This window comes from Bufo bufo, chromosome 10 (genome assembly GCF_905171765.1).
Source record: "Bufo bufo chromosome 10, aBufBuf1.1, whole genome shotgun sequence".
Classification (NCBI taxonomy): domain Eukaryota; kingdom Metazoa; phylum Chordata; class Amphibia; order Anura; family Bufonidae; genus Bufo; species Bufo bufo.
This window is the reverse complement of record NC_053398.1, coordinates 120,869,358-120,941,446: the sequence shown is the minus strand read 5'-3', so window position 1 is coordinate 120,941,446 and position 72,089 is coordinate 120,869,358. Positions and strand designations below refer to the sequence as shown.

Sequence of the window (72,089 nt, the reverse complement as noted above, 5' to 3'; positions counted from 1 at the left end):
GGCGCGCGCACTCCCTCTGGCTCTTAAAGGGCAGCACACATCCTAAACCTTACCAGACAATGCCTGAGATACTTCAGACACCTTCCCTAGTGGGTGAGTAATAATGTCTGCCCATGTGCTGACTTATGCCTGGTTACCAGTATTGACCCTCTGCTACCTGACCTGACCTGTGTCTGATACCCATGTTGATTCTACACTGCCTGCCCTGACCTTAAACCTTTTACCATATTGCAAGTACTATGCCACACCTGACCTCAGTCTGTCTCTGAATAAAATTCTTCCTGACCCCTCAGTGCCTCGTACTAGTGTCTCTGACAGGTGTGGGTCAGCTGTCAACCACACAGGGACTACTCCAGGAGGTACTGGTCTGATGGTTACAAAGCAAAGAAGTTCAGATCCCTGTATAGGGGTTAACAAGTGAAATCCAGGGGACTGCCAGGATAACGCCTCTAGGTTTAGCCCAAAGTCAAACCTGTTGTTTGACATAGTGGTTCCACACCCACTGTCTTAACAGCTGAAAAGGTAATACCCCCTAGTCCAGGCATGGCCAACCTGCGGCTCTCCAGCTGTTGTAAAACTACAATTCCCACCATGCCCTGCTGTAGGCTGATAGCTGTTGGCAGTCTGGGCATGCTGGGAGTTGTAGTTTTGCAACATCTGGAGAGCCTCAGGTTGGCCATCCCTGCCCTAGTCTATAGAATAGTGAGACACTGAATATTGCTGCCATATTGAACTCATCAGATACCACCTTTAAATCTGGCAACAGTGGAAGAATCTAGAACAACCACAAAAACTACGACCCAAATTTCATGCAAGCAAACAAATAATTAGAACATTGTGAAACGACTATCTCCCTGCCCGAGTCTTGAAATTAGTCTGTGTCCCTCCCCCACCCTCGCTGCTAACGTCGTCTTCATGTGGTTTGGTTTTGTAGAGCAGGAGGCTTCAGCCGCATCTTTCTGTCAGATTTCTCCCCATGGAACATACTTTGTTAATAGAATGTGATCAAAAGCATACTGCTGTCAATTAGAAAAGTGAGATTTGCCTTAACAGATGTTACACATTCTTCTCTTCTGCTTATGTATCCTTTATAAACACAGCCATATGTCTGTCATAATGCGGGGACGGCACTAAGGTCAGGAATTACATTGCATTGCAATTATACATCCTGGCTGCTGCTCCCGGTAGGGAAATGTGTATTTGAACACCTGCCTGATCGTGTTCCATACATTTACAATGTAACTAATTTGTAACAAATTGTTTGATCACTGGAAACATGATAGCATAGACTGTGCTTGTGATAGTTATCGCTGCTTGTATTAAAACAGTCATGTAAAGATCATGCCCCCTTAAAGGGAATCCATCTTCAGAAACACCAGCTAAACTACAGTAATAGTATAAAGGGTGCGGAGTCGGAATCTGTTCATTATTATCTTCATGCTTACTTGCATTCTGTGCAATGAATAGAGAGAGGGCGAGTCTCTTGGAAAAGATCCCCAGCTGGTCTATGTGTAGTACCCCAGACCTGGGGGGGTACTACTATTGTAACTAAAATGGTTTGTATTGCAAATGAAATGTAATGTAATGTCATGCAATACACTTTACAATACACCAGCAGATGGTGTACGGTTGGCAGTGTTTGGCAACAGGAATGGGACTTAAGAGAGAAAGGAATGGGCCTCCCTGCGCTCCCTAAGTTTAGATGTATGAAAATCAACCCGGATGGGGTGATACCGCAGCTGGAATGTCCTGAAAAGGAGCTGTTGTCCTCCTTGAGGTAAAATCAGAATAAAAATCAGTGTGTCACCCGTGGGTGGCACTGGACATAAGCGCAGGAAATACAGTCTAAGCGGCTACTGATGCTGGGTGAGAGAGCTAGATGGACTGAGGACGCGATCAGAGTGGGGGGGAGGGGAGACAAAATACCGGCAAAGTGCAGCGTCCACCGGCTGTCTCAATAGAGGGGTATGAGGTGAGACTACTAAGGTTGGGAGCATATGAATGGTACCAGTGTAATTCCTACCTGAAAAGGGGTTGGCTCTGGTGTGCGTCCTGCTTGCGATTGATGGAACCTTCTTTCCTATCCTGCTTCTGCGGAGTATTATAGGTAGAAAACTTCCTTATGAGTTGCCGTGGGCTCTTCTTTCACCTTCTAGCATGAGCGCTGCCCCGGCCGGAAGCAAACGCTCTGCGAGGTGGCTGGTTACTTTGGTTGTCCTAGAAACCGGGTCGGTGACGTCACCTGCGGCAATACTGTAGCCTCCGTAGGACAAAAAACCTTCCTACGCGTTTCGGGGCCGTGCGGGCTCCTTCGTCAGGGATAGTTTGTTATCAGTGTCCGTGGAGGTTAAATAGCTGACTCGGTTTCCAAGGTAACCACGTCAACAAGCAACCAAGAGAGCAGGCGTGCAGGTTACCAGACCGCTATGTAATATAGATCTATAGTGATGCAATTAGGTTCATAGTTCTTTTATAATTACATTAGCAATCCGAGGGACACCATGTATATATGTACTTTGATGGTGATTGATAATTGCCCTATGGATCCAATAGTCCTCAAGTGTGTGTATTTATTGGAAAGCAAAAAGTTCTATTTCCTGGTTTAACCCGTGTGGTGCCAGGCTGTTATATCTAAAGATCCATTTACTTTCCACTCTAGACATGAGTTTGATGTAATCCCCTCCCCTGCTCTCCTGTTTAACTCTCTCTATGCCCCCAAATTTGGATCCCAGGAACTTCCCTTGATGGAATTCCACATAGTGGCGGGATAGGGGATGATGGTCTACTTTTTTATGGATATTGTTGATGTGCTCCCTGATCCTGGTTTTTAATTCTCTTTTTGTACGTCCAACATAGATTTTGTGACAAGGGCACTGGATGTAATAAATAACCCCTTTGGTGTTGCAGGAGATATAGTCCCTGATGGTAAATTTACCTTGTGGGGTATGGAGTTCAAATAGGGGTTTTATTAGATGTTTCACAGTTCTACAATTCTTACACAGACGGCAGGGAAAAAAACCTTTTTTCAGACATGATTGGAGCCCCAATGTTTGTCTTTTCTCAGATGGAGCTATAAGATTAGCTAAATTAGAGGCTTTCCTAAAAATAAATGTGGGTTTCAGAGGAATCTTCTCCCCTATGATTTTATCATACTTGAGAATGTCCCAATGTCTATAAATGATTCTTTTAAAAGTGCCCACCCCTGCACTGAATGTAGTAATGATGGGGACCTTTATTTGGTTGACATCCTCACTGGCAGGGGTGTCCTTGTCTATTATATTATCTTTTAGTAGTACTTTCCTGTCCATAACACTGACAGTGTTGGTAATTGGAATCAATGCTTTTGACTCATACCCTTTTGCCAGAAATTTTTTGTTTAGATCTACTACCTCCTGTTGGTAATCAGTGTCCGTAGTGCAGTTTCTACGGGCCCTGATATACTGACCGTAGGGGATGTTGTTCAACCAAGTGTGCAGGTGACAACTTCCCAAAGGAATAAAACTATTAGTATTGGTTGGTTTATGATATGTTTTAGTATATATGGACCTGTCCTCAATGAATATGGTTAAGTCCAAGAAGTTGATTTCTTTTTTGTCATATGAAGGAGTAAAATGCAGATTAAAATAATTTTTATTCAAATTGCCTAAAAAATTGTCGAGGGAAGACTCATCCCCCTTCCAGATAAAAATGACATCGTCAATGAACCTTTTCCAGAGGACCAGACCCGCACCGAGCTCCCCCTCAGGGAATATAGTGGGCTCCTCCCATCTACCCATATAGAGGTTGGCGAAGCTCGGCGCGAATCTGGTCCCCATTGCGGTCCCCCACGTCTGGAGATAAAAATCTGGACCATACTTAAAATAATTGTGCTCTAAGATGAACGTTATACAATCGCACGTAAAATTGATTTGTTCCTCAGATATATTTTGATCTTTTTTTTAAAAATATTCCACAGCATCACGGCCCTTTTTTTTATCGATTATTGTGTAAAGGGCAGTCACGTCCAAAGTGCCCAAAAGGAAATCCGTCTGCCATTCGATCCCTTCTAAAATTTGGAGGATATGTTTCGTGTCTTTAAGATACGCCGGTAGTTTTAAAACCTGTTCTTGTAATAAAATGTCCACATACTTGGATAGGTTGGAGGTGAGGCTATCGATCCCTGAAATTATAGGTCTGCCCGGTGGGCAAGTTCTATTCTTGTGAATTTTAGGGAGATAGTAAAAGATTGGTATCTTAGGGCTTTGATTGTTAATAAAGAGGATTTCGTCCTTAGAAAGGGCTCCCAAAATCTTCCCCTTTTGAATTAATAAATTCAGTTTGCTTTTGTATATTGTTGTGGGGTCGAGACTGAGTTGCTTATACGTCTTTCGATCCGAAAGCAGTCTTAGGGCCTCCTGATGGTAGTCCTTCTGGTCAAGTATGACCAATCCACCCCCTTTATCTGCTGGTCTAATAATGATCTGATTATTCGTTTGTAGGGATTTGATGGCTCTACTCTCCCCCTTGGATAGGTTGTAAGGACTAATTTTCTTATTGGGATTGATCCGAAGTAAGTCCCTAATGACCAATGATTGAAAGGTGATTAGGGAATCAGAGTATTCGGAAATGGGGTTAAATTTTGATATAGGTTTTAAATTAGTATGGGTGAATTTGTTGTCAATATCCACATAATTTTGTGTATCCATCCTTCCAGTCCTTAAGTTTGGTTCTGGTATCCCTAAAGTCTGATTGGGGCGCATACTAACAACTCCAGTGTTTGTGTCTCCTCTTATTTGTGTCTTTGTTGGTATTTTAGTTGTTAAAGATGCTGTAATATTTACATGAGTATTGGCTGGTTTATTCATTAATAATTGTTTTTCCTTTTTAATAAAGAATTTTTTTAGAGCCAAATTCCGTAGGAATTTTTTCACCCCAATGAATGCATCAAATGTATTCAGTTTAGAAGAGGGGGCAAATTTTAAACCCTTATTAAGGAGGGTAAGTTCTTCATTGCTTAAAGTGTGGCTACTAAGGTTGAATATACCTTCCCCCAGACTTATTTGTTTTTCTTTAATTTTGGTTAAGCCTCGTCCTCTTCTCCCCCTTTTGGTTTTTTTCTTTTTGTTTGATTCCTTGTGCGAAAAAAATCCTTATTAACAGTCTTCTTAATTTTTTTGCTCGTGACGGTATTCCGTGGTCTATTTTGTTTAGGGCTATTTCTAATAATAGTATTGATAGTACTGGCTCCTTTGACTACCGTAGCGTAGCTTAGTTGATTTTCTGCTGTATTAAATACATCTGTATGGGACCCTTGGATAATATCCCCTACTGGGAGTGGTGTATCCTCAATGACTGCCAGCTCGTCTATTGTCTCAAGGATCGCATATCTATTAGGGGATATGATTGAACCATTCTCCTGTTGCTGAGGTCTTAATACCCTGGTGTTAGATTCCAAAATTTGAGCCGGTGATGCCTGGGTCCTAGCCCCTATTATTTCTTCACAGGGGTTCTCCTCATTCACTCGGCTATCCTCATATACTGAAAGATTATTCAAGGTGCAATCACACCATGTGCTGTCTATGGTGTCAAAGTCCCTATCAGATACTGGGCTCACTGTTGATTTAATACCTGCTAAATCCACTGCACTATCTATTTCTGATGTGTCTCTGTTGAATTTCTTCGTTTTTTTGACTATTATGGCATCTTCTTTGTTTTTAATTCTGTTTTTTACTGACCTAGAAATTCTTATTAGATCCTCCTCTTCTTTATATGGTCTGATTTTGTCAAAGAGTTCTAGTATCTCTTGGTTATTTCTCCTCAAGCTATCCTTTCTTTTTTCAATAATAAAAACTACTGCTTTTTTAGAAAAGTCATGAAATAGGGTGTCCCATTCCTTGAGGGTGATGGTATCCCCCAAATCTCCATTAAGAGGTTTGGACACCTTAAGGCCCTTGGGGACCGTATCATTCTCTAAATATTTTTCCAATGAGGAGACTTCCCATAAGTCCCGCATCTCTGTTATTAATAATTGTTCTAGTCTTTTGACATTATTAATCATCTCATTTTTCTTTTCTTTCCATAAATAGTTTGGTTGATTTAAGGTGTCTTTTTTGTTGTTAAAGAATGTCTGTATGAAGATCATTCTATCTCTCCTATCATACCATAATTCGCTCATGGTGGACAGTAGCGGTATGCTGCAGGGGGGATTGTAACAGAAACAATACAAAAGAGAGAAAGGAATGGGCCTCCCTGCGCTCCCTAAGTTTAGATGTATGGGGTGATACCGCAGCTGGAATGTCCTGAAAAGGAGCTGTTGTCCTCCTTGAGGTAAAATCAGAATAAAAATCAGTGTGTCACCCGTGGGTGGCACTGGACATAAGCGCAGGAAATACAGTCTAAGCGGCTACTGATGCTGGGTGAGAGAGCTAGATGGACTGAGGACGCGATCAGAGTGGGGGGGAGGGGGACTTACCATTCCATTCCTCCACTCTTAGTAAGGGTGGGTGATCCGACTTCCTGCCAAGGGTGGGGAAGAGCTAGTTAGAAGAGTTTGGAGGTGGAGAGTGAGGAGTTAGGGAGCATTCAATACATCTCCCGCTCAGGCCATGTGGACCGCAGAAGCAGCTCATAAGGAGGACAACATTGCCTCAGGAAAACTGCAGGGTCCTAGGCAATGGAAGATTTGTAAACTACTGCATATTTGTGTCAGCAGAGTAATCAAGCAATCAAGCTATCAAGATGATGCTGCAACGTGGTAAGTAGAGATGGCCTTGCGGTTCGCCCGGTGGTCGTCTCGCGGCGAACTTTGCGCGTTCGCGATTCGCCGAACATGTGAACATATGGCGATGTCTGCCAGCGCCATTTTTTTTGCATTGCACCGAACTTTGACCCATGACACATCCATCAGGTAGGACAGGACAGCCAATTGAGATGTTTCAGCACATGGACACACCCCCACCCTGTTACAGAACCCGATCTGGCCGCCATTTTACATTTTGTGTTTTGCCAGTGTAGGGAGAGGTTGCATTGTGGAGCAGGGACAGGCTGATAGGGACATCAAACGCTAGCTAATAGGGCCACAAAAGTCCTTTTAAGAACTGGTATAGGTGTGCTATCGATAGGTGTGATATTCTGAGGGGTGTGATATACTTATAATATACTTTCTTTGGAACAACTAATTGCAACAGGTGTGATATACCTGTTGCCCCCAAAAAAACTGATTGAGGGGTGTGATATACCTATAATATACTTTCTAACATAGAAAGTATATTATAGTGCATTTGTATTGTGCAGCAGTTGTGTGCAGTTCTGCTGCGATACTGCAGCTATATAGAGGGACAAGCGCTATTGGAACAACTAATTGCAATGGGTGTGATATTATACCTGTTGCACAAAAGAAACTGATTAAGGGGTGTGATATACCTATAATATACTTTCTAACATAGAAAGTACAGTATATAGTGCATTTGTATTGTGCATCAGTTGTGTACGGTTCTGCTGCGATACCGCAGCTATATAAAGGGACAAGCCCTATTGGAACAACTATTTGCAACAGGTGTAATATACCTGTTGCCCCCAAAAAAACTGGTGATATAACCCCCAAAAAAACTGGTGATATAACCCCAAAAAAAACTGTGATATAACTTCTTCCACAAAATACTGATTGAGGGCTGCGATATACCTGTTGCCCCAAATAAACAGGGTGGTGTGATATAACTTGTGGCAAAAAAAATAATTGAGGGGTGTGATATACCTGCTTCCACAAAATACTAATTAGGGGGTTTGATATACCTGCTTCCACAAAATATTGATTGAGGCCTGTGATATACCTGCTTCCACAAAATACTGATTAAGGTGATTGATATACCTGCTTCCACCAAATATTGATTGAGGCCTGCGAGATACCTGCTTCCACAAAATACTGATTAAGTGGATTTATATACCGGTTTCCACCAAATATTGATTGAGGCCTGCGATATACCTGCTTCCACAAAATACTGATTAAGGGGTTTGATATACCTGTTCCACCAAATATTGATTGAGGCCTGCGATATACATGCTTCCACAAAATACTGATAAAGGGGATTTATATACCTGTTTCCCCCAAATATTGATTGAGGCCTGCGATATACCAGCTTCCACAAAATACTGATTAAAGGGATTGATATACCTGCTTCCACCAAATATTGATTGAGGCCTGCGATATACTTGCTTACACAAAATACTGATTAAGAGGATTGATATACCTGCTTCCAAAAAATACTGATTGAGGTCTGCGATATGCCTGCTTCCACAAAATACTGATTAAGGGGATTGATATACCTGCTTCCACAAAATACTAATTAAGGGGCTTGATATACCCGTTTCCACCAAATATTGATTGAGGCCTGCGATATACATTTTTCCACAAAATACTGATAAAGGGGATTTATATACCTGTTTCCACCAAATATTGATTGAGGCCTGCGATATACCTGCTTCCACAAAATACTGATTAAGGGGATTGATATACCTACTTCCACCAAATATTGATTGAGGCCTGCGATATACTTGCTTACACAAAATACTCATTAAGAGGATTGATATACCTGCTTCCAAAAAATACTGATTGAGGCCTGCGATATACCTGCTTCCACAAAATACTGATTAAGGGGATTGATATACCTGCTTCCACAAAATACTAATTAAGGGGTTTGATATACCCGTTTTAACCAAATATTGATTGAGGCCTGCGATATACCTGCTTCCACAAATACTGCTCTTCTCTAGGGACTTAGGCACAGAGTCATTTTCAAAATGACAGGCAGAGGAAGAAGCAGGCTATTCCGCAGGGGTGGTAGGGGTCGGGCAGGTGCACCAGGCCGGAGCCTAAGTGGGAAGTTGAAGAAGGCGCGTGAGATTACTTCAAAGGACGCACCAGAGTTGGTTGAGTGGCTCATTCAGCCTTCCGCTTCTGCACCCTCCTCATTCTCTGTATCTGCACCCTCCTCACTCTCTGATGTGTGCACCCCAAAAGACACCACCGCCACAATCATAGCCCCTCCACTCAAGTCAGAGAAATTATTTTCCCATCCATTCCCAGACCTTACCAATGCGCAGCCAGTCTTGACATCGGATGAGGAAGAGGAGGTAGCAATGGCCGCCACCCAGTGGTCTGACGACAGTACCCAGATCAGCCCAAAGATGGAGGTCCCCGCTGTTGCTGCCTACTCCGAGATCTCAAATATCAGTGGTGGTGAAGGTGACAATGATGACATGTCGATGGACGTCACCTGGGTGCCCACAAGAGACGAAGAGGAGGGGAATTCAGAGGGAGAGACGGAGCACCAGAGAGGGAGGAAAAGGAGGAGAAGTAGGCAGAGAAGAGGCAAAAAGCAGACTGCAAATGTATCTGGAGCGAGCCATCCACCATGCCTGGTCACTTCTGGCGCTCCCAGGACGCAGGCACATGGCTTCTCGGTGTGGGCTTTTTTTAATGTGTCAGCTGCTGACAATAGTGTTGCCATCTGCAGCCTGTGCTGTCAACGCATAAGTCGCGGTAAGCTCAACACTCACCTAGGGGCGACCACCTTAAGATAAAAAAGGCACCTGGCCTCCCATCACCAAGCCCAGTGGGAGCAACGCCGTCAGAACTCACAAAGCCACACTCCCGGCGCTACACGTCCTGCCTCTTCTCCTTCTACTCTCTCCTTCCATTTGTCCTCCACTCCACCTTCCACCGTGCCGTCATCGCGTTCATCTGGCAGAAGGCAGGCTTCCATGGCCCAAATGTTCGAGCGTAATAAGTTGATGACGCCAGATAACCCTCTTGCCCAATGGCTGACCGCTGGCTTGTCGGAACTGCTAGCCCCGCCAACTACTGCACTATAAACTGGTGGACTCGGAGGCCTATCGAAAATTTGTGGCCATTAACACAACGCAATGGAAGGTCCCCGGAAGGAAATATTCCTCCCAGAAGGGCATCCCAGAGCTATATGGCCATGTTCAGCAGCAAGTTAATATATCTCTGACATACAGTGTCGGTGCCAAGATACATCTGACCACAGACACGTGGTCTAGCAAACACGGGCAGGGAAGGTACATAACTTTTACTGCCCACTGGGTGGACTTGCTGTGGCTCGTGGCTCCTGTGTGCACTTGCTGTTACCGCCACGGATTAGATGGAGTACATTCTTATTCTTCTTGAAGAAAATATGGTGTTTCCCAAAGCTCCTCAATGACTGACCCTACTTTAAATCTGGTAGCATTTCAGATCCTTGGCACTCAAGTTTTAGTGTACAACGATAACAGTTGTTTTTTATTTAGAAACTGATTGTACCCTATTGCATTACAGTTTGTCAGCAAACACAACTGTGGGATAAGCCACACGTGGTAAATAAAAGACCAGCGATTCGAGCTTGGCTCTGTAGCTACGCCAACAATCCCAGTTCCATTATCATAACTTCAGCGACTCTTCAGAAAGTTGTGTCTGCTCCAAGCTAAATTAAAATGTGCTTCAAATGAGAGAACTGGGCTTTGATGCAAATTATAATGAATTGTTCATGCAGTAGCTAAAAAATAAACTATTTTATAGCAATTCCAATTTCTTTTGTCATATACCATAATTAAAAAATCCACAAAACATCTACAAAATCAGTGATTTCTACCCAATGGAAAAGCCTGTGGTGGAGGATTGAGCCACAAAAATTAATGTTAGACTTACTGTACACTCTCAATAATACGCATGGTAAAAACATAGATATGGGATTAAAAGGGTTGACGCAGGCAACTATTTTAAGTGGACCTCTACGAGCCCTAATGGTTCTCATTTCCTCAGTATTTATATATATATAGCAATTATAATAATCTTCTTTTTCTTAAATTAACATGCAGCTGAGAGGCGGTTCTGTAGTAATCTGAATAAGCAGTGGGTTGAGCCTCTCAAGAAACGGCAGATGGATTTCAGACTACCTGGTTGGCCCCACTTGCAGGTCAGCCTTGAGTGATGAGGGGATGGGGCCTCACTACACACTACGCTCCTGCACTTGCATATAAACACACATTGGTAAGTGTTCCTGTCAGGCTGCGCAGCTATGATGTCATATCGTAGGCAGGATCACATCATTACCACCTACTGTAGAGCAGTGTAGTGAGGCCTCACCACTCTAGTCAGCTCTGCAAACGGAGGCAACCAGTCCTACTCACAATCAAAGACAGGTTGTTTGCAGGCATTTTATATCATTCCTGGAAAACCCCTTCAAAGAGCACTCGTCAGCAAGATCAAACCTATTAAACCAGGCAAAATGATACCTGTCTTGTGAGAACTGGCTGTGGCATTCCTGAGAAAAAAAGAGCTGTAGCCAGCACTGGGACACTGAGGTGCACCGATGATCTAGGCTCCACCACTCAGTGCACTAATGGCCTTATTCTTGGGAACGTTGCAACCAATTTTCACAAGGTGTAATTTTAAAGGGGTTATCCGACAATAACAAATGCTCTTCCATATGCCGGGCCCCTCACACTGATTCCACTTACCTGGCTCCCTGCACCTCTCCTTGTCCCCGCACTACGGCTGCTGCTTCTCCCCGAGCGCAGATAAAAACATCTGTTGTCGGGGGTGGGGGTGCAGCCAATGGCAGGCGGTGACGGGGACGAGGTGGGTGACGCTAGAGAGGCTTGTCACCATCTGCCATTGGCTGACCCCCCCCCCTTCCCGACACCGGATGTTTTTATCTGTGCACCGGGAGAAGCCGGAGCGGTGGTGCGGGGACCAGGAGCGGCGCGGGGAGCCAGATAAGTAGAATCCGTGTGAGGGGCTCGGCATATGGGGGATCATTTGTTACTGTCGAATAACCCCTTTTACCAGCGGGGTCAACTCCACCAGGCAGAGGTTGACGCTGCTGGTGGGTGATTTTTAAATACAATTCTTTAAAGCTGGACATACACTTAAATAATAAGATGATGAAGGGCTTCTTCCACATTTCATGACACCTATAAACATCTGGTGACAGCCATGTATGCAGATGTTACTTGCTCACCAATAATAGTTTCACCCCTGCCACAGTTGCCAATAAGCTCAAGAAAAGGGTGAAAGGAAGGGGTGGCATTTTGGGCAGATTTACCCTAGCAGAAGATTTATGGGTGGTTCATGGGCATTTTGAGGTGGGTCCGGGGTGGGGGTTTAATGTCAGTGAATATAATAGCCACTATGTGCGACATTTCACTCTGTTACATACCTGGGCAACCATCACGGTTAGACATCTTCCCATATAACCTGTTTAGTTTACTCTAGGCCTAGACCAGGGGTAGGCAACCTTACATGTGGGCTTGGCAGCTGAAGGCATCTGTGTTGGTCCCATGTTCCTATGTGCCCGCATTGCTGAGAAAAATTATGTTTTATTATATGCAAATGCGCCTCTGGGAGCAACATGGGAGTTGCCGTTACACCTAGAGGCTCTGCTCTCTCTACAACTGCAGCGCTCTTTGCAGATTGATTGACAGGGCCAGGCAGTGAAAACATCATAACGCCTGGCCCTGACAATCAAAGTAGGGAGGGCACGGCAATTGCAGAGAGAGCTGAGCCTCTAGGTGTAATGGCAACGCCCCCGTTGCTCCTAGAGGCTCATTTGTATATATTAAAACATTACTTTTTTCAGCAATGTGGACACATATGAACATGGGACCAACACAGATGCCTTCAGCTGCCAAGTGCACATGTAACAGGTCAGCCAGTGTCATAGGTACAAATCTGCTGACAGATGCCCTTTAAGTGACAAGGCACAAAGATTAATTCTCAAACTTTTTCAACTGGTGCCTCAACAAAAAGACCATAGAGATCCGGGCTGAGCTTCACCAGTGACTGATGTATATGCCAAAATTGTCACTTGCCAAACTAGACTGGTGCTCCTTTTCCGCAGAACTGGAGGTGGGGAAAGTACAGGGATGGACTGTCTGCCAAAATGCTACCCCCTTGCAGTCATTTAAGTGCTACCTTACATCATGGATGGTGCACCCTGAGTTCAAAAAATTTCAGGGCTGCTATAGAGACAATGACACAGGTGGTCAAGAGACCCTGTCCATCTTCAGACCATCTTTGTGCCACCAGCACGTTGTCTTGATGTGCGATGTTAGTTCTTTCATCTGATGCACACAATATAATGGCTGCTAATATAAGAAACGTCACCTGTAATAAGAGGTGGAGGAGGCATCTGAAATGGAGCTGCAGATTCTCAAAGCTTCAATATTTAGGTTTAGAGGCTCTTTAAAAAATTTACTAAGAAATCAGATCACTGAACAACTATTTCTTCTAAGGTTAAATTGTAGTAAGTTCATAGCAGTTCTAAGGTATTGCTGACTAGTGGATTTTATACTAGGCTTGTACTTTGCAAGTCCCCCCTCTGTTTGCAAGCTGGAAGAATGCAAAGCTACATATCGCCACCTACTGGCAAGGTTGCAACTGCAATATTTTTTATTTTTTTTATCAACTACTAATCCATAAACCTTGTCATGTACAATCCAGGGATTAAAAACATACTCACTTATATCATATACATAATGATACACACTATTTTGTTCTCGTGCACTGAACAAATATTTTCTATTTTACCAATATAAGACAAATTAGAACATGTTTTCAGTCTTTAATAATGTTTCTATTCACTGACAGCAAGCAGGGACGAAACGTATAATCTAAAGCTTATTAGAAAGTTGCATAACTATGGTGATTAAACGGGTCTTCTGCTTAGAACAAGTTATTCCCAACAACATATAGATTGGTGGGGGTCCCTCAGGATCACAAGAATGGGGGTCTCATGTTTCCCATTTGAAGAGGCAGATGGTCGAGCATGCACATCACTGCTTCATTCACTACCAGGAATAGCTGAGCGCTGTGCTCCACTATCTCCTCTAGTCCAGTAGTAGGGAATAGAGTAGTAGTGCACATGCTTGACCTGCAAATCTATTTGTATGGGGGCATGGGACCCCTGTTTTCATGACTGGAATGGAGTAATACCCCCACCAATCTGAATTTTATGTCATGGATCAGAACACAATAGTCTAAGTTGGTGAAGTGAAATGAGAAAAATATATAAATAAAACTATTGTTTAGAAACAGAAAAGAGAAAATTGCCATGTGCGTATGTATTCACCCCCTTTGTTAGGAAGCCCATAAAAAGCTCTGGTGCAACCAATTACCTTCAGAAGTCACATAATTAGTGAAACGATGTCCACCTGCGTGCAATCTAAGTGTCACATGATCTGTCATTACATATACACACCTTTTTTGAAAGGTCCCAGACGCTGCAACACCTAAGCAAGAGGCATCACTAACCAAACACTGCCATGAAGACCAAGGAACTCTCCAAACAAGTAAGGGACAATGTTGTTGAGAAGTACAAGTCAGGGTTAGGTTATAAAAAAAATATCCAAATCTTTGATGAACCCCAGGAGCACCATCAAATCTATCATAACTAAATGGAAAGAACATGGCACAACAGCAAACCTGCCAAGAGACGGCCGCCCACCAAAACTCACGGACCAGGCAAGGAGGGCATTAATCAGAGAGGCAGCACAGAGACCTAAGGTAACCCTGGAGGAGCTGCAGAGTTCCACAGCAGAGACTGGAGTATCTGTACATAGGACGACAATAAGCTGTACACTCCATAGAGTTGGGCTTTATAAAGGAGTAGCCAGAAGAAAGCCATTACTGTCAGCTAAAAACAAAAAGGCACGTTGTGAGTTTGTGAAAAGGCATGTGGGAGACTCCCAAAATGTATGGAGGAAGGTGCTCTGATCTGATCAGACTAAAATTTAACTTTTCGGCCATCAAAGAAAACACTATGTCTGGCACAAACCCAACACATCACATCACCCAAAGAACACCAGCAGCCGGGACTGGAAAACTGGTCAGAGTTAAGGGAAAGATGGATGGTGCTAAATACAGGAATATTCTTGAGCAGAACCTGTCCTACTCTGTGTGTGATTTGAGACTAGGACGGAGGTTCACCTTCCAGCAGGACAATGACCCCAAACACACTGCTAAAGCAACACTTGAGTGATTTAAGGGGAAACATGTAAATGTGTTGGAATGGCCTAGTCAAAGCCCAGATCTCAATCCAATAGAAAATCTGTGGTCAGACTTACAGATTGCTGTTCACAAGCGCAAACTATCCAGCTTAAAGGAGCTGGAGCAGTTTTGCAAGGAGGAATGGGCAAAAATCCCAGTAGTAAGATGTGGCAAGCTCATAGAGACTTGGAATTTATGAGGGAGTATGGATGAAACAAATGGCAAAAGTGCTTGTTCTGTACAATGATCTGCCCATCTGTTCTAAAGAACAAAGCATTACACTTGAAGCTGCATGAGCCAGTCACCAGCCAGTATCTAGTACTGGTTTTCTCCACATGCTTCCTTCCTCTCCTTTCCTATTGGTGCATTACCCTACAGTAAGGGGGTATCTGCAAATTGTTTATCTCTTTCTTTTATTTAATGAAATATCATGTCATGCTATGTATTGCACCCATCATAACCAGGTTTGGATGGCACAGCCAGGGTTAAAAATTTAGGTGGGTATCTAGGATCCACCCTCAATTGAGTCTAGAGAGTTCTAGCCTTGAGTTTACTAGGAAAGGAAACAAATCCATGTACTCGATTCCTCCCAGGACTGGACTAAAGCTACAGAGACTCACTAATCTCTGGATGATGTACAGAAAGGAAGAAAGAGAGAAAGAAGCAAGAAGGTTCAGAAATATGCATAGCTGAGCATTGAAGTCAGTAAGGTATCCTGTTACTTAACCTATTTAGACTTGACTGCAGCGTGGGGAATACTGTTAAGACACCTTTCACACTTGTGCATGACTTGGCCAGTCATATCTCTAAAACCTGTACGTCTCAGTTGCGAATTACAGGCACAATTGCAAAAGTGAGATTTTCAGCTATAGGTTCCACAGGAAGAGACTAAAGAAAGGTAGAGAGGACAAGAGTACAATAAATTCCATCCTTGCTCAAAAACTGTCTGGGGAGATTTGCACTGTATACTGTGAAAACTGTGTTTTTGCTATTCTTTGATGTACTACAACTCTCATTTTGCACTACAGTAAAGAGAGAAATTTATTCTATTAAATATTGCCTAGTTTCTGACATGCACCATACATCAACAATTTCATTCTACATGCCCTGTCTTGCACCCATACAAACACTTATCACGGTCACCCCAACTACCATCAGGCAGGACCTCCGATAACAGGGTGTGCTCCAAGGGAAGAAAGGTGCCCCATCCTTTTACTGCATGGCCCTAGGGAGCAACAGTGTGAGAAACGCCACTGTGATTGACTGTTACAGCCCGAACCACTGACAGGAAGAAAAGGAACATCTCTCGGCGCAAGGAACCAACCAGAGGTAGACGGTGAATCTTCAAGAGTTTTATTGCAATCACAACGCGTTTCGGGGAAAGGGTCCCCTTCATCAGGGGAAGAAAATTGCATCCCGAACCACTAACACTCCTATCCTTTGCCCCAGGTCCTCCTGGAAGACTTTGGGTAGGTTAGTTTCTGTAGAGTGCAAAATCCAGACCAAGTGCTCCAGGAGTTTAAAAGTGAAGGAGCGATTAGGGGTGGGTCAGTAGTAGAGTTGAGCAAGTCAATGTGGCTTGAATCGAATTCCAAAAGTTTGGGTTGAATCCAAATTTTGGGAGCTTGAAAGTGTTTGCATAAAGTCCTAGGAGACCTCAGAATGTCATACAAATCTTATCACGGCAATCGGGGCACTTCCTATTCGGGTCGAATTTATTCGATAGTAAATTGAATCAGCTGGTCAATTTGGCCAAATCGAATTTCAGGAAATCTGCTCATCACTAGTTGGTAGTTAGCAGCGTCAGGGCATGCTGGGAGTTTTAGCTTTTGAAAAAGTTACAACACAGAGGCAATGAATGTTTAAACACTGATTTCTTTCAGATAAAATAGTTCTTTCTCATCTGAAAATGTTTTTTTTACTAACATTATAAATAATTACAGCATTTAAGGCCGTAAATCTGGGACACGACGAACAAATATTTAACAGTAACTGACATTATAAAGAGCTTAGTGGTATTTTTTGGCTGGTGCTTTGCAATTTTCATGTGCTTTCGCTGACTTATTTATTTATTCCGATTTTTGATTGCGTAGATTTGCACATATTTATGAGCTTTGAGACAAAATGTGACTTTCATAGAAGTGTAGTCTTCTCTCATATGACTGTAGTTCATCAAAGGATATAAGACGGAAAAAAATTAACCATGTTATTTAAAGAATTCAATTCCAGGCATTCCTGATACCCAAGGATGAAGAGGCAAGTGCATGACAGAAGGATGAGGAGGAGGAACATGACACAAGGGTGAGGAGAAGGAGCATGGCACAAGGATGAGGAGGAGGAGCATGACACAATGATGAGGAGGAGGAGCATGACACAAGGATGAGAAGGCAGAGCATGACACAAGGATGAGTAGGAGGAGCATGACACAAGGATGAGTAGGAGGAGCATGACACAAGGATGAGGAGGAGGATCATGACACAAGGGTGAGGAGGCAGAACATGACACAAGGGTGATGAGGCAGAGCATGGCACAAGGATGAGGAGGAGGAGCATGACACAAGGATGAGGAGGCAGAGCATGACACAAGGGTGAGGAGGCAGAGCATGGCACAAGGATGAGGAGGAGGAGCATGACACAAGGATGAGGAGGCAGAGCATGGCACAAGGGTGAGGAGGCAGAGCATGGCACAAGGATGAGGAGGAGGAGCATGACACAAGGGTGAGGAGGCAGAGCATGACACAAGGGTGAGGAGGCAGAGCATGGCACAAGGATGAGGAGGAGGAGCATGACACAAGGATGAGGAGGCAGAGCATGACACAAAGATGAGGAGGCAGAGCATGACACAAGGATGAGGAGGAGGAGCATGACACAAGGGTGAGGAGACAGAGCATGACACAAGGATGAGGAGGCAGAGCATGACACAAGGATGAGGAGGCAGAGCATGACACAAGGGTGAGGAGGCAGTGCATGACACAAGGATGAGGAGGAGGAGCATGACACAAGGATGAGGATGAGGAGCATGACACAAGGGTGAGGATGCAGAGCATGACACAAGGGTGAGGATGCAGAGCATGACACAAGTGTAAGGAGGCAGAGCATGACACAAAGATGAGGAGGAGCATGACACAAGGATGAGAAGGCAGAGCATGACACAAGGATGAGTAGGAGGAGCATGACACAAGGATGAGTAGGAGGAGCATGACACAAGGATGAGTAGGAGGAGCATGACACAAGGATGAGGAGGAGGATCATGACACAAGGGTGAGGAGGCGGAGCATGACACAAGGGTGAGGCAGAGCATGACACAAGGGTGAGGCAGAGCATGACACAAGGATGAGAACACGGAGCATGACACAAGGATGAGGAGGCGGAGCATGACACAAGGATGAGGAGGCGGAGCATGACACAAGGATGAGGAGGCGGAGCATGACACAAGGAGGATGAAGCAGAGCATGACACAAGGATGGGGAGGCAGAGCATGAAACAAGGATGAGAAGGCGGAGCATGACACAAGGATGAGGAGGCGGAGCATGACACAAGAATGAAGAGGCGGAGCATGACACAAGGAGAAGGAGGCGGAGCATGACACAAGGAGGAGGAGGCGGAGCATGACACAAGGAGGAGGAGGCGGAGCATGACACAAGGATGGGGAGGCGGAGCATGACACAAGGATGAGGACAATGGAGGAAGAAAAAAAGAATGTAACAGTGGAGCGCCAGCAGCTGAAGCAAAGATAAGATAGTGAAAAAGCCCCAATGGTTGTATCAGTGGAACGAATCAGGGGCTTCCCTAGTATCGGACCCCCACAGATCAGATACTGATAAGCTCTCCTGAGGATAGGTCAACAGTAGAGATGAAGGAAGTTATAAAAAATTAGATTAGGCTTCTTAACAGAATTTCACAAATAAATATTTTATTTGTAATAAATTAGTTTGTCACAAAGGGCATTCAAATGATTGGGAAAGGCGATTGCGCCGCCACCCCATCATTGAACCCTGATTGTAGCATCTGAGAAGGGATTCTTTCACCTGTTTTTCACCAATATAACTAAGAGCACTGCCCCATATAAGATTGCATAAACATCCCAAGCATACCTGTGTGCACTTTTTGCCTTTATTCCATGTCCAGGAAAAGCACTTTGCCTCATTCAAATGTCAGTGTTCAGTCAGTGATTTCCGTCCGTGATATTGAGCTAAAACCAGGTGCAGTTCTAAACACAGAACAGGAGCAGATCTTTCCCTTATGGCCTCATGCACACGACCGTTGTGTGCATCCGTGGCCGTTTTCCGTTTTTTTTTTCGCGGACCCATTGACTTTTAATGGGTCCGTGGAAAAATCGGAAAATGCACCGTTTTGCAGCCGCATCCGTGTTTCCTGTCCGTCAAAAAAATATGACCTGTCCTATTTTTTTGACGGACAACGGTTCACGGACCCATTCAAGTCAATGGGTCCGTGAAAGAACACGGATGCACACAAGATTGGCATCCGCGTCCGTGGCCGTAGGTTACTTTTTATACAGACGGATCCGAAGATCCGTCTGCATAAAAGCTTTTTCAGAGATGAGTTTTCACTTTGTGAAAACTCAAATCCGACAGTATATTCTAACACAGAGGCGTTCCCATAGTGATGGGGACGCTTCTAGTTAGAATATACTGAGAACTGTGTACATGACTGCCCCCTGCTGCCTGGCAGGTGCTGCCAGGCAGCAGGGGGCAGGCCCCCCCCCTTTATTTAACACATTGGTGGCCAGTGCGGCCGGCCCCCCTCCCTCCCCTGTAGTTAACTCATTGGTGGCCAGTGGGCCCCCCTCCCTCCCCTGTAGTTAACTCATTGGTGGCCATTAACTCATTGGTGCATTAAGCAATGCGCCGCACAGACCTGTCACTTACCAGTAGGAGGAGCTCCCGGCCGGACACAGACATCGCAGCCTCGCAGGTAAGTATAATGCTTCTACAAATTACTAAGTAACCATGGCAACCGGGACTGCGGTAGCGTCCTGGTTGCCATGGTTACCGATCGGAGCCCCAGCGATTAAACTGGGACTCCAATCGGTACTCTCCGCTGCCACCAATGATAGGGGGGGAGATTTTAATTAGGAGGGGGAGGGAGGGGGGAGGGCCCACTGGCCACCAACGAGTTAACTACAGGGAAGGAAGGGGGGGCCCACTGGCCACCAACGAGTTAACTACAGGGGAGGGAGGGGGGCCCACTGGCCACCAATGAGTTAACTACAGGGGAGGGAGGAGGGGCCCACTGGCCACCAATGAGTTAACTACAAGGGAGGGAGGGGGGCCGGCCGCACTGGACAACAAAGAGTTAACTACAGGGGGGGAGGGGGGGCCGGCCGCACTGGCCACCAATGAGTTAAATACAGGGCAGGGGGGGAGGGTCTGCCCCCTGCTGCCAGGCAGCAGGGGGCAGTCATGCACACAGTTCTTTTAGTATATAATAACCTGAAGCGTCCCCATCACCATGGGAACGCCTCTGTGTTAGAATATACTGTCGGATTTGAGTTTCACGATCTAACTCATAACCGACAGTATATTCTAACATAGAGGAGTTCCCATGGTGATGAGGACGCTTCAAGTTAAAATATACCATCGGATTGGAGAAAACTCCGATCCGATGGTATAAAAGGGACTCCTGACTTTACATTGAAAGTCAATGGGGGACGGATCCGTTTGCAATTGCACCATATTGTGTCAACGTCAAACGGATCCGTCCCCATTGACTTGCATTGTAATTCAGGACGGATCCGTTTGGCTCCACACGGCCAGGCGGACACCAAAACGACTGTTTTTTCATGTCCGTGGATCCTCCAAAAATCAAGGAAGACCCACGGACGAAAAAACGGTCACGGATCACGGACCTACGGACCCCGTTTTTGCGGACCGTAAAAAAAAACGGTCGTGTGCATGAGGCCTATAGCTTATGTCAGTGGAGGCTCCAATCCTGGTTTTGGCTCAAAATCACTGATGGAAATCACTGACCAAAACACTGATGTGTGAATGGGGCTTTATTCTGCTGGAAAACAGCTCCTAAGTGCCCAGCTCTGCTACTGCAAGTGCCCAAAGCAAACCAGACTGAAGAGGGGAGGGCTGCTTTAGGGTACTTTCACACTTGCGGCAGGACGGATCCGACAGGCTGTTCACCCTGTCGGATCCGTCCTTCCGCTATTTCGCCGTGCCGCCGGACCACCGCTCCGTCCCCATTTACCATAATGGGGACGGGGAGGCGCTCCGGCGCAGTACGGCAGTTCGCGGTGAGAGGCCGCCGGACTAAAAAGTCGGACATGCAGGACTTTTAGTCCGGCGGACTTTCGACGTGCACTGCCGTGCTGCGCCGGAGCTCCGCCCCCGTACCCATTATAGTCAATGGGAACGGAGCGGCGGTCCGGCGGCAGGGCGAAATAGTGGAAGGACAGATCCATTATATCCATTTGCTCGCAGAGATGTCATCGTGACCATCTTGATTTTTGCGGGATTTTTTGATTGAAGATACCGCCCAAAATCTTGTGTGGTAACGTGATGACATCATCACGTCATCACGCTGGCCGGCCGCGGTGACATCATCAAGATGGCCACAACGGCCTCTCCACAAGCAAATGGGTGAGGTGAGTATGGATTTTTTATTTGCCGCTATTTCAGGAAAAATAGATTCTTTACCATCGAAGTGCAAGGAAATTTGGCTCTGCGGTGAGTCGATTTTTTCTTGAAATTCGGATCGAAGTCAATTAGTTTGGCTTCGATTTACTCAACACTATTCACCTGTATTAAACAGTCAGAAAACCTCTTCAAGGGTACTTTCACACGAGCGTTAACATTTTCCGGTATTGAGATCCGTCATAGGGTGTCAATACCGGAAAAAAACGCTTCAGTTTTGTCCCCATTCATTGTCAATATGGACAAAATGTAATTGAACAGAACGGAATGCTCCAAAAAGCATTCCGTTCCGTTTGGTTGCGCTCCCATACCGGAGAGCAAACCACAGCATGCTGCGTTTTGCTTTCTCTCACGAGATGCGTAGCAAGACGGATCCGTCATGACCCACAATGCAAGTCAATAGGGACAGATCAGTTTTCCCTGACACAATCTGACACAATAGAAAAAGGATCCGTCCGCCATTGACTTTCAATGGAGTTCATGACGGATCCGTCTTGGCAATGTTAAAGATAATACAACTGGATCCCTTCATAACGGACGTCCATGGTTGTATTATCAGTAACGGAAGCGTTTTTTTCTGGACTCTGCTGGATCCAGCAAAAACGCTAGTGTGAAAGTAGCCTAAGATAAGATGAGTCCACCTACAACTTGTTTAATGTGTTTTTTCTTTTTTTTTGTATTTTCAAGTATATGCACCAAAGGAGACAAAATGAGATTTTTACATTATCATGGCGGGGCATGGATTAGTCAGGTCTGTCTGGATACTGTTGCATTAAGATGATGTCAAGTCGTTGAATACTGGCCAGAGTAAAAGATTATCGTGCCGGAAATCCCACAGAGTGGCTCAGGATCATCCAACTTTCTGTCATGTTCCTGTATTAAACCATTAATTAATGTGAGCCATCTATGACAAATGGAAGAGGAGATAGTCAGAGAAAAGTCAATACATTGCACTGAAAAGCGTTAGGAGCCCCGTCTCACCTTCCAGGATCTTCTTCCTGTCTTAAAATCAGTAATAAGATTCCCGTTCATACCCTGTAATACAAATGTTTCCCCTTGAAGACGTCTCTCAGGATGACTTTAGTTCTGTTCTCCATGTTGTTCTGGGTCAACAATGCTCAAAGCTATCCTGCACGAATAGGTCCCTTTCACACGGGCGAGTTTTCCGCGCGGATGCGATGCGTGAGTTGAACGCATTGCACCCGCACTGAATCCCGACCCATTCATTTCTATGGGGCTGTGCACACGAGCTGTGATTTTCACGCATCACTTGTGCGTTGCGTGAAAATCGCAGCATGCTCCTCTTTGTGCGTTTTTCATGTAACGCAGGCCCCATAGAAATGAATGGGGTTGCGTGAAAATCGCAAGCAAGTGCGGATGCGGTGCGATTTTCACGCACGGTTGCTAGGAGACGATCGGGATGGGGACCCGAACATTATTATTTTGCCTTATAACATGGTTAAAAAGGAAAATAATAGCATCCTGAATACAGAATGCATAGTACAATAGCGCTGGAGGGGTTAAAAATTTTTTAAAAAAAATTAAACTCACCTTAATCCACTTGCTCGCGCAGCCCGGCATCTCTTCTGTCTTCTTTTTTTGCTGTGTGCAGGAAAAGGACCTTTTGGTGACGTCACTCCGGTCATCACATGGTCCATCACATGATCTCTTACCATGGTGATGGATCATGTGATGACCGGAGTGACGTCACCACAGGTCCTTTTCCTGCACACAGCAAAAAAAGAAGACAGAAGAGATGCCGGGCTGCGCGAGCAAGTGGATTAAGGTGAGTTAAAAAAAAAAAATTTTTTTTTTTTTTAACCCCTCCAGCCCTATTCTACTATGCTTTCTGTATTCAGAATGCTATTATTTTCCCTTATAACCATGTTATAAGGGAAAATAATACAATCTACAGAACACCTAACACAAACCCGAACTTCGGTTTGGGTACCAAACATGAGCGATTTTTCTCACGCGAGTGCAAAACGCATTACAATGTTTTGCACTCGCGCGGAAAAATCGTGCATGTTCCCGCAACGCACCCGTACCTTTTCCCGCAACGCCCGTGTGAAAGAGGCCTTAGGTGAGTGCTTCCTCAACTGCTCAGGAATAGACTTTGTAAACTAATAGTAGACATCAAGGCTTCATGTCAAGGTATCCCATAGAATCCGTTTCATTCAGCGGGGAAACTTATCATGAGCGAAATTTTTGAAGTCAATTCTGAACTGAGTTTGCACTGATGAAAGTTTATCAAATGCAGACCTCCCAAGTGTCCCTCTTTTGGAGGGAGAGTCCCTCTTTTTGACAAATCCCTCTCTCCCACTTTGTTCCTTATGTCCATCTTTTTGATCTAAGGTATAGATTTGCATTATAACATTCAGTGTTTGTCTGGTTTCTCTCTGTATATTTGAGCCCATCTTGTATATTATTTCATTATTTGATGCAGTTGGGATTTTAGAACTTTCTATATTCAGATTATTATTGTGCCATTTTGTAAGAGAAAACTATTGAAGTGTATAGATATGCAGGAAAAATAGATCTTTCACACAATGAACCATAAGTGTCCCTCTTTGACCACTCAAAAAGTTTGGAGGTATGCATAACTACTGTGCGAGGGGTACTAAAGGGCCATATCTATTGTGTGAGGGGACTGGGTGGGATTGGGTGTATAGACAGGTGCAGTGGCCGGGTTTAGGGTGGCCCTAACTCTAGGCTGGGTCCCCCGGATACCGTCAAGGTGTTACCACGTGTTGCTGCTCTGGTACAGCGTGGTGCACCCCAATGGGAAATACAAACCGGATTCCAAAAAAGTTGGGACACTATACAAATCGTGAATAAAAACTGAATGCAATGATGTGGAGGTGCCAACTTCTAATATTTTATTCAGAATAGAACATAAATCACGGAACAAAAGTTTAAACTGAGAAAATGTACCATTTTAAGGGAAAAATATGTTGAATCAGAATTTCATGGTGTCAACAAATCCCCAAAAAGTTGGGACAAGGCCATTTTCACCACTGTGTGGCATCTCCCCTTCTTCTTACAACACTCAACAGACGTCTGGGGACCGAGGAGACCAGTTTCTCAAGTTTAGAAATAGGAATGCTCTCCCATTCTTGTCTAATACAGGCCTCTAACTGTTCAATCGTCTTGGGCCTTCTTTGTTGCACCTTCCTCTTTATGATGCGCCAAATGTTCTCTATAGGTGAAAGATCTGGACTGCAGACTGGCCATTTCAGTACCCGGATCCTTCTCCTACGCAGCCATGATGTTGTGATTGATGCAGAATGTGGTCTGGCATTATCTTGTTGAAAAATGCAGGGTCTTCCCTGAAAGAGATGACGTCTGGATGGGAGCATATGTTGTTCTAGAACCTGAATATATTTTTCTGCATTGATGGTGCCTTTCCAGACATGCAAGCTGCCCATGCCACACGCACTCATGCAACCCCATACCATCAGAGATGCAGGCTTCTGAACTGAGCGTTGATAACAACTTGGGTTGTCCTTGTCCTCTTTGGTCCGGATGACATGGCGTCCCAGATTTCCAAAAAGAACTTTGAATCGTGACTCGTCTGACCACAGAACAGTCTTCCATTTTGCCACACTCCATTTTAAATGATCCCTGGCCCAGTGAAAACGCCTGAGCTTGTGGATCTTGCTTAGAAATGGCTTCTTCTTTGCACTGTAGAGTTTCAGCTTGCGACGGCGGATGGCACGGTGGATTGTGTTCACTGACAATGGTTTCTGGAAGTATTCCTGAGCCCATTCTGTGATTTCCTTTACAGTAGCATTCCTGTTTGTGGTGCAGTGTCGTTTAAGGGCCCGGAGATCACGGGCATCCAGTATGGTTTTACGGCCTTGACCCTTACGCACAGAGATTGTTCCAGATTCTCTGAATCTTCGGATGATGTTATGCACAGTTGATGATGATAGATGCAAAGTCTTTGCAATTTTTCGCTGGGTAACACCTTTCTGATATTGCTCCACTATCTTTCTGCGCAACATTGTGGGAATTGGTGATCCTCTACCCATCTTGGCTTCTGAGAGACACTGCCACTCTGAGAAGCTCTTTTTATACCCAATCATGTTGCCAATTGACCTAATTAGTGTTAATTGGTCTTCCAGCTCTTCGTTATGCTCAAATTTACTTTTTCCAGCCTCTTATTGCTACTTGTCCCAACTTTTTGGGGATTTGTTGACACCGTGAAAATTGGAATCAACGTATTTTTCCTTTAAAATGATACATTTACTCGGATTAAACGTTTGATCTGTCATCTACGTTCTATTACAAATAAAATATTGACATTTGCCATCTCCACATCATTGCATTCAGTTTTTATTCACAATTTGTTTAGTGTCCCAACTTTTTTGGAATCCAGTTTGTATGTCCACAGAGTCAGGGTCTGCAGTAAACCAGTGTGTTTTTTTAATGGAGGGATTCAGGTGCAAGACAATACAGGCGAGGCATGGGGCTGGCTTCTCCAGTCTCCTCCCTGGCAGAAGATAGCTTTAAAGGGCTTCTGTCACCCCACTAAACTCATTATTATTATTTTTTGTGTACTCATAATCCCTATCCTGCGATATATCTATACATTATGTTATTAATCATTTTCGTTCAGTAGATATGTCAAAAAACGTACTTTTATAATATGCTAATTACTGTCTACCAGCAAGTAGGGCGTCTACTTGCTGGTAGCAGCCGCAAAAAAACCGCCCCCTCCTCTTGTTGATTGACAGGGCCAGCCGCGATCTCCTCCTCCGACTGGCCCTGTCAGCATTTCAAAAATCGCGCGCCTGGGTTGATTATGTGCAGGCGCTCTGAGATAAGGAGGCTTGCCTCCTCAGCACTCCCTCAGTGCGCCTGCGCCGATGACTTCACCGAAAGAGAAGACGTCATCGGCGCAGGCGCACTGAGGGAGTGCTGAGGAGGCGAGCCTCCTTATCTCAGAGCGCCTGCACATAATCAACACAGGATAATAACCAAAAACATACAGCTAAAAACATCCCGGAATGGCTAAGAACAAAGCATTGGACTATTCTGAAGTGGCCTTTTATGAGCCCTGATCTAAATCCTATTGAACATCTGTGGAAAGAGCTGAAACATGCAGTCTGGAGAAGGCATCCTTCAAACCTGAGACAGCTGGAGTAGTTTGCTTATGAGGCGTGGGTCAAAATACCTTTGGACAGGTGCAGATGTCTCATTGAGGGCTCATGCACACGACTGTATGCCCTCCGAGACATACGGTACGTGAGCGGGCCATATGTCCTAGAGCGGCATACATCGTGTGCATGGGAGCGCACAGAATCATAGGTTACTATGATCCTGTGCGCATTGGGCCGCCTGCGGGACTACTGTCTTGCACTCATATGATCTTATGAACCATCATTTAAAAGCAATGTCTGACTTTCATTAGTTGATTTTTGTTCCAAGATATTTCAGTGACCATTGTGGATTTTTCTTTCTCCAACAGAAGGACGCCAACAATTTTGTCCACGTGTGTAATAGTATTAAAAATGGACCCACATGTTATATAGTGCTCTGCCATTTTGTGGGCATGCTCAACACCTTCAACTTATTATTACCCAGCCTCATAAAAGGGGTTACAAGAAGAAGAAAACATATGGCCACCAAGATTTCAGAATAGAGTAGAGGACATCGCTGGAACCCCAGAAACACCACCACTGAGGACGTTTGTAAGTAAATCCACCGGCACAGCTGTTATATTACACTATTGCAGTAAAATACTCAAATTTGCCTCTAAAGTGAATCTCACCCATCTACTAGAAGAAAGCATTACTTCACCACATCCACAAACTCAAAACATGTTTGCATGACGCCGACATACTGTATAGTATAAATCTAAGAGGCAGCCAAATCATAACGCAAATAATTTATAACACATTGTGGTTATACGGTTATAAGGCAGGCCGCTAATAATATTTTACAAGTCATCTGAAATACGTGATTTATAAAGTCCTTTGACGCACAGCAAAGTTGGCTTGGATGATTTAGTGGAGCTACAGTACGGAGAACGTGTAATATGTGTCTCCATCTAGCAGATCGCACAGTTTAGAGACCATTAGGAAGTAGCTCGACAGCTGTTTTGTCACTGGAAACAATTATGCTCAATTCCCTGGATCCACATAGATTTGTCGTCATTATAAAAACATGTGCAGAAAATATATAAAAATTGGAGAGTGATAGACCACCTGCTTCTTATCAACACAGATGCTCTGTGGTCAGCACTGACCAAGTACAGCAACTGCATGTAGTTAGTATGTTCTCCCCGTGTTTGCGTGGGTTTCCTCGCACAGTCCAACAAATAGGCAAGTAGTGTGTGTTGGGGATGGGCGTCTACATGGCAGCTACTGACCTCCTAGGGAGTAAACCCAACCACACAACTACCCCTGAGCTGTCCCCATAAGAAAAGTGCATTACAAATGTTTGCTATTGTCATTAAGTGGACCTCAGGATGTACCAGCAGGTTAGATCCTGTCAAAATGATCTTCTCATAGGTCATAGATGGATGTAAGGAGATTGTCAGTGATGGAGCCAGGGGTCGCAGTCCACCACTGATCTCCAGATTTAATGGTTGTCTGCATGAGAAAAAACCCTTCAATACTCCAAAGTTCAAGAAAACGCCTTTGGGTATAATATAGTCCTTCATATCTCTATGCTAGAAAGTCAGGATAGTAGGTCAGCCACATGTCACAGTATCCTTACAAGCCAAGAACTTGAAACGTTTGAGGCCATATGCAAAATCTGTAGCATGACTCTCACTTACAATGCCACATGTATAACACTGAAGTCCAGGGCCAGGATGCAAGTAGTACCTCTGTGCCCCATAAAACTATCCGATAGCAGAATATAGAATCCATGGAGAGCTCAAAAGCCCCAACAGCCGGTAAGCACCAGGGGCATACGTAGGGAACGGGTTCTAAAACCGTCCTGCTTGCATTCTTTCAACTCTATCCACGTCCTCAGGCCACAGATAGAGGAAGTGTTAAACACACCGCCCTGGCCTAAACTCCGGTAGGCCACAGGCACTTCAAGGCTGCAGCCTATGAGAAACTCAACTCAGGGACCAAAGATCAGAGCAGCTGTGGCCCTGAAGACACTCATTTGTTTCCCCACCCTTATGTTGCATATAGTCTTGACTATGCCGGGACAATGCTGAGAATCGGCTTGTGAAGGGGGTGGGGCTAATGCAAACCTCAATCCAAAGTAGGTGTTTTGTGGGTGCTCCAGTTTATTTTGGGGTTGTCCAAGGGGCAGGACTTAAATGTACTGTAGTAGGAGCTATGAGATTGGCCAAAGCTTCATAATGAATGGAGCTATTTTGTTTAACATCCCATCTCCCTGTCCATAAGAAAATCCTGCGTACGTCCCTGGTCAGCACAGATAGGATGTGTCAGCTGCAAGGGACACGGAGGTGCGACCGTGTGGCCTTCAAATAGGAAGGCTGCACCCTTGGTCCCACACTTGGTGCCCGAAGCAGTGGGTACCACTGCTTTCTCTAATGTTTTGAGTGGCACACTTACCCACATCAAATAATCACAGCGCTGCTCTCATCTTACCCAAGCAGTTTAGGAAATAATACCTGAGTTCTTATTGGTTGCTACGGGCAAAAAAAGGTAGATCTTCTTTTAGACTGTTTTGATAAATGTACAAGCCCCAGGGTAAGGCCAATAGACCCAGGGCACGTGGTGCCAGGTGCTACCAATGCCCCCAATTACACAGCTATTATAATGAGGGTTTCCCTTTTAGTATGTGATGTTCCCAGAGTTCACTCTAAGGGCTCATGCACACGACCGTATGTATTTTGCAGTCCGCAAAACACGGATCCGCAAAAAATACGGATGACGTCCGTGTGCATTCTATATTTTGCGGTACGGAACAGCTGGCCCCTAATAGAACTGTACTATCCTTGTCCGTAATGCGGACAATAATAGGACATGTTCTATTTTTTTGCATAAAGGAACTACAGACATACGGAAACGGAATGCACACGTTTTTTTTGCGGACCCATTGAAATTAATGCTTCCACATACGGTCCACAAAAAAAACGGAACGGACGCGGAAAGAAAATACGTTCGTGCGCATGAAGCCTAAACCTGAGTTATGTGGATGATTAGCAATGTGCAAGTCATTACACAGGACAGATGGTTTGTGTAAGGGAATTTTTCTTTCGTCGTCACACTGGCTACATGCACGGTTTTTGGTAAAACGCAAACAGCACAAGCCAAATCACGAAAAATACCAAGAGATGAATAATTTTATTCCCTTTAGACAAGCTGTGTAGAGCAATGCAGCTGGGACCAGTCAGCATGGAGGCAAAACTACAGTCTGGGATTGCACTGCTGACAGAAGTCTGGTGGATGACAATGCCCCTAATATTTGTACAAAGTGCCCATGTGCCACGTTTAGAGTAACATAGTACATAACATAGTAACATTGTACATAAGGCCGAAAAAAGACATCTGTCCATCCAGTTCAGCCTGTCATCCTGCAAGTTGATCCAGAGGAAGGCAAAAAAAATAACTGAGGTAGAAGCCAATTTTCCCCACTTAAGGGGAAAAAAATTCCTTCCCGACTCCAATAAAGAATAAATCAGACTAACTCCCTGGATCAACGACCCCTCTCTAGTAGCTATAGCCTGTAATATTATTACACTCCAGAAATACATCCAGGCCCCTCTTGAATTCCTTTATTGTACTCACCATCACCACCTCCTCAGGCAGAGAGTTCCATAGTCTCACTGCTCTTACCGTAAAGAATCCTCTTCTATGTTTGTGTACAAACCTTCTTTCCTCCAGACGCAGAGGATGTCCCCTCGTCACAGTCACAGTCCTGGGGATAAATAGATGATGGGATAGATCTCTGTACTGACCCCTGATATATTTATACATAGTAATTAGATCTCCCCTCAGTCGTCTTTTTTCTAACGTGAATAACCCTAATTTTGATAATCTTTCAGGGTACTGTAGTTGCCCCATTCCAGTTATTACTTTAGTTGCCCTCCTCTGGACCCTCTCCAGCTCTGCTATGTCTGCCTTGTTCACAGGAGACCAGAACTGTACACAGTACTCCATGTGTGGTCTGACTAGCGATTTGTAAAGTGGTAGGACTATGTTCGTATCACGGGCATCTATGCCCCTTCTGATGCAACCCATTATCTTATTGGCCTTGGCAGCAGCTGCCTGACACTGGTTTTTGCAGCTTAGTTTATTAAAATTCCTAGATCCTTTTCCATGTCAGTGTTACCCAGTGTTTTACCATTTAGTATGTACGGGTGACTTGCATTATTCCTTCCCATGTGCATAACCTTACATTTATCAGTGTTAAACCTCATCTGCCACTTCTCTGCCCAAGCCTCCAATCTATCCAGATCCATCTGTAGTAGTATATTGTCCTCTTCAGTGTTAATTACTTTACACAGTTTAGTGTCATCTGCGAAAATGTATATTTTACTATGCAAGCCTTCTACAAGATCATTAATAAATATATTGAAGAGAATAGGGCCCAATACTGACCCCTGAGGTACTCCGCTAGTGACAGTGACCCAATCTGAGTGTGTACCACTAATAACCACCCTCTGTTTTCTATCCCTCAGCCAGTTACTTACCCACATACAGACGTTTTCTCCCAGTCCGAGCATTCTCATTTTATATACTAACCTTTTATGTGGTACAGTGTCAATGCTTTGGAGAAGTCCAGATACACGACATCCATTGATTCGCCGCTGTCAAGTCTAGAACTTAACATGACCGATCCCTCATGAAGCCATGCTGATATGGCGTTATTTGCATATTTCCGTTGAGATGCTCTAAGATAGCATCTCTCAGAAAACCTTCAAACAGTTTACCCACAACAGATGTTAAACTTACCGGCCTATAGTTTCCAGGCTCTGTTTTTGGACCCTTTTTGAATATTGGCACCACATTTGCCATGCGCCAATCCTGTGGGACATTCCCTGTCAGTAAAGAGTCCGCAAATATCAGAAATAAGGGTCTGGCTATGACATTACTTAATTCCCTTAGGATACGGGGGTGTATGCCATCCGGTCCTGGCGATTTGTCTATTTTAATCTTTTTAAGTCGCTGATGTACTTCTTCCTGGGTCAGACAGGACACTTTTAATGGGGAATTTATTTTTACATTCAGCATTTCATCTGACAGTTTATTTTCCTCAGTGAATACATTGGAGAAAAAAATATTTAACAGCTTTGCTTTCTCCTCGTCGCTCTCTGCGACTCCCCCCTCATTACTCTTTAAAGGGCCGACACCTTCAGATTTATACTTTTTAACATTTATATAATTGTTAACCTTCCAGGCTCAAAGGGGCAGAGACAACGGGTTCATTTACAGAGAACAGCTTTTCACGTCGGTCTTTGACTCACCTTTTGCGTTGGCTTTTACACCTATTTTATGACGCAGCACAAAAATGCCCATGTGACAATATATTGTCACACAGGCATTCAAAAAGTAGCACTTACCTCTCCAGCAGTCCCATCCTATATAATAAAAGCACAGTGTCAGTGCACTGGACATGCGCAGCGCGGTGTCCAATCAGGACACAGAGCTCCACACGGACACAGCGCTACACACAAGTTTCCCTGCAGCCTGACTGCTGTGGCAGCGTCCTGATGGTTACCACGGCAACTGCACGCCTTCACAGGCATCCGGCTTGCTGTGGTATATTTAAGCCTGATCAGGCTCCTGTTAAAGGCAGGAGCCTGATTTGGCTTAGTGTAAGTTCAATACACTGCAGTACACTATATAGTGTACTGCAGTGTATTGTAAGCCATCAGACCCACTGGATCTTTACGAGTCAAGTGTGTCTGGGTCCAAAAAAAGTTAAAAAATAAGTAAAAAAATAATAAATAAAATAATAAAAATTCCTATATCCACACATAATTGGTTAAAAATGTAAAAAATAAAAAACACTGAACATGTTCGGTATCGCCGCGTCCGTAAGGACCTGATCTATAAAAGGATCATGTTACTTTTACCGCATGGTGAACACCATAAAAAAATAAAAATAAAAACTATGATGGAATTGCAATTCTACTCAACGCACTTCCCAAAAAATGGTATAAAAAGTGATCAAAAAAGTCATATGTATCCAAAATAAGCACCAATTAAACCGTGACCTCATCCCACAAAAAATGAGCCCCTACATAAGCCAATCGTCCAAAAAATAAAAAATATATGGCTTTCAGAAAATGGAGATACAAACACGATTTATTTTTTCAAACATGCTTTTATTGAATAAAAAAAAATTAAAAATAAAATGCACATATTAGGTCATGTCTGTAACAACCTGCTCTATAAAAAGAGCCTGTGATCCAACCCATCTGGTGAACACCATAAAAAGAAAAAATAACAAATGTGCCAAAAAATAATTTTTTTAGCACCTTACATCACAAAAAGCTTAATAACAAGCAATCAAACAGTCATATGTGCCCTATAATGGTACCAATTAAAACGTCATCTCATCCCGCAAAAAATGAGACCCTACCTGAGACAATCGCCCAAAAAATAAAAAAAATATGGCTTTCAAAAAATGGAAACGCAAAAACATGATTTTTTTTTTCAAAAATGCTTTTATTGTGTAAACTAAAATTTAAAAAAATGCACATATTAGGCATCCCTGTGTACGTAACAACCTGCTCTATAAAAATAGTATGTGATCCAAAAAATCCATTTTTTATCACCTTACATCACAAAAAACAGCCACAAGTCTCGTCCACCAGCCACAGCCACCAGTCAGTGCCAGCAGTCTCAGCCACAGCCGCCAGTCTTGGCCACCAGCCACAGGCACCAGTCTCAGCCACAGCCACCAGTCAGTGCCAGCAGTCAGCGTGGTCAAGTTCCCTTGCCATTTAATTTTCCTACTAATGTTTATGCACTACTGTTCTAGCGCCCGTTATTGTAACGGGCTTAATGTGTAGTATAGAATAAATAGAGATGCCTGCCGCTCCACCAGATCAGGGGAACCGGACCCCCGTTGTCAGGATTGGTGGGGGTCCCATCAGTCGGACTCCCAGTGATCAGATTGTTAACCCCCTAACTTCTAAACATGGCAAAGCCTCTTTAAGATCACATACTGGGCACAAATCCAGTATTCTGTGGCTGCATGAATCTCCAGATCCAACATATGCTGGGCACTGCTGGCACCCAATGAATCCCATCGACTATAATGGATGCAGCAGCCGTATTTTGTTTCTAGCCTAATTTATACAGAGGCCTCTGCATGTTGCTATAGAACAGTGATGGAGAACCTTTTTAGAGACCGAGTGCCCAAACTACAATGCAAAACCCACTGATTTATCGCAAAGTGCCAACACGGCAATTTAACCTAAATACCGGCCAAGATCAGCTGCAGGGGCTTGGCTTAACACAGGCCCAAGTAAAATGAAGGCTCCCTTTGGCACCCCTATAGTATTAAAAGTGTCCCATTAGAGGCCTCCAGTATTAATAATGCAATAGTAGTGGCCCCTAGTATTAATAATGCCCCTATCAGTAGCCCCCAGTATTAATAATGCCCCTATTAGTAGCCCCGAGTATTAATAAGGCCCCACTAGTGGCCCCCGGGATTAATAATGTCCCATTAGTGGCCCCTCAGAATTAATAAGGGCCCCATTAATGGCCCCCAGTAAAATAAATGCACCCATTAGTGCCCCCTAGTAGATCCACCTTAAGGCCCCTTGCAGACGATGGTTCCTCCTGCAGCGAGTTCGAGTCCGCATCTCAGCACCCGGCCTGACCTCCCATCGCTGCCGGGAGTCACATAGCATTATATTGATTTATGATGCTATGTAACCCTTACAGTTCATAATGCTGCCAGTGTTATCCAGTACATTCCAGATCTGTAAGGCCCCCTTCACACGGGGCGAGTTTTCCGCGCGGGTGCAATGGTGAACGTATTGCACCCTCACTGAATCCGGACCTATTCATTTCTATGGGGCTGTGCACACGAGCAGCCATTTTCACGCATCACTTGTGCGTTGCGTGAAAATCGCAGCATGCTCTATATCCTGCGTTTTTCACGCAACGCTGGCCCCATAGAAGTGAATGGGGCTGCATGAAAATCGCAAGCATCTGCAAGCGGTGCGATTTTCACGCACGGTTGCTAGGAGACGATCGGGATGGGGACCCGATCTTTATTATTTTCCCTTATAACATGGTTCTAAGGGAAAATAATAGCATTCTTAATACAGAACAGAATGCTAAGTAAATTAGGGATGGAGGGGTTAAAAAATAAATGTATTAATTAAATTTGCCTCATCCACTTGTTCACGCTGCCCGGCTCGTCTTCTTACTTCTTCTTTGAGTACCTGGGAGGAAAAGGACCTTTGGTTACGTCACTGCGCTCATCACATGGTCCATCACCATGGTGATGGACCATGTGACAGACAATGTGATGAGCGCAGTGACATCACCAAAAGGTCCTTTTCCTCCCAGGTCCTCAAAGAAGAAGAAAGAAGACAAGCCGGGCTGCGCGAAGTGGTTGAGGTGAGTTTAATTTTTTCTTTTTCTTTTTTAACCCCTCCAGCCCTATTGTACTAAGCATTCTGTATTAAGAAGGCTATTATTTTCCCTTATAACCATGTTATAAGGGAAAATAATAAAATCTACACAACACCTAACCCAAACTCGAACTTCTGGCAAGAAGTCCTTTGTACTTGCGCTGAAAAATCGCGCATTTTCCCACGACGCACCCGCATCCTATCCGGCGCTCACATGCGGCGCCCCCGTGTGAAAGAGGCCTAAGGGTTACATAGCATCATAAATCAATATAATGCTATGTGACTCCCGGCAGCGATGGGAGGTCAGGCCGGGAGCTGCGATGCGGACTCGAACTCGCTGCGGGAGGAACCATCGTCTGCAAGGGGCCTAACTCTCTTGCACAAACATTTCAGACAAGACTCTCTGTCCATTCTATCAAATAAGGCCAAGTTCACACTTCAGTTATTTCCGTCAGTAGAGATGAGCGAACTTCTGTTTTAAGTTCGGCGTCTAAAGTTCGGCTTCCGGTTAGCGGAGGATCCCGATATGGATTCCGAATTCCGTTGTGGTCCGTGGTAGCGGAATCAATAATGGTCATTATTGATTCCGCTACCACGGACCACAACGTAATTCGGAATCCATATCGGGATCCTCCGCTAACCGGAAGCCGAACTTTAGACGCTGAACTTAAAACAGAAGTTCGCTCATCTCTATCCGTCAGTTATTGTGAGCCAAAACCAGGTGCGAGTTAAAAGCTCAGAACAGGTGCAGATCTTTCCATTACACCTCCTCTCTGTTTAGGTTTCACTGCTGGTTTTGGCTCACAATAAGGCCTCCTGCACATGGCTGTTTTTTTTTTTTTTTTTCGTTTACTGGCCGTTTTTTGCATTCCGTATACGGAACCATTCATTTCAATGGTTCCGCAAAAAAAAAACTGAATGTACTCCGCGTGCATTCCGTTTCCGTATTTCCGTTTTTCCGTTCCGTTGAAAGATAGAACATGTCCTGCTATTGCCCGCAAATCACGTTCCGTGGCTCCATTCAAGTCAATGGGTCCGTAAAAAAAAAAAGGAACACCTATGGAAATGCATCCCTATGTCTTCCGCATCCGTTCCGTTTTTGCGGAACCATCTATTGAAAATTTTATGCCCAGCCTAATTTTTTCTATGTCATTACTGTATACTGTATATGCCATACAGAAAAACGAAACGCAAAAAACGGCGGGAAAATCCTTAGGGCTCGTGCACACGACCGTATGTATTTTGCGGTCAGCAAAACACTGATACGCAAAAAATACGGATGACGTCCGCGTGCATTCTATATTTTGCGGACCGGAACAGCTGGCCCCTAATAGGGCACTCCTATCCTTGTCCGTTATGCGGACAATAATAGGACATGTTCTATTATTTGCGGAGCGGACATACAGAAACGGAATGCACACGGAGTCATTTCCGCCCCATTAAAGTGAATGGTTCCGCATACAGGCCGCAAAAAAACGGAATGGACACGGAAACAAAATACGTTCGTGCGCGTGAGCCCTAAATCGGACAATACCTTGCACAAGCATTTCAGACACGTCTTCAATTCATTCATAGGTCCGGATTTTATCGGACACAAGGAAGTCCAAACGATCAGAGGTTCCATCTTCACACTTACATATTGGGACCACTTGAGCGCAGGGGGATATAATGGGGTGAACAGTAACCGACTGCAGCATCGAGCTCTAGAAGTTACACTTTTTTTGTATGAGGGATCAAGGCTGCCTCAACCCTCTTACAGGCAGCCAAGTGACACTATACAGATCGAGCCAGATTGTGAGACCAAAGTCCAAAGTGACATTACAACTGGACAGTGGCTCCTGCCAAGAACAAGTGCAGGAAATGATTGTGCCGCCTGTGCCCAGTTCCATGTTATTGCTTCTCCTGTCGATTCTACGAGGTCATTACCTGCATAAAATCGGTGGACTTTGTCTACATGAACGTTGATTATTCCATAATTATATTGATATGCTGGCCTGCGTTTTCCTTTAGGCACGAGGAACCTTTGCTTGGCTCCTCTGGATGAGATGCCTCCACAGAGCTAGCTGCACTCAGCTATTCGTGGTAGAAGTCTAAGGCTGGTTTCACACCATGTTATAAGGGGAAATAATACAATCTACAGAACACCAATCCCAAGCCCGAACTTCTGTGAAGAAGTCCGGGTGCGTTGGCGGGAACATGCATGATTTTTCCGCGCGAGTGCAAAACATTGTAATGCGTTTTGCACGCGCATGAGAAAAATCGACATGTTTGGTACCCAAACCCGAACTTCTTCACAGAAGTTCGGGTTTGTGTTAGGTGTTCTGTAGATTGTATATACATGGTTATAAGGGAAAATAATATCATTCTTAAAACAGAATGCATAGTACAATAGCGCTGGAGGGGTTAAAAAATAAATATTTAACTCACCTTAATCCACTTGTTCGCGCAGCCGGCTTCTCTTACCATGGTGATGGATCATGTGATGGACCATGTGATGAGCGCAGTGACGTCACCACAGGTCCTTTACGCAGGTCCTGAAGAAAGAAGACAGATTGGGTCCGGATTCAGTGCGGGTGCAATGCGTTCACCTCACGCATTGCACCCCGCGGAAATCTCGCCCCCGTGTGAAAGAGGCCTAAGAATCCATGGAGTGTTGGCCCTGTCTCTGTTACACATGCACCATGATCCAAATCTTATGTTAATGTTAGGGCTCATGCACGAGAGCGTATTTTGTTTCCGTGTCCATTCCGTTTTTCTTGCAGACATGTATACGGAACCATTCATTTCAATGGATCCGCAAAAAAAAAACTGAAGTTACTCCGTGTGCATTCCGTTTCCGTATGTCCGTATTTCCGTTCCACAGAAAAATAGAACATGTCCTAATATTATCTGCATTACGGACAAGGGTAGGACTGTCCTATTAGGGGCCAGCTGTTCCGTTCCTCAAAATACAGAATGCACACGGACATCATCCGTATTTTTTGCGGATCCTTTTTTGTGGACCGCAAAGTACATACGGTCGTGTGCATGAGCCCTTAGGGAGTTATAGTATGTATAGCAACATGAGATCGCTTCTAGATGTAATGGTTCATTGGATATCTGCGGCCGGGGTAGACTGACCATTTGGGGCCACAGCCCCTGAGTAAGGCGCATTACATAAGAATTCTAGATTTATTTATTTATTGTAAAATGAAAACTTATACACATTTCTATTACAGTTTAGGTATCAAATCCTCATGACTTTCAAGATCTCTGCTTGCTGGCCCTGCAATCCAGCAGCGGTGGTCGTGCTTGCGTACTATAGGAAAGGTGACGACCTCTCTGGCGGCTGGGATCATGAGAACGTGCATAGGCGTACGCATGAGCGCATACGCATGAGCAGCAGCGCCCCTCCACCTCGTATCTGCACTGCAGCGGTGGCCGTAACCCCTGGAAACGAGCAGTGTATAATGTGATGGAGAAATGAATCCAGCCAGCAAAGGAGGCAATATGGACAATCACAATACATTAGTAAGTGCCTTGTATTAAATTTCTCTATGTGATAAATGCCGTTTTCTGCAGTGAGACGACCCCTTGAACATTATATGTCAATGAACAGCAAGTAACATTGAATTAAGGCAAAGTACAAATGTTGAACCTATTCCGAAAATATGTCATTGTGCAGGTGATCAGAGGAGGTGAATGCATTTTTTAACTAATTAGTCATCATTACCATTTACCATTATCTTGTACCACCTTTTTAGCTGTCAGAATGACAATGTACTGCAGTTTGCTATCATCACCAGCAGAGGGCAGCATTGCTTTACTATTGGCCCATATTTGATCAGACCAAGAAAAGAAACATGTTAACCACTTCAGGACCAGAGCATTTGGGGCCTTTTTTCACCCATTAGTGGTCTAGCAACCTGATTCTTGTGGCCTTTTTTCATGAGTAATGCAGAATTCTTCATAGTATTATATCTATATGCATAAATTCTGCTTTTATTAAGATTTTTTTAAAGGGACACTGACAGGCGAAATCAGCATATATAGTTAGATATATGACATTACAGGTCTTATAGAGTCTTTTAAAAGCATATAAGTATCCCCCCTGTCCACCTTATAAAGAGCAAAATATAAAGTTTTATAACCTGCATCTGCGGTCAGCAATCTGCCCAAGGGGCGGCGTTTCATGTGAAAATGCGCCCAGCCAGCCTTCCCAACTGCCGTTCTTAAGCCCCGCCCAGCTCATCATTATTCACTTCGCTGGGCGGCGGCTAGAACTGAGGCTGCAGCCATGCACTGTTCAGAGCAGCGCTTCAGAGCGCTGCTCACTCACATCATATAAGGGGTTAATTATAGTGCATCCGACGGCACGGCGGGGCGCAGGCGCAGAAGATTGGGCATGAACGATGCCGGGAGGATTGAATTGCGCAGGCGCAGGATCGGGACTGGGAAGAGTTCTAGCCCCGCCCAGCGAAGTGAATAATGATGAGCTGGGCGGGGCTACAAACGGCAGTTGGGAAGGCTGGCTGGGCGCATTTTCACATGAAACGCCGCCCCTTGGGCAGATTGCTGAACGGAGAAGCAGGTTATAAAACTTTATATTTCGCTCTTTATAAGGTGGACAGGGGGGATACTTATATGCTTTTAAAAGACTCTATAAGACCTGTAATGTCATATATCTAACTATATATGCTGATTTCGCCTGTCAGTGTCCCTTTAAGCTTATAGTTTAAAAAAAATACATTTTGTGCTAAAAAAAATAAAAAAAATAGGGACCTTTTGTTCGGTTACACCGATTGTGAATTTCTAAAAGTGGGTGTGATGTGTGCAGAAGGGGGAGGGGCCTCCGCAGCCTGACTAATTTACCATTACTAGTGCTAGAAAAAGAGCTTACATTTCAGTCTCGGGCCTCCCAAAATAGAGTGGGGGGCCGGCGCCCGTGCATTGGGGACTGCTATTTTGTTCTGTTCCGAAAAATACGGAATGCACACGGACGTCATACGTATTTTTTGCAGATCCGTGTTTTGCAGAGCACAAAATACCTACAGTCGTGTGCATGAGCCCTTACGGATACGGAATGCACACGGAGTAATTTCCGTATTTTTTTTATTGCGTTCCCATTGAAATGGATGGTTCCACAAAAATCGGAATGGACATGGACAAAAAAATACGTAGATAATGGTGTTTATACAGCTGATTAGAAAAAAAGCTGCTTAAAAAAGAAAAAAAAAAAGAAAGAACTGCATGCGGAGTGTAAAAAAATTATGAGCGGATTCTATTGTGTTTTATTTATTTATTTATTTTTTGTGAGCAAAACAAAAAACACCAGACAAGATTTGTGTTTTGGGCGGGAGCCTTACACAAAGTGGATTGATGCAAGATGAAGATGATTTTAGATCAGGACACGGAGGCGAGTATTGCATTAACTCTCTCTTTACTTCTACCATAGCAGCAAAGAAAAACAACATTGAGGGTACAGAACCCATGGTAACAGCCCCTCCCCTCAATCCCAGTGTATAAAAGGTCTGTTCCCACTGGGATCCTCCTCTTTCTTAGGCCTCATGCACAGGACCGTTGTTGTGTTCCGTACCGCAAAATGGGGTTCCGTTGTTCCGTGATCCGTTTTTGTTTCTGTGTGTCTTCCTTTATTTTTGGAGGACCACCAGACATAAAGGAAAGTAAAAAAAAAGACCAAGACAGGTTTGCCATGCAAATGATAGGAAAAAAACGGACGCGGACGACAATCTTGTGTGCCTCCGCGTTTAGCGGTCCCATTGACTTGAATAGGTCCGCAAACCGTTTTCCGCGAAAATAATAGGACAGGTTATATTTTTTTTACGGACTGGAACCACGGATCATGGACGGAGCATTAGCCGAGTTTTCAACGGACCCATTGAAAATCAATGGGTCCGCAGAAAATCACGAAAAACGGCGCAACGGACACGGAATAAAACAACGGTCGTGTGCATGAGGCCTTAGTGTGCTGCCAGGAATTCCAACTGGAAGAGAAATAACATCTTCTGGAAACTCGACCGGATCGACTGGAGAAACTTCGTCCGAGACCTCCTCAACTGGAAGCAAAAAAACAGGGAAAACCGAAACTAGAGGCAAAGAATGCTGGAGCATGTCCTCAAAGACCTGACATCTTCAACCTATGAAGAAAACAATTTATAAGGAGGCATTGAGAAATCGTGTAGGACAAAAATCATACATGTAGCACTGTTACAGGTTAACCGGGTACAAAATAACTGAGAAGTTAAACCGACAATCAAGAAGGGCAACAAGGGAGGGTCAGCAAGAGGGGTGGGGCAATACTCGCCTCCGTGTCCTTCATAAAATCATGACTTTACGTCATGTAATAGGAAAATCATGTAATTTTATATCGGGACACGGAGGCTCATATTGCAAGTTTAAAGTCGAGCCACCACAGAGGAAAAAGCGTGAGACGGTGGCCGAAAATAGAATTCCCGGAAGGTGGAGACCCTAGACCAATCTGCTAGCTTCATGACCTCTTCCTAGCGAGCACCAGAGACAGTCATGGACGTGGCCGCTGCGCTCCGAACAGAGTGTGCGGTAAAAATGGAAGTATCCACTTGACCCAGCGTGAGAGAGAGTGTAACACTGGCGACTGGGGAAAAAGGTCTGCGGAAGGAAATGAACAGATGAGAATGAGCTGAAGAGCGTAATCCAAGCGTGCGCGATTCATACTCACGTAAGCAAGCCACAGGACACAGCTGCGGTGAAGAGGGAAAAAATGGATAGGATACAGAACGGATGTTAGTTTTAGTACGTCGGGAGATATTAAATGTAACCCCCTCTGGCGTAAACGCAAGGGCGTCATGGTCCAACGCCCGGACATCCGACACTCTTTTGCAAGAGATCAGGCAAAACAAGGTGACCAGTTTCGCGCATAACTGTCGCAATGACAACTGTTCGTTAGACGGCCAAGCAATAAAAAAGTTCAAAACCGTAGACACATCCCAGGTCGCCGAGAAACGCGGTCTCGGTGGCCGGGAAAGACGAGAACCTCGGAGCAGTCTACAGACCACTATGTTGAGACGAGATCGCGGACCTGTAAAGGTTGATGGTACAGTACGCTTTACCTTCTTCAAACAAAAACGACAGAAAAAGCAACACAGCATTTACAGGTGCCTCAACGGGATCCAGATCCCGAGTGAAGCACCAACGAGCCCAGGAATCCCAAGCCGCCCGATAGGCTCATCTAGTTCCAGGAGCCCATGCACTCTCCAGTAAGAATCTAGCCGTGTCCGAAACGCCCGTGACGTCCCAGGGACCCCCAACACCCTGCAAGCGAGGAGTTGTAGAACCCCTACTTGAAGTAACGGGTGCAGCTGACCGGCTGGTCCTTTGAGTAAATGAGGATGAGCGGGCAAGAGGAGCGGCTCGTCGACGAGCAATTCTAACAGGTGTGGGAACCACGATTGAGTTCTCCAAAAAGGCAGAATCAGGACCAGTTCGGCAGATTGGCGCCGAATCTGGAGCAGAACTCTCGGGATGAGTGTGAACGGCGGGAACGCGTACATGAGGAACCCTGACCACTGTTGGAGGAAATCGTCCACAGCCTCCGCTGCCGGATCTGACCGACAGCTGAAAAACCTGAGAAGTTGTGCGTTCAAACGTGACGCAAAGAGGTCGATGGAGAAGGGGCCCCATCGAGATGAAACGGCAGAGAAGACTGTCACATCTAATTTCCAGTCGGTCATGAAATGCAAACTCCAGTCTGCCTGAGTATTGTGGAGGCCCGGAAGGTACTCCACGACCACCATGATGTTCCTGGACAAACAATGGTCCCAGAAATCTCTCGCTAAGTGTGTCAGTACGGAGGAACGCGTGCCGCCCATGCAATTCACGTATTGGACCGCCGACACATTGTCCATACGGAGCCTGATACAGGCTCTGACTGTGTCGTTGGCGAAACTCCGGATCGCTAAAGAGCCCGCCAGGAGCTCCAGAGCGTTGATGTGGAGTCACGACTCGTCCAGAGACCAGGGCCCCCCGGTGGAGACACCGTTGCAATGGGCCCCCCAGCCATGAAGACTGGCATCCGACTCTATGATGAGGTCCGGCTGGGGCCCGAAGATCGCCCTGCCATTCCACGCCAAGAGATTGTGGATCCACCACATCAATTCCTGTCTGGTTTCCTCGTCTAGAGCGAGGGTGTCGGCATAAGACGCCCCCGCTCGTAGAGGCGCAATTTTGAGGCGTTGTAATGCCCTGTAATGAAGAGGAGCAGGAAAGATCACTTGGATGGATGATGCCAAAAGATCTAATCTCAGGGATACCTGCGGCAGCGTCAGGGAGTGTCTTAACTCCTTGCGAATAGCTCGCACCTTCGCCTGGGGAAGATTGAGTGTCAAAGCAATGGAGTCTATGGTGAACCCCAGAAACTCCATGGACTTGGAGGGAATTAGACACGATTTTTCCCGATTGATAATGAAACCCAAGTTTGCGATGAGCGCCATGGACATTTCTAAGTGTTCCTGGAGGACAGAGGGACTGTGAGCCATGAACAGAATATCGTCCAGGTAAATAATCAATCGCACTCCCCGGCCAAGCCACTACCGGACGCATCAGCTTGGTGAAGCACCACGGAGCGAAGTAGAGTCTGAAGGGGAGGCACGTGAAACGCCACACCTGGTCATTCCAGAGAAACCGTAGAAGATCTCTGGAGCAGGGAGCTACGGGGACCGTAAGGTAAGCATCTTTGAGGTCCAGCTTGGCCATCCAATCCCCGGGGAGCAGCATATCCCTTAGAAGGTGGATCCCCTCCATCTTGAAATGGCGGTACCAAACAAACTCGTTTAGAGTTTTGAGGTTGATCACCGGACGCATTTGGCCTCCCTTCTTCTGCACTAAGAAGATGTTGCTGACAACTCCCATGTGTCCCGTGGGGGCTAGTTCTATCGCCCCCTTGTAAAATAATTCTGTTAGTTCCCTGTGAACGAGTGACTGTGCTGGGCCGGACAACACCATGAGGTGAGGAGGAGACAGGCCTATCGGGTTGGCTACGAGATCTATCTCGAAACCTCTGATCGTGGACAGTACCCATGGGTCGGAGGGGATACCTGCCCAAGCATGCAAAAAGAACCGGAGTCTGCCCCCGATGCAAACGACTGAAAAAAGTAGAGGATTGGGACTTACCATATGGACGTCTGGCACTTGGATTGCCACGGAAACCTCTGGATCGACTTGGTCCACCTCGGAATCGAAAGAAGGCGGGCTGGTGCCGTTGATCCTGGAGAGATGCCCGGTATGCGTAGGAGCCTCTACCCGAACCTCGGGTGTGAACAGAGGACTGGCCGGACAGGCGGCCCCGTGAACTGCCGGCCCTGGCGGAGAAACGATTGGGGAACACTCTGCGCATAGATGTCTGCGCTTTGTCGAGAGCCGTAAAGGCACCAGCGTATTTGTCCAGCTCCTTAATGAAAGAATCCCCAAATAGGAGACCGTGGGCATCCTTGCCAGCCTCTGACAATGCCAGATTGGCCAACTTAGGCTCAATCTTCATCAAAATCGCTTTCTGACTCTCTATGGCGAGCGATGTGTTCACGTTTCCGGCTATACAGATAGCCCTCTGTATCCATCCCCTGAGTTCTTCAGGGTCTACTTGCCTGCCGTCGGCTTTAGCGGCTTCGGCCATGTCAAAAATCTTTGCAAGGGGGCCAGTTATGTCCAGGAGCTTGTCCTGACATGCCCTCAGCGCAGAATCTAAACCCTTGCGAGGGTTAAAACCAGTTTTGGCCAAAAATTGTACCATCTTGGGATACACTATTGGTGTGTCGCATATTTTATGCGGGATAAGTGGCCATGGGCATTCAGCCCGCAATTTGCTACGGGCCTCTTTATTAAGGGGCTTACGTATCATGGCCTCCATATAATGTGCCACATGTGTGGCCGGAAGCCACTCAGAGGACCGGATCCATAAGGGAAGCCGCAGAACCTGACGCTGCATCCGGGTAGACACCAGTAGGCAGCCGTCTCGGGGAAGGGTCAGCTTGGGGAGACGGATCCACTTTAATATCGGCCAAATCCTCCTCTGAATCATGTAGAGAATGCAATTGCGCCTCCTCCTCGGACTCCCTATCGGAGTCGGACTCAGGCTCGGGTTGTAACCGCGCGCGTTCTGCCTGGCGCGGACAGGCTCTTTTACGCGAACCAAGCACGTTTTCCATTGATGGAGCAGAGCCATCAGTCATGTGATTTCTGGAGGCAGATGGAGGTGGCAACTGAGGCAATTGTAACCCCTGGTGTGCAGTATGAGGCTGGGCTACCAGGACCTGGGAAATGGAGTGTGTGAGGACGGAGGACATAGAGCCCATAGCCGTCATAATAGCCTTAGAAATTGACTGTTGCAATGCCAATGCTTGAGCCTCTGCAGCAGAGGGCTCCAACACTCCTAGAGGATGGGGGAACCTGGCTTCTGGGAGCAGGGACTAGTAAGGGCAGTAAAGTGTGGGGGGGGGGGGGTGGCTGAGACATGATGCAAGAAGAAGCTGGAGGTAAGTCACCTCACAGACTAACGGACCCTGATAAAGACAAGCAAAAAAGAAGACGAAGAACGGAGCCAACCTGGCAACAGAGCAAGAGGACAATGGCAGGACCGGAAGAGGTTGTGGGCGGTGACGCGGGAAGACCGGGGGCGTGTCACCAACACAACCGATGCAATAGAGAAGCCGGCAACTGAACCTCCCCCGAGATCTCGGACGCAAGAAGACAGCGGCGAGGAGAGAAGCCGGGGACCAAGATGGCTCCTGCGGAAAGAAACCTGAGGTAGGAGGGCGCCCGACCGAGCGGCCGAATGGCCAGTAAGCTAGTAAGCGCAGGGGGCTATAAGTTCGGCGCAGGGGGAGACAGAACCACTGAGAGCTCCAAAGATGTCGCTGAAAAACTCGCCAAGCCGGCAGAAGGAAAAAGGGAGGAAAAAACCAACTTAATACCGCTAAGTGTACGGCGAACAGTAGATAACAAAAGAAACTAGACCTACAACCTGAATATATAAAATGCCCCAGACAGCTTCCCCGGGCCCAAAAAGGGGGGGGGGGGGGGGACGCTGAAGGGCAACAATATCACCACAAAAAATAAGCTGAAAAGGGAAAAGCATAGAAACATACACTGGGATTGAGGGGAGGGGCTGTTACCAGGGTTCTGTACCCTCAATGTTGTTTTTCTTTGCTGCTATGGTAGAAGTAAAGAAAGAGTTAATGCAGTATGAGCCTCCGTGTCCTGATATAAAATCAGCTGCCGCCTGATAGCACAGAAGATCAGCCCCTTTAAGAATCACGTGACAGCCTCCCAGAGTGTAGCAGAGGCTTGACAAGCAGTCACCTGACCAGCCTTCCTCCATAGGAGCAGGCAGCAGCTGTAGCACGATCTGTCGCCTCCTCCTCCTCCCCTGGTGAGTGACATCACTGATTCGGGGGACATGTGTAGCCACAGGAGGATGGCGGAGGCAACAGACGCGTGTCCCAGCGGTGACAATGCAGGGGAGCAGAGCGCCGACGACATAAGGTAAGCGTAACGCGTCCACAGGGAGCAGAACCAGGAAGTAGATTTCATGTAGATGTAGCAGAGCTGGATTTGTCATTTGAGGGGGATATCCCTGACATACACTGAACGCTAAAATTTCACACGCTGTAAAATGAGGTATTGTGGAGACAAACTCAGCTCTGCTGCATCTGTGCGGGCTGCAGGTTTGTGTCAGTGTGTCGTTTGTACAGGCTGATTGTTACAGTTGTGTCCGCTCGTACGGATGGGATTGACCTTCAATCTAACACGCCACAGACAACAGTGACTGTAATTTTAACGTAGGGGGAACAACCCCTTTTTTTCCCGTCTTTGAACCCCATTTATGTCAATGCGGGAGTTCACGTCTTTAAAGGGGTTGTCTGAGTTATCCTAAAGTTCCTCCCCCCCCCCCCCCCCCACAACGCCAATAAAGACCTGAAAAAAGACGCCCCCTATACTCCCCCGCATCATTTCCACCGCTTTCTGCCTCGCAGCTCCGCTCCCGCTGTGTGTATACAAGGCAGTGATGGCGACGACGTGTGACCGCTGCAGCCGATCACCGTGCACAGGGGTATATGGCATGAGACCACCGAGGACAGTGATCAGCTGCAGCGGTCACATGCTGTATACCTGCCTTGTATACAGGAGGACCCGAGCAGTGGGAGAGAAGCAGGTGAGTATATAATGTTTTTGTTTATTTATTTTCAGACATTGGGTGAATTTTAGCATAAGGACCATCTGCACGCGAACGTGTGCGCCCCATGGTCGTACTGCGGCCTGCAAAATGCGGGCCGCAATGCATGAACACAGTCCGTGGGGCAGCCTCAGCGGATTGCGGACCCGTTCACTTGAATGGGTCTGCGATCCGGCCGTTCCGCAAAAGGATAGGACATGTCCTATCTTTTTGCGGAAGTACGGGACGGAAGCACTCCGTAGTGCTTCCGCGGGGTTCCGTTCCGTGCTTTCGTTCCGCATCTCCGGATTTGCGGACCCATTCAAGTGAATGGGTCCGCATCCGTGATGCGGAATGCCCACGGAACGACACCCGTGTATTTTGCGGATCCGCAAATGCTGTCCGCAATACGGCAACGGGAAGCACACGTTCGTGTGCAGGGGGGCCTAACTCGGACAACCCCTTTAAAGGGTTTTTCCGGGATTTGACCTAGCATGAAGGGGTTGTCCCAACATAGCAACTTATTGGGGGAGATTTATCAAACTGCTGTAACATAGAACTGGCTTAGTTGCCCATAGCAACCAATCAGATTCCACCTTCCAATTTTCAGCTCCTTTGGAAAATGAAAGGTGGAATCTGATTGGTTGCTATGGGCAACTAAGCCAGTTCTACTTTATACCAGTTTAATAAATGATCCCCATTATCTGTCCATGAGTTAAGTGATGTGTCTGAACTTGGGGGTCTGCATGCTCAGCCCCCGACCAATCAGGACAACATGAGTCTCTTAGTCAATGAAGTGCCGGTCACATATGTACGCGATCATTCTAGTCATCTCTGTGGGACTGTGTTACAAAGCGGACTTGAACAGGTTTAGCTTGGGGCTGCTCCTAAGGGCTCATGTACACAAACGTTTTTTGCGTTCAGTATACTGGCCGTTTTTTGAGTTCAGTATGCGTTACCTAGGCCTCTTTCACACTACCATTTTTGTTTTCAGGGCCGTTTTTTGTGTTCCGTATACGGAACCATTCATTTCACTGGGTCCGCAAAAAGAAACGGAATGTACTTCGTATGTATTTCGTTTCCGTATCTCCGTTCCGTGCAAAGATAGAACATGTCCTATATTTGGCCGCAAATCACGTTCCGTGGCTCCATTAAAGTCAATGGGTCTGCAAAAAAAAACTAAATGCATCCGTATGTTTTCCGTATCCGTTCCGTTTTTTGAAGAACCATCTATTGAAAATGTTATGCCCGGCCCAATTTGTTCTATGTAATTACTGTATACTCCATACGGAAAAACGGAACCGAAACGGAATCACAACGGAAACAAAAAAAAAGTTACAACGGATCCGTGAAAAGCGGATCGCAAAACACTGAAATAGCCATACGGTGTGTGCATAAGGGCAATATCTATACAGGGATTTGTACTTCGCTGCAGAGGAACCACCAGGCTGCTACCTCTGTTCTAGTGACGGCTGACCCATGGGGGTGAAGAGACAGCAGTGCAAACCACCTCCAAAGGCAAAACCATAGTCAGGGACAGGCTGAGGTCAGGGCAAGCAAAGGTCATTGGATCTGAAAAATAGTCAGTGGTCAGGGCAAGCAGTTCAGGGTCAGAACGGAGGTCAGGACATGCAGTGAAGGGTCAAATCCAGGAAACAGACAGAAGTCGGTACACGGGCAGACAAATATTGAACTGTACACCTTTGCAGGATACTAGAACCTATAGCTAAAGCATCCACCACTGGGGAAGGGTGTATTATATCCCCTAGCAAGGTCTATCATAGGCTAGGGCAAACTAGATTGCCCAGGCAGTAGCCCTTTAAGAACCTGAATGCACGCATTCTATGGGCAATAGTAAGCTGGACACTAAGAGAGTGGGGGTGGGGGGGTCGACAATCCAGTGGCCGGCCTGCCCGTCAGGAGGAGTACGCCAGCAGGACTTGGGCGCCAGGAAATTAGAGGCTGGGGAGCAGAGAGGCATGCGTAAGAGTGGTGACCTGCTGCGCCGATGCTGTCCCCTCTTCGGCAACCCTACAGAGTTGAATGGAGCAGCATGAAGGACTATGCTCTATTTAGTCGAGGGGGGGGGGGCACTGGGACCCCCGTTCTCATCATTGTGGTGGTCTCAGTGTTCATTCCATGTGCCTGGATAATATGAGAAGTATACAGATATAACCCATGTCAGGACTGAAGGCCTGTGGCAGCATATCCCACCAAACGGAGAACCTCATCCCTTCTGGAACAGTTCATTAAGATGATGCAGAAGGAATGACTTCTACCATAAGACCTGTAGAGCTCCCAGTTATAAATGCCTTGTCTGCACAGAGGATTTCCAAGCTGATTTTTATCAGTTTTATGACAAATTGTAGGGAGAAGATCAAGAACCTCCTTAAGAAATATGATGTCGGCAGCCGATACGCCGGCATTCCTTTTCCAAGAGCTTCGATCCTGCTCCCGCTGTTAATTAGACAAGGGAAGCCGTATCTCCTGCTGACGGTCAGATCACTGGAGGTAAGTCAGCGGCGGGTCTATGCTGTGTACCTTGTACTTCATTATGTAAACACTCATCACTAAAACAGAACCGTTATCAGCTGTTATGTAGACATCACATCTCTATGAGAAGAAAAGGCCAATATGGCTTCCTCTGCCCGAATGTAATAAAGCTGCTGCGACGGGGCATCGTGTCCACCTTATTTCTACATGTCATCTCTCTCCTGGACTGTATGCGCCTCGCCGTCTTCCCTGTAATTCTCCATCGCTGTCATCTAGTTTTGGGCCCTCTGACATATGCTGAGGATCGGGTCAAGATTGGGAAGGAATGATCGTATCAACTCTCATTCCTGATAATTGGCCCATGTAAAGCTACTGCTGATCACTTGACAAATGAACATCCTTAATGCGGCAACTAAAATCATCATTTGTCGGTAGCACACCACCCGGGGGGGGGGGGGGGGGGGGTGGACAACAATATGCAAAGTGAACGAACAATCGTAATAACTTGTATATCAGCGATCGGTTATTATTAAAGGGGTATTCCCATCTCAGACTTTGACATTTTGCTAGGATATGCTATCAATGTCAGAAAGGTGCGGGTCCCACCTTTGGGACCTGCTCCTATATCCAAAAGGGGTCCGCCATGCATGCACAGTGTGCTCTCCATTCGCTGCTATGGGAGTTCTAAAAATATTTTGGGAAGGCCCATAGTTGTGAATGGAGTGTGCAGCGGACTAGACCCATGCTAGGGGTCCCTTTTAAAGATGTTATACAAGTTTTTAGTTTGTTGTGATGCCAGTTGCATTTCAGCAACGAGGGACAGGCTCCCCCTAAATAGATGGTGATAGTGGTACCCAGTGTAGAAATGCCAGAGTGGTGTAAGGGTTGCCTATAATTTCCCTTTAAGGTGTGGTTGTGCACTTTTCACCGTGCTCCTATCTGGATATCCTGGGACCCCCGGACGTGGTCGTCCAAGCAATGAAAAGGGGGTGAAGAGTTGAGGGATTTGTAGAATAAGTGGAGTCCAGACTTTTATTAACGTTAAAAACAGCTTTACTTGAATAAACTTGCATCAGAGAACAATCTTCCAAACTTTATCTTGGTTACCAGCAGGCTTTGGCGTAAGTTTTGGCAGGCAAACACATTCAGCTCTGCTACATCTGAACCTCTTTTTAGCTTTGCTGTGCTGTCAGATTATAGAAACTTTTCCTTCCTGCTGTACTTTGCTTTCTGTAGTCTGACTCTTTCTTTATCTTAATCTATATCTTTAACTTTCTCTTTGTCTCTGTACCTTTTTTTTATTCCTGTCTTTATTCAGGGAGTCTTCACACTTGACTCTGGAAACACTCGGCTTAAAGGGAACCTGTCACCTGGATTTTGGGTATAGAGCTGAGGACATGGGTTGCTAGATCGCCGCTAGCACATCTGCAATACCCAGTCCCCATAGCTCTGTGTGCTTTTATTGTGTCAAAAACCCGATTTGATACATATGCAAAGTACGTGAGATGAGTCAGGGTCAGGACTCATCTCAGGTTAATTTGCATATGTATCAAATCGGTTTTTTGACACAATAAAAGCACACAGAGCTATGGGGACTGGGTATTGCAGATGTGCTAGCGGCCATCTAGTATTGCAACCCATGTCCTCAGCTCTATACCCAAAATCCAGGTGACAGGTTCCCTTTAAGCCTCAGGGCCCAGCAGAGCAGACAGTGCTCTGCTGGCTGGAACACAGCCTTCCCCTTGCCGGGGGCACTCTATTTTGACCTTCACTAACTAACACCTCCCTCTCTAGAGAGGGCTAGAATGGATAGAAGGTTCCACTCTAGGGAAACTAGCTCTGCCAATGCTGCCGCCATCTGCTGGTGAACCAGGCACATTACATGTTAACATAACATTTGCATAGAATTGCAATACACATTGTGCAGGATCTGGAAATCAATACATAAGATGACATTGGGTCAACCATAGGAGATAGTAGGGGGCACAAAGAGGTGGTAATACCACTCTAGGGTATTACACATGCCCGGCCAACTCTCCATTCACTGCTGGCATAACTGAGTCAGCGCTAGGCTATTTTTGGAGATCCTCTAGTGGTGAACAGAGGGTGTCTGCGCATGCGTGGCTGCTCTGTGTTCATTTTGCGGGGCTTCAAATAATAGTGCTAAACAGTGTCCATATAACCAGATTGCTACGTCTGTACATACTTATATAGCAGGGACATTTAGGCCTCATGCACACGACCGTTTTTTTTTTAAGGTCCGCAAAAACGGGGTCTGTAGGTCCGTGATCCGTGACCGTTTTTTCGTCCGTGGGTCTTCCTTGATTTTTGGAGGATCCACGGACATGGAAAAAAAAGTCGTTTTGGTGTCCGCCTGGCCGTGCGGAGCCAAACGGATCCGTCCTGAATTACAATGCAAGTCAATGGGGACGGATCCGTTTGACGTTGACACAATATGGTGCAATTGCAAACGGATCCGTCCCCCATTGACTTTCAATGTAAAGTCAGGAGCCCCTTTTATACCATCGGATCAGAGTTTTCTCCAATCCGATGGTATATTTTAACTTGAAGCGTCCCCATCACCATGGGAACGCCTCTATGTTGAATATACCATCGGATTTGAGTTAGATCGTGAAACTCAGATCCGACAGTATATTCTAACACAGAGGCGTTCCCATGGTGATGGGGACGCTTCAGGTTAGAATATACTAAAAGAACTGTGTACATAACTGCCCCCTGCTGCCTGGCAGGTGCTGCCAGGCAGCAGGGGGCAGACCCCCCCCTCCCCCCCCCCCCCCCCCTGTATTTAACTCATTGGTGGCCAGTGCGGCCCCCCTCCCTCCCTCCCCTGTAGTACTGTAGATTCTTTGGTGGCCAGTGGGCTCCCTCCCCCTCCTAATTAAAATTTCCCCCCCCCCCTATCATTGGTGGCAGCGGAGAGTACCGATCGGAGTCCCAGTTTAATCGCTGGGGCTCCGATTGGTAACCATGACAACCAGGACGCTACTGCAGTCCTGGTTGCCATGGTTACTTAGCAATTTTTAGAAGCATTATACTTGCCTACGAGCTGCGATGTCTGTGACCGGCCGGGCGCTCCTCCTACTGGTAAGTGAAAGGTCTGTGCGGCGCATTGCTTATAGCACAGACCTGTCACTTACCAGTAGGAGGAGCGCCCGACCGGTCACAGACATTGCAGCTCGCAGGTAAGTATAATGCGTCTAAAAATTGCTAAGTAACCATGGCAACCAGGACTGCAGTAGCGTCCTGGTTGCCATGGTTACCGATCGGAGCCCCAGCGATTAAACTGGGACTCCGATCGGTACTCTCCGCTGCCACCAATGATAGGGGGGGAGATTTTAATTAGGAGGGGGAGGGAGGGGGGCCCACTGGCCACCAATGAATCTACAGTACTACAGGGGAGGGAGGGGGGGCCGGCCGCACTGGCCACCAATGTGTTAACTACAGGGGAGGGAGGGGGGCCCACTGGCCACCAATGAATTTAAAACTGGGGAAGGAGGGGGGGTGCCCCCTCCTGCCTGGCAGCACATGATCTCTTACAGGTGGCTATGATATGCACAATTAACCCCTCAGGTGCAGCACCTGAGGGGTTAATTGTGCGGATCACAGCCCCCTGTAAGAGATCGGGTGCTGCCAGGCAGCATGGGGCAGTCATGTACACCGTTCGTAGTATATTCTAACTTGAAGCGTCCCCATCACTATGGGAACGCCTCTGTGTTAGAATATACTGTCGGATCTGAGTTTTCACTAAGTGAAAACTCAGCTCTGAAAAAGCTTTTATGCAGACGGATCTGCAGATCCGTCTGTGTGAAAGTAGCCTACGGACGCGGATGCCAATCTTGTGTGCATCCGTGTTTTTTTCACGGACCCATTGACTTGAATGGGTCCATGAACCGTTGTCCGTCAAAAAAATAGGACAGGTCATATTTTTTTGACGGACAGGAAACACGGATCACGGATGCGGCTGCAAAATGGTGCATTTTCCGATTTTTCCACGGACCCATTGAAAGTCAATGGGTCCGCGAAAAAAAACTGAAAACGGCACGGATGCACACAACGGTCGTGTGCATGAGGCCCTAGGCTTCATGTACACGGCTGTTGCCCGGTCGTGGCCGTATTGTGGCCCGCAAACAGCGGGTGCGCAATATGCGGGCACCGGCCATGTGCTCCCCGCATCACGGATGCGGACCCATTCACTTGAATGGGTCCACAATCCGGAGCTGTGGTGCGGAACGGAGGCACGGAACCCCACGGAAGCACTACAGAGTGCCTCCATGGTGTTTCTGTCCGTGCCTCCACACCGCAAAAAAAATAGAACATGTTCTATTTTTTTGTGACTCGGACGGATCACTGACCCATTCAAGTTGACTGGGTTTCGATCCGTCCCGGCCGTCGCACGGACGTTGCCCGTGCATTGGGGACCGCAAATTGCGGTCCCCAATGCATAGACGGCCGTGTGCATGAGGCCTTAATACCATCTCATCATGGCAGTTAATGCCAGCTCTTAGTCCTGCCCCTATGGTAGAGGTTTCTTCTCTTGATGCTAAATATCCCCAAAGTCCCAAACTAACAAAAAGTCGAGACCTTGTGCTGCACCAGCTTCCTCCATATTCACAAACGTATCACCATCCTAACAAACTGGACGAATCGTGTGGGGCATAGGGAGGTTAGATTGAAGGCAGGGCCTGGTGTGTCTGATTACTCAGTGTACCGCGCTCCAGAATATGTTAGTGCTACATGGATTGTTATTGCTGTTGCTGTACATGCCTTCTGTCTGTTATGATGCCCCCTGTACCTGCTTTTTCTTCAGCTGAAGACAATGCCAGGAGATGTGTGCTTTCCGGGTGGAAGACAGGATCCTTCAGATGAAGATGATATACAGACGGCTCTTCGAGAAACCCAAGAAGAGATCGGCCTCTGCCCTGAACAGGTGCAAATTATTGGCAGGCTAACACCTCATATGGCCAAGGTAACCATGAATGAAGGGGGTCATTTACTAAGCTGAAATACGCCTAAATTCGGCATATTAGTTATTAGTAACTGTTAGTTGCGCCGCTATATGAGAATTCGCCCCGCTCACGGCAGGCCTAAAATTGGGGGCGGGGAAGGTCCGTCAGGCCCGTCTCATTCATTATTTTCTACGCCTGTTTTAGTAGTAGAACATAGCATTGAGCGCGAATATTAATCGCGAATATCGCAACTTCGATAATTCGCGAATATTACGAATATACTGCTATATATTTGTTATATCGCATATTCGTCATTATTTACATCTGAACAAATGATTCCTCCCTGCTTAAAATGCTTGTGGTCAATGAGTCATTGGCCCACAAGCAAGAAGCAGGGAGGAATCATGACTTTAGATGTTGAAAAAAGACGAATATTCTAAAAAACGAATATATAGCACTATAGCGAATATATTCGTTTTGACATTTTTTTGAATATTCGTCATTTATTTATTTTTTTAAAACAGTACAGTTAAACCCCTTTGGCATACTCCTCCCCACAAGCGTCCCCGTCACCATGGGAACGCCTTTGTGTTGGAATAAACCATCGGATCTGAGTTAGATCGTGAAAACTCAAATCCGATGGTTTATTCCAACACAAAGGCGTTCCCATGGTGACGGGGACGCTTGTGGGGAGGAGTATGCCAAAGGGGTTTAACTGTACTGTTTTAAAAAAATAAATAAAAAAAAGACGAATATTCAAAAAAATGTCAAAACGAATATATTCGCTATACTGCTATATATTAGTTTTTTTAGAATATTCGTCTTTTTTCAACATCTAAAGTCATGATTCCTCCCTGCTTCTTGCTTGTGGGCCAATGACTCATTGACCACAAGCATTTTAAACAGGGAGGAATCATTTGTTCAGATGGAAAAAAGGACGAATATTCTAAAAACTAATATATAGCAGTATATTCTGTAGTGCTATATACTCGTTTTTGACCAACACCTTTTTTCGCATTAAAAATTTGCATTATGCGATTTATTATTTTTTTTATTACAGATTTTTCGCAATAAAACGAATATCTCGAATACGAATATTCGCGAATATATGACTAATAGTCTTCCATATATTCGCGAAATATTGCGAATTCGAATATTGCCCCTGCCGCTCATCACTAGTAGAACAAGGTCTAAATGTAAGACCGCACAGAAGCCGTCTTACATTTGGAACTGCCGCTGGATATGCCGACGTTATGGAGAGCCTGGCGCCTCTACATTACTCCGGCGGATCTTCCGCCAGCTATGGGCCCTTTTTTAAGACCGGCGTCTAAAACGTTGTCAGGATTTCCTTGGTATTGCACAGTTCTACTCTTTATGGGATATTGTTAAATCATGTACTTTTGAGAGAAACTTAAAGGGGTTGACAAATTTAAAGAGGAAATCGGACAACACACGGATCTGCTAACAAGGAACTAGTGATTTTTGACTTACCTGGCAGATCCCAGGCTGCTGCTCTCATTCTCTGAGCCTGGCTGCAGCAGCGGCAATGCATTACTGCTGCAGCCAGTCACTGGCCTCAGTGGTGTATTGAAGAGGCCAGTGATTGGCTGCACAGGTCACATGTCGTCAATGCTGCAGCCAGATAAACAGAGCCTGTCGGGGAAAACCAGAGTAGCAGCGCAAATAAGTATAGTAATTATAACCTGTTTATGGAAGGTGTATCTTCTGTATTTTCGGAGAAACCCCTTAATTGGTCACTGTCGTTTCAGCAAACTTTGCATAACTCAATAGTACAGGTGAATATAATAAATTTTGCAATATACGTTATCAGAGCAAAATATTTATTTCTCTCACCACCTAACTCCTAAACTAACATTCTCTGTTATGTCAGCTCACTGAAGAAAAAGATTATATGTTGCCCATAAAAGACAATGGAGGGGAAAGAGTGAGCTGCAGTAAGAGAGACAGAGACAAAATAAGGCTTAATTCAACAGACAAACAGGCCACCCATAAAAATCTATGGAGAGGGCATGGAAAATGAGCTATTAGAGGGAGAGCAGGAACTTTTTCTTGATAAGATATACCATATTACAAAGTTTCTTATATTCACTTGTTCTATTGATTAATGAAAAACTTGTCAAAACAATAGCGACCATTTATAACACTGCATAAAAGTGGTTTTTCAGGTGTTTAATGTTGATGACCTCTCCTCAGAACACCTGGTGGATGGGGTCCAACACCTGGCACTCCCATCATCAGCTGTTTGAAGAGGCTGCAGTGCCCTGGTGAGCGCCATGGCCTTCTGCCAGCTTATCCACTGGATAGTGGCTGTGCTTGGTATTACAGCTCAGCCCCATTCACTTGGATAGGACTGAGGTGAGCCTAGGCCATGTGACCTATAAATGTGATGTGACTGGCCTAAGAAAAGCACTGCAGCCTCTTCAAACAGCTGATCGGCAGAACTGTCAGGAGTCGGACTACCACTCTATCCCCTGTGAAGGTATGCCTATTCTGTCTTCTTCTAGAAATGAGTTCATAATCTCACGTTGTAGTGTTTTATTGTCTTACAGTCTCCCAACTGCTTGGTCTACCCAGTTGTCGGCATTGTCGACGACACATTCCAGCCAACACCGAACCCCAGTGAAGTGGCGGACATCTTCCTTGTCCCTTTGGAGTTCTTCATCAGCTCAGAACACTATACCACTCGAGAAGTAAATGTACCGCCTTTAGGATTAGTGGTTGTCCATCAGTTCACCTACATGGACCCAGACACCGAAAAAACGTTTACTATATGGGGACTAACTGCCTACTTCGCCTTAATGCTCTCAATCATCGTTTTGGAGAAGAGGCCCTCCTTCGAGCCAGAGCTTGATCTGGAAGGTGGCTTAAATGGGAGGATACGTTTCCTGATCAATCCGAGCAAATTGTAAAGGCAAGCCTGATAATTCACTGTCAGAAAATCAGAAGTTCTAATATAAACTAGATCTCACAATATGAAGGATGGTTTACAGTGGAACTGGAAATGTTGGTGTCCGTAAAGGACAGATTATTCTAAGTTTTACCAGTTTGAAGGTGATGCATCGGCACTGAACCCATTAAAGTGAGAAAAGTATCTAATAAAGCTAAGCAAGTGGACTCTGTTGTATCACATGAAATTGTGGCTAGTGCAGGTAGAGGATGGGAGTGGTAGTGGTCCTGATGAAGTGTGTCTCACGGTGTACTCCCTCAGGGCATTGCTCGCTGGGAATCGGTACAGTAGCATTATAGTACTGAAGAATGAGGCCAGGGTTGAATGTAACAAGGTCCTTTTTACCAACTGCAATGCAGAACTTAAAATACATATGGTAACAGCAGGTTTTAGACCAATTCTTCTCTGGCACCAGCAAAGATATGGAGGCAGGTTGGTTGGTGGTAATTCAGCACTTAGGTGATACTGGCCGAGAGGTTGTTTGGTGACGGGTGGCTTGTCTGTAGTCCCTCACTTTACAGCAGTGCCTGTATATGCAGATGTAGCAGGCCACTCTGCTGTCTGGAATCTCAAGGCTTTACTTGGGGACAATTTGGAATGGTTTTGGAAGAGGTTAGGTGACAAGAGCAGGAGCTCAGCAATGCACTTCCTCTCCTCTTTGTAGCCACACAGGAATTCCCCTTGCCTCCACCAACCAAGAGGGGAGAAGCATGGTGGTTAACCCTGTTCCTGCCAGATATACCTTGCTGGTAGTGACAGCCAGAAACCAACAGTAAAATATATAACCTAACAATATACCATTTGTAGTACTCCCAGGTCTGGGGTACTACAATAGAAATATGTCTGTCGTGTTTAAATATCAGGTCTTCCTCGTGAGAGTCCAGGGAGGCCCACCTCCAGGCATAGGCATTTTTGCACATTAATCAGCATTTTGAGGGGTCGTTATGGGGGGTGCACCCACTGCCTTTGCTTTCCTCATTCATTTCAATGACTAAAGGAGTTTTTAAGTTTAGAAATAAAAATGTTTTCAAATACCCCAGGGGCATTCTGAGTAGGGGCGAGCGAATCGTGCTTCGGAACCAAGATCCGAAGTTGATTCGTTCCCAACTTCGTTTTAATGCTGTACGGAGGTCGTCTCTGTACAGCTTTAAAATGTATGCGCTGCGCAAAGGCAAAATTAGTTAAGTCCTTCGAAGTCGTGTTTTAAAATGTTTTTTAAAGTTGTAGAGTCGAAGGCTGAAGTTCATCACCGAAGTCTTCGGAGTTAATGAATTTTGTCTTTGCGCAGCGCATACTAAATTCATTAACTCCGAAGACTTCGGTGATGAACTTCAGCCTTCGATTCTACAACTTTTAAAACGCGACTTCGAAGGACTTAACTACTTTTGAAACAGTGTGATCTGAAGTGCGATTCGCTCACCCCTAATTCTGAGTTACTGGATTAGGGGGTTTCTTTATTGGGGTCCTCCATCATTTAGCCAGAGAAGAGAGCAACTAAAAAAGGTGTCTTTGACTCTAGAGGGCCGTCCATGGCTGTGTATTACACTCATTGACAAAAAATCTAATGCACCCAGATAGAAATTTTGGTTTGCTACAAAACTCAATGTCTCAGACAGATACATAAATGATTACAGGTGTGGTCTGATTGCATGCTGGGTCTTACCAAGAAGATGTAAAAGTTTTTCCCCCGCTGCCCTTTTAAAAAGGCTCTCAGAGGCTACTTTAGGGTAGTGTGATGAGACATTGATGACTGCTAGACATGCTTCTACGATGCACTCGAAGACATTTTGCCCAGTTGCCAAACTTTGAGAGGAGACACCTCATGGGCGGAGAGAAGCAGGATGGTCGTTTCCACAAATTGCCACCACCTAGGCCATTCTGATCTAGCTGTGTTAAAGTGTTGGGAGCAGTGGTTATGTGAGGGCACACACACGGTGAACAGACTCTGAACGGCCCACACAGGACACTAATAGAGAGGATCTGCTGACAAGCACCCATTTAAATCTCAAAGTACTGTACTTTGTAATTCTATGAATACACCACTAGATGGCAGTATATCTGTATGCCAAAGGACAATTGCTCATAATTCACAAAACTTTTTAGGCTAACTCCAGAATAACCAGATATAAACCCCACCACTTTAATATCAATAACTAGGGCCGTCTTTAATATTGATTGGACCCTGGGCAAGAATTTACTTGGGCCCCCTGGATCCTGTCTCCCCAAACCCTAGCATGCAATCACCCCCCCCCCCCCCCCCTTCTCCAACCACCCAGCACCCTTACTCACATAAAACAAGTAGTATATATAATATAGCTTACAGTGAATTACTGTAAATACTTAGACATCTATTGTCTGCCACATACAATGCTGTCTTGACACCTTTTTCTGGGAAGTCTTTATCACCTACTGACTCCAATTAGGATAATGGTATCAACACCTTTGACCCCATGCTGGGTATAATGACCTCTGACTCCATGCTGGGTATAATTACCAGATGTTGATTCAGTTACATATTTATTCCCAGAGAATTCTTGTACAGTCACTCAGAATTGAGAAAGCTCGTTGGAAGAACGAGTGAAACGTTTTTTAAGAAATCTACAGTAAGTCCAGTTGCCTTGATTTTATTCTTCACAGATGTAAATACTTACAGTTCTGAAGACTCCAGCAGGATCAGTGCTCGGGGCTGGAAGTGGGCACCCCTCTGCAGTTCAGAAAGGAGACCGGGGCTCGGCTCACCCTAGCGTTGCAGTGCCTCCGCATGACGTCACGGCGCGCAGTGTACGCAAAGGGCATGGGAGGTCAGGAGGAGGAGCAAGCAAATAAGTCCTTCACTATGCGAGCTATGCGGCTCGCATAGTGAAGGATAGGATCAGGACACGGAGCCGGCGGAGCGGAGGCAAGATATTTTATGACAATGTCATTGAATTTGTGGGCAGTGGCCAGCGGGGCTTAAGAGGCTGCTGCCCCTTTTGCCCTGCGTTAAAGACTGCCCTGTCAATAACCGTACCAGTATTCTAAGGATAGGTCATATTGAAGTCCTGGAAAAAAAACTTTAAAGAAAGCTACTTTATATATCCTTCAAAATGGTTTATTTGCAGACAAGAACGGGGAGGCATGCAAAAAAAACTGAGTAGCCCCCAGCCATATCTCCCATTAGGGTGTATTCACATGGCGTGTTTGTGCCTTACACCATAATTTGCCACGGTTCTGCAGCTGGCACAAGTAATACTCATTGAAACCTCAGTAAATCCTTGTAAAAACGCATGCATTATTTGCTGGTTCTTGGCAAAATCTGAGGAACAACCGCAGCATGTGCATATAACCTCAGGGCACGTGGATGTCTTGGAGGGCATCTCCAATTTGAGGTCCCTTCTATGGGGTTATTCAGTTGCTACATTAAAGTGGCAACTGAGCATAGGTCATCAATATAGGAGAGCCCGGAGAACCCCCTTTAAGCAGGGGCGTAGCTATAGGGGGTGCAGAGGTAGCAGTTGCTACTGGGCCCAGGAGCCTGAGGGGGCCCAAAGACCCTTGTGCCGCATAAGAAATCACCAGTATTATAGAAAGTGCATGCTGGTCAAGTTATACCTCTGTCTGGAGGGAAGGGGTTAGGTAAAAAATTTGGCATGGGGGGGGGGTTGCAGTTTCAATTTTTTTGCCTCAGGCAGCACCAAGGCTATGCACTTCCTTGCCCCTGGCCACAAAGCAGGGAAGGGGGGCCCCAAGCTGAACCCTTGCCCCAGGCCACATGAGCCTTTAGCTACGCCCCTGCCTATAAGTGAATATCATGCACCTTGCTTGTTAGCGTTCAGACCTATTTCAGCTCGCTACAAACCAAGCGCATCAATGAGAATTGGATACCCCAGACATTGTCGCTGGATGACCAGCTGTCCTTTAGTGGATCAAATTTGGCACTGTATACTGGAACACCCCACAAGGCTAACCATCTTTAGAGATGTTCGGACCCAGTTGTGTAGCCATGACAGTTTGGCCCTTGGCAGAGTCACTCAGATCCTTACCCTTGCCCATAGTTCCTGCTTCCAATACATTAACTTCAAGAACTGATCGTTCACTTATTGCCTAATATATTCCGCCCCTCATTAGTTGACATTGTCACAAGATCATAAGGATTTTACTCACTTCACCGATGGTCACCGTGGTTTTAGGCTGGCTTTCCTCATTCAGGTTTTTTTATGCGGTTTTTGAAGCCAAATCCAGGAACGGATCATAAATGGGCGGCGCACATAAAGGAAAAACGCTTTTCCTCATTTTGAATCCATTCCTGACTTCGGCCTAAAAACTGCGTAAAAAAACTCACCGTGGAAGTTGGCACGGTGTCTGGACACACAGCTGGTAGCCACCGTGGGTGTCCGCTCACGGTTTAGCTCCATTCAGTGGGGCTAAACTGTGAGCGAGTTTGCAGCGGCTTCTGCCATGGAAATCCTCCATGGGAATGGGTCCTACTGATGGTCTCGCACATGCTTTTGTGGCAGTTTTTGTTGCAGCTTTCAATGCATTTTAATTTTTTTTTGGTCAGAAGTGGATTCAGCAAGAAGGAGAAAAAGTCCTTCCTTTATATTTCTCGTTTCTCTTCCAACCCACTTTTGGCTTTGGCTGAAAACACCCCAACAAAAACTGAACTCTAAGGGTCAGCATCAGACTGGGGTTTCTTGGGCCCACCAGAGGAAATTATTCTAGGGCCCCAACCCCTATATCATCGATAAAGTCTGACTGATTCAAAACTTAAGACATGGACTCTAGAGGACAGTGATTAGCTCCAAAGGCATTTCCAAATGCAATTCTTCTCTTGGATCTTTGGGGCCTATTATGGCTTCATAGACTGTCCCCACCGGAGGATCCTCTGGTACTCTGGTGGGCCAGTCCGACCCTGCTAAGGGTAGTTTCTCATTGCATCTTTTTTTTGAAAAATGCTGAATTCTTTCGACTGTGTTTTGTTTGGAGACAGAAATACTGCAGCCAGATACTACATACTGGCCAGGAGGAAATGATAAAACTCCCTACAAACACTTATTTTTTATTTTATTTTATTTTATTTTTGGAGACTGGTTCCTGTTTTTTCTCCCTTGGCATTTTTTTGAAATAAAAAAAATTCTGAAAAAACACTGACTAAAAAATGCCACTGAAAAACACTTGCAAAAACACCAGGATTTCATAGGGTTTTTTACAAGCCAAGAAAAAGACAGTGTGGCAGCAACCTAAATGTTTTGGCTGATACAGGTATATACAGGCCATACGTATGAAAGAACATGTAGAAGTGGGATCTACTGAGGGCGCCATAATTTCTTTAATTCTTATACTTTATGTGTAATTTCTCATTTTGTAGCCCATGGTGCTAATGTGTTATACTGTACTATGATAGGATTTCTAATAACATTTGTGGTCAAGGCTCCGGGGGAAGTGTTGAAAAGAGGGTGTGGAACTGGACACGGTAGGACCTAACTTGGCTAGTGGTGTGAGCTGCAGTGAGGCTGGAAAAGAGGGAGGGTCGGGTGGGGCACTGCGCGATGCTGACACCAGAGGGAGGGCGTGCGCCGGCTAAATACCCTATGCCCCTCCCACAAATGCAGGCTGGAAATAGAGCCTGCTATACTTGTGGTCAAGGCTCCGGGGGAAGTGTTGAAAAGAGGGTGTGGAACTGGACACGGTAGGACCTAACTTGGCTAGTGGTGTGCCTTTAGCCACGTGACGCGGGTAGCCAAAAAAGGGGGCAAAACATGAATTTTAGGCAGTTTATTATTTGAAGATTACAAAACCAAACTGGAAAAAGCATTGGCAATCTCGACCCGTGGATGAGGGATGTAGCGGGAAAAACAGGAAGATTGCCATCGTCCCATCTTCCGTATGACGTGAGCGGGGACGCCATGTTTGGAGGCTGCCGATGCGGCCCCGATTCGGAAGGAGTGTCCGGAAATGGAAGCAGCGTGGAACCCCAGACCCGAAACTATGGAACGCATGTGCCTGATGAACTGCGCGGATGTCAGTGACAGCACGGGAAATGGCAGTAGGGGGCTATCGGGAGTTCTGTCATGGAGAGTGGAGAGCAGCTGATTGAACACGGACACGGGGCACCAAGGATTGAACGAATTAAAGTATTCGATCTGTACCGGTGGACCGACTTGGGAGGTTTTGGAGGAAGGTAGAGAGAAGGTGAAGTGGTCTAAACTACGGAGGAGCTGACTGATAGCTGGCCCTGGATTCCGGGCTGAGGTGCAGCAGAATTCCCCTGGCCTGAGAAACCCATAGAAGCTGAGGTAGAGAGCGGCTTTGAGGATCAAACTTCTGAAAGGGCCAAAGGGATTACCATCTAGGGCGGCAGAAATTTTTTGGAATAATTCCCCTGTGACTGGTTGTCTGGTGGGAATGGAAGGAGAAGAGAGCTTCTGAATGCCTCTCAAAACCGCCTTGACCGCCTGGGAGGAAAAGAAAGAGGTATGACTGGGATGACTGATCATGTGGTGGTGCTGGATGCCCGCTAAATAAAGTCTGATGGTGTTGTGGGACAACCGGAGCTCCTTGTGGCAGTACACCAGGAAGGCCAGGACGAAGGAGACTCTGTCCCTGTCCCCCCTGGGGTGCAGGACGGCAAACCGCCTGAAGGTGTTCCACCCCGTTAAATAGTTCCGGGCAGAATTAGCCGAGAGAGACTTGCGGATGAGACCGTGGGCTGCGGAAATGTACTCCTCTAGTCCATGATCAGGGCTTCGAACCCCGGAGGGTTGATCCCGACTCTCCGTGCTCCCGGCATGACCTGAAAAAACAAATTAAAGTTTAAACGGGACAGAGCATCGGCTGCGGTATTTTTCTTGCCCTCTATGTGCCTGCAGATGACGCGGAAGTTGTTTTGAAGGGACAGCCAGGTGAGCCTGCGAACCAGACGCATGACCTTGGGGGAGCTGGACCTACCCCTAGCGAGGATGTCAACAACAGCCTGGTTGTCAGTCATGAAGCACACTGGCCTGTTACTCCATGACTGCCCCCAGACAAGAGCGGCTGCGACGATGGGGTAAACCTCGAGCAGGGGGGAGGACCTGGCAGCCTCCTGGTCTGAGGAGACCTGCGCGGGCCAAGGACCCGCAAACCATTGATCCCCGCAGATGGCCCCGAAACCGAGGGAAGCAGCAGCATCGGAGAACACCAAGGGAGAGGCCTCGTTCCACTGAGGAACGAAGAGGGAGATGCCATTCCAGCTGGACAAAAACAATGACCACATGGCCAGATCCGCCAGCGCGTTGCGTCCGAGGTGGATGAGGGCATGCTGATCTGAGGCTGCTGGGAGGAGTCTGAGCAGGCCGGCGGTGAAAGACCTGCCTTGGGGCATGATCCTGGCGGCAAAGTTGAAGGACCCCAATAAAGACTGGAGTTCCAACTTTGACACTGTGCGGGTGCCCACGAGCCTGGCCACAGAGTCCTTTAACCTGTTTAATTTGTCCAGGGGGAGGCTGGCCTCCATTCTGATTGTGTCCAGGGTGATGCCCAGAAAGGTGATTACCCTGGAGGGGCCCTCGACCTTAGCTGAAGCCACTGGAACGTTCAGACGGCTGAACAGGCTGAGGAGGCTGTCCAACCTGTCCGGGGCGTGTTCGGCCTGCTCGATGAGCAGGAAGTCGTCCAGATAATGGATGACCCTCGGACAGTAGGCATGGTTGACCAAGAGCCAATGAAGCGCTTGGGCGAACTGGTCAAAGAGCCAGGGACTGCTCTTTGACCCGAACGTCAAGCGGGTGGCAAAGTAATATTTTGCCCTCCATTTGATGCCGTAGAACTTCCACAGGTGAGGCAGGATAGGCAGCAACTTGAAGGCATCAGCAATGTCCGCTTTTGACAACCAAGCTCCTGCCCCGACCTGTAAAATGAGCTCCACGGCCTCGTCCAGGGACGAGTACTGCATGGAGAACTCGTCCGACGGGACCAGGGAATTTAGGCTGGGGGTGCTGGATGCATGAGGAGCAGACAGGTCATAAATTAATCTTTTTTTATTAGAGGATTTTTTGGACACCAGACCTATGGGACTGACCCGGTACAGAGAGAAAGGGGATTCCGCAAAAGGACCGATCATGAAGCCCTTCTGCAACTCCGCCTTCAACAGAGCGTCCACCGCCCCGGGATCCGCCAGAGAAGAGAGGAGGTTGGGGCACTCATGAGTGACCTGCGGAAGGGTGACTAGCCCGGTATGGAAACCCTCCGAGAAACCCTGTGTGAGAAACAGGACAAAACTGGGGTCATGATGTTGTTGGAGGAGGGAGAGTAACAGGTCAACGTTGACCCCGCCTAGTCAGGAGCGTTTTGCCGTGCGTTGAGAACAGGAGGACTGAGGATGGGCCCTGAAACAGATGGCGCAGATGTGCAAAGCCTTGCATTTATCATAACTGCAAAAACCCAGGTTGAAGTTGTTACAGATCTGATTCTTTCCTAAGAAAGTGATGGGACGACCGAGTTTGTCCGTGGCGGGGTTGGGTTTCTGCGCCCCTGAGCTGAACGTTGGCCTGGCAGGAGATGGGTTGGTGACATGGGGGCACCAATCAGATGAATGGAGGACTGATTGGCAACCGGCACAGGCTGGGGATTTTTGCCCGGCGAAGTGCCTGCAAAAAATCTCCATGTCCAACACTGCCCAGTTGGTAACATGCTGGTGCTGGAGGAAAGCCGCTGCAGCTTTGGCAGAGAAGGACCGGTGGTACTCATAAAAGGCGGTACCGCCATATCTGTAACCCAGCTCTGTGACCTTGTACATGTATGTGTCCAATTCTACCCTGCGGTGGGGATGAATGGAGCACACTATGTCCCGGTACAGGCTGAAGGTCAGCATAAATTCGGGGATGGACAGCTTCTTGTTGAGGCGGACGTCTTTAGACCTCAGCACCACCGACACATCACCGCAGGCGATTGTCCGGTTTTCGACCGTATCATGGTTAGAGATTAGGATGGCGGCCAAATTGATGTCCTTTCCCGCCAGGATATCCCGCCTGATGTTCTCTGATACGAAGAACGCGGGGGCGATGTCAGGAGAGGCCAGACCTGTACCTGGGACGTTGGCCTGGGAAGTAGAAGGAACAGCTTCGGGCTCTGGCGAAGGAGGAGGCGTAGCAATCTTGCTCTCGACGGCCTGGAGCCTGGAGTGGATGTGTGACATCGAAGACGCAAGGTTGTTGATGGTCGCATGGAGTTAAGTCAGGGAGAGCTGAATGGTCGACATGGAGACCAGATCTTCGGAGGCTCCGGGTGGTTCGGGAGTCCTGGGAGATTCAGGGAAGAGCAGATGATATAGTTCTGCCTTTCGTGCAGATGCCGAGTGGCGGATCCCTTTCTTCTTCAGTTCGGCGATCATCCTGGGGATGGTCCAATGCCTGTAAGACGCGCGGCTGGCTGCCTCGGAGACCGCTGACTCAGGGATGGACATTGAGTCCTCAATGTCCGAGACGTGAGACATGTTGCACGAAGAAGACCGGACCCTGTGGGAGGATCTGACGTGAATTGACAACCCCTCGTGCAACCCCAAAACAAAATTATTATTTTTTTATTTTTTTTTCACTTACCTGGAGCCTCAGAAAGTTTAGGATGGAAAATTGTTTGGAAAACCTGGGAGCAATCGAACAAAAACTCGGGAATGTCCGCGAAGAGGGTGAACTTCACACCCTGCGAATCTGGGATTGGTAAGTGAGGAAGAAATTTTATCTGGTACCTGCGGGGAGAGGTACCCCAACATATGCTGACAAGACGAAACTTACGTGATGATGAACAGGAAGAAAACGAACCCTGAAGGTGGCAGGCCGAAAACGTAAGAAATCCTGAACGATATCAGGCGATGGAAGGACAACCTGAAAGAAAACATGAAAACCGAGCGGCCTGAGCGTATCAGGTATTGATGAACATGACCTGGCGTGAACAAATGAACAAAAACGCCGGGCCCTGAACAAGACCGAGAGCCGAGACACGTCTGGAAACGAGGCCCCACCTGGCTGCCAGCGTGGAATTGACCAGTGTGGCAGGCAGTGAGGAGACCTGACCCGTGCGTGATGGCAATGGCGAGCAACAGGCCCCAAGCGTGACGGATAAAGAAGCCTGAACTGACCGTGATAGGTACACCTAGGGGAAGGAGAAAGATGCAACAGGACAGTAAGAGAGGAAAGTGACGTGAAGTGAGATGCCGACCCCAAGAATGATTCTAAAAAGGTGAACAAGTCACAAACAGGACTGACCAAACGGGACATGAACCAAACGTAACAGGAGGGAGGACATGATGAAGGCTTGACCAGCAAGAGGACATGACGAGGACCTGAACGTATCAGGCAGAAAAACCAGAAGCAGAAAACCCGAACGTATCAGGCAGACAGACACGAAGACGGAAACCTGAACGTATCAGGCAGACAGACACGAAGACGGAAACCTGAACGTATCAGGCAGACAGACACGAAGACGGAAACCTGAACGTATCAGGCAGACAGACATGAAGACGGAAACCTGGACGTATCAGGCAAACAGACACGAAGATAGAAACCTGAACGTATCAGGCCGAAGGCACAAAGAACATCCTGAACGTATCAGGCAGGAGGACGTGGAGGCAATCCTGAACATATCGGAAAGAACTTGAACGGATCAGGTGGGAGGACATAATGAAAACAAACCCCGGACGTATCAGGCAACCGGACCTGAAAAGGAACCTGAACGTATCAGGTGATTGGACAGGCAGTGAGCCTGGACGTATCAGGCGATAGACCCCGAAAGGGAACCTGAACGTATCAGGCGACAGGACACGGAGAGAAAGCATATTAATGCAAGACAGGAAAAGAAGACCACCTGGACGTCCCTGGAAGGAGAAAACATGGCGGCCAGGTAAATAGAAAACAGGTAAATGAAAATAGAACATATCTGAGCGGACAGTTTGTTTTTTTTTGTTTTTTTTTTAACCAGGGGCGGAACCGCAGCGTGCCTAGCAACCGGCACACGCGGCTGCTCCCGGAACGCCCGCCCGCACAACAAGCCCGCGCCGCCCGGCCACGGCATCCCCGCAACGTGCCTGCCCAAAGCTTATTCTGAACTTTTCATGTAACACTACATTGAATACATGTGAGAAATAAATGCAGTCAAGGAACCGGGAGTGGGCGTGGTATGCCTTCCATATTGGAGCACAGGGTATATAGTATATGGGGTTCCCCCTATGTGCCCCCACGGTGGAGCGCAGGGAAGGTTGGTGATATCGAAGGCTTCCTCATGATTAAAGCGATTTATGAATCCCGATGCGTTCCACCGTGGAACGCATCGGGGAAGTAGTGGAGCTCCGGGAGGTGGGCGGAATTGTACATGCCGATGCGTTCCACCGTGGAACGCATCGGGGAAGTAGTGGAGTAGTGTCCCCGTCTGCCGCTCCCCCAAGCACTGACAATGGAGAAGCAATCAGCCCGGGGGGGGGGAGGGGGAGACGTGCGGCCCCCCCCGCGGTGCAACGCTGGGAGAAAAGGCGTGCTGCGGAGGAGACTGTACGTGGGGAACGTAATACAAGCCAGTTTCGGTGTGCACCTGCGAAAATCTTGCCCCAGCGCTGCCTGAACAAACCGCACCAAGCGCACCCGTCTCCTGCTGCACCGCTCCCCCCGCTGGCCACGCCAGGAATGCGTGCTCCCCCAGACCGGGCGCAATGGCCGCGGCCGAACGGAGTCAGGTGGCGCGGGCCAGGGCGCGCGGACAAGCGCAGCAGAGGAGACGCGTTGGTGGGGGAAGCGGAGCCGGAGGTGGGCGCCCGGAGATGTAGTGCGGCGGCGAAGCAGCACAGAGTAACTTACCACGAAGGACCGCCGCACGGGAGAAGCGTACCGCCGCAGCCTCTGCTTCGTCAATCTAGCCGGAACCGGAAGTCGCACTCGGATGACGTCGCCGTAATACGAGATGCACTGCGCAATGCCGACACCAGAGGGAGGGCGTGCGCCGGCTAAATACCCTATGCCCCTCCCACAAATGCAGGCTGGAAATCCAGCCTGCTATACATGTGTCGCCTTTCTACACTACGTGCAGAATTATTAGGCAAATGAGTATTTTGACCACATCATCCTCTTTATGCATGTTGTCTTACTCCAAGCTGTATAGGCTCGAAAGCCTACTACCAATTAAGCATATTAGGTGATGTGCATCTCTGTAATGAGAAGGGGTGTGGTCTAATAACATCAACACCCTATATCAGGTGTGCATAATTATTAGGCAACTTCCTTTCCTTTGGCAAAATGGGTCAAAAGAAGGACTTGACAGGCTCAGAAAAGTCAAAAATAGTGAGATATCTTGCAGAGGGATGTAGCACTATTAAAATTGCAAAGCTTCTGAAGCGTGATCATCGAACAATCAAGCGTTTCATTCAAAATAGTCAACAGGGTTGCAAGAAGTGTGTGGAAAAACCAAGGCGCAAAATAACTGCCCATGAACTGAGAAAAGTCAAGCGTGCAGCTGCCAAGATGCCACTTGCCACCAGTTTGGCCATATTTCAGAGCTGCAACATCACTGGAGTGCCCAAAAGCACAAGGTGTGCAATACTCAGAGACATGGCCAAGGTAAGAAAGGCTGAAAGACGACCACCACTGAACAAGACACACAAGCTGAAACGTCAAGACTGGGCCAAGAAATATCTCAAGACTGATTTTTCTAAGGTTTTATGGACTGATGAAATGAGAGTGAGTCTTGATGGGCCAGATGGATGGGCCCGTGGCTGGATTGGTAAAGGGCAGAGAGCTCCAGTCCGACTCAGACGCCAGCAAGGTGGAAGTGGAGAACTGGTTTGGGCTGGTATCATCAAAGATGAGCTTGTGGGGCCTTTTCGGGTTGAGGATGGAGTCAAGCTCAACTCCCAGTCCTACTGCCAGTTTCTGGAAGACACCTTCTTCAAGCACAGGAAGAAGTGGTACAGGAAGAAGTCTGCATCCTTCAAGAAAAACATGATTTTCATGAAGGACAATGCTCCATCACACGCGTCCAAGTACTCCACAGCGTGGCTGGCAAGAAAGGGTATAAAAGAAGAAAATCTAATGACATGGCCTCCTTGTTCACCTGATCTGAACCCCATTGAGAACCTGTGGTCCATCATCAAATGTGAGATTTACAAGGAGGGAAAACAGTACACCTCTCTGAACAGTGTCTGGGAGGCTGTGGTTGCTGCTGCACGCAATGTTGATGGTGAACAGATCAAAACACTGACAGAATCAATGGATGGCAGGCTTTTGAGTGTCCTTGCAAAGAAAGGTGGCTATATTGGTCACTGATTTGTTTTTGTTTTGTTTTTGAATGTCAGAAATGTATATTTGTGAATGTTGAGATGTTATATTGGTTTCACTGGTAAAAATAAATAATTGAAATGGGTATATATTTGTTTTTTGTTAAGTTGCCTAATAATTATGCACAGTAATAGTCACCTGCACACACAGATATCCCCCTAAAATAGCTAAAACTAAAAACAAACTAAAAACTACTTCCAAAAATATTCAGCTTTGATATTAATGAGTTTTTTGGGTTCATTGAGAACATGGTTGTTGTTCAATAATAAAATTAATCCTCAAAAATACAACTTGCCTAATAATTCTGCACTCCCTGTATTTTTGTCATAAACGTATGTTATTGTTTTTGTGTGTATTTCCTTTTTATGTAATTTTGAAACCCACTAAAGGGACCTATTACTTACTGTATTTAGTCCATGCTGCTTCTATAGAGCAAGCATTTTCCGCCACGCTGTACAGAGAGCTTCACCATTTACATCAGTCACAATCCAATTTACTTTTATACAGCTGTAATGGGGCTTAAATGGTCACTGTTATTTCACACAACTTTGCAAGAATCAGTACTACAGACGAATATAAGAAACTTTGTAATATAACTTATCTGAAAAAAATGCCTTGTTCTCCAGTTATCAGCCCTCATCTTCCTCCCCCTTCCCTTTCCTAAACCAACATTCTCTCTGAAATCTGTTTTATTAAAACCAAGACAGGCTGCCTTCTCCCCATCCAATAGAAGTCAATGGAGAGGGAAGGCAGCAGGAGAAACAAGCAAAGTGAAACAGACATGATTCAGCAGCTAACAGTAAGTGTTAGGGAACTAGGGATGAGCGTACTTGTGTTTTACAAGCTCGAGTTCGGGGTTCGGGTTTATGACAGTTCCGTTACCATGGGCCATAACGGAATTCTATGACGAATCCACCATGGAAGCCGTTATGCGTTCCGTCATAGAATTCCATTATGGCCCGTGGTATCGGAACTGTATTTTTATT

General features: G+C 46.3%; 1 protein-coding gene and 1 long non-coding RNA gene across 2 annotated transcripts; one reads left to right on the top strand and one right to left on the bottom strand.

Annotated features, from left to right (window-relative positions):
- The first annotated feature begins 46,531 nt into the window (after positions 1–46,531).
- NUDT7 (nudix hydrolase 7) lies at positions 46,532–58,836 on the top strand. Its single transcript, XM_040409689.1, has 4 exons — positions 46,532–46,731; positions 49,771–49,912; positions 54,723–54,881; positions 57,432–58,836. Exons 1-4 carry the CDS (start codon positions 46,646–46,648, stop codon positions 57,789–57,791), a joined length of 747 nt encoding a protein of 248 aa, XP_040265623.1. The 5' UTR covers positions 46,532–46,645; the 3' UTR covers positions 57,792–58,836.
- Positions 49,388–60,074, bottom strand: LOC120980534. The gene is made up of 3 exons (XR_005774540.1): positions 59,824–60,074; positions 59,770–59,774; positions 49,388–49,398 (listed from the first exon to the last, which is right to left on the bottom strand). It is a non-coding gene; the product is annotated as an uncharacterized LOC120980534 (long non-coding RNA).
- Between the last annotated feature and the right edge of the window lie 12,015 nt (positions 60,075–72,089).

What these genes read in the sequence shown, in the direction of transcription:
- NUDT7 (XM_040409689.1), top strand. Translation starts at nt 46,646, where the DNA reads ATGTGTAGCCACAGGAGGATGGCGGAGGCAACAGACGCGTGTCCCAGC. An exon ending in CAGAGCGCCGACGACATAAG is followed by an intron (nt 46,732 to 49,770) that starts GTAAGCGTAACG and finishes GACAAATTGTAG; the next exon opens with GGAGAAGATCAAGAACCTCC. An exon ending in TGACGGTCAGATCACTGGAG is followed by an intron (nt 49,913 to 54,722) that starts GTAAGTCAGCGG and finishes CTTTTTCTTCAG; the next exon opens with CTGAAGACAATGCCAGGAGA.